General features: G+C 35.7%; 3 protein-coding genes across 4 annotated transcripts; all 3 read right to left on the bottom strand.

The window, feature by feature from the left end:
* Nucleotides 1-30,512: 30,512 nt before the first annotated feature.
* LOC113320162 (RING-H2 finger protein ATL20-like) lies at nucleotides 30,513-31,912 on the bottom strand. The gene is made up of 2 exons (XM_026568098.1): nucleotides 31,164-31,912; nucleotides 30,513-31,075 (listed from the first exon to the last, which is right to left on the bottom strand). Exons 1-2 carry the CDS (start codon nucleotides 31,825-31,827, stop codon nucleotides 30,627-30,629), a joined length of 1,113 nt encoding a protein of 370 aa, XP_026423883.1. The 5' UTR covers nucleotides 31,828-31,912; the 3' UTR covers nucleotides 30,513-30,626.
* A 21,179-nt stretch (nucleotides 31,913-53,091) lies between these two features.
* Nucleotides 53,092-54,294, bottom strand: LOC113321085 (RING-H2 finger protein ATL20-like). The gene is made up of 2 exons (XM_026568968.1): nucleotides 53,682-54,294; nucleotides 53,092-53,583 (listed from the first exon to the last, which is right to left on the bottom strand). The coding sequence occupies exons 1-2, from the start codon at nucleotides 54,178-54,180 to the stop codon at nucleotides 53,162-53,164; spliced, it is 921 nt and encodes a 306-aa protein (XP_026424753.1). The 5' UTR covers nucleotides 54,181-54,294; the 3' UTR covers nucleotides 53,092-53,161.
* A 222-nt stretch (nucleotides 54,295-54,516) lies between these two features.
* LOC113323718 lies at nucleotides 54,517-57,851 on the bottom strand. 2 transcript variants are annotated; one of them, XM_026572064.1, is made up of 7 exons: nucleotides 57,665-57,851; nucleotides 57,363-57,455; nucleotides 56,738-57,244; nucleotides 56,480-56,632; nucleotides 56,186-56,362; nucleotides 55,599-56,041; nucleotides 54,517-55,484 (listed from the first exon to the last, which is right to left on the bottom strand). In XM_026572064.1, exons 1-7 carry the CDS (start codon nucleotides 57,837-57,839, stop codon nucleotides 54,813-54,815), a joined length of 2,220 nt encoding a protein of 739 aa, XP_026427849.1. In that variant the 5' UTR covers nucleotides 57,840-57,851; the 3' UTR covers nucleotides 54,517-54,812. The 2 variants fall into 2 exon arrangements, with proteins under 2 accessions (XP_026427849.1, XP_026427850.1); XM_026572065.1 differs by having other exon boundaries at nucleotides 56,738-57,241.
* Nucleotides 57,852-72,089: the final 14,238 nt, after the last annotated feature.

The raw sequence follows: 72,089 nt of genomic DNA, 5'->3' as shown, positions 1-72,089 counted from the left end.
TTAATAGGCTAAGTAATAGTGTAGCTCATGAGTTAGTAAGAAAGGCTAGACTTGAAGCTAATAGTTTCTCTTATGCTTTGAATTATCCTCATGATATTGTTAAATGCATTGAGGATGACTTTGTATTAAATAGAATAAACTGATCAATAAAATTTTCTATTAGTATCAAAAATAAAAATGACTTCACCGAGAACGGATTTTAGATTCTACTCCACCAAAAAAACGGATACTTCTAGAAAACTCTACGATATATTCAACACTTTAATACCCACGATTTCGTGTAGAATTGAAAGAACGACTTAGTTAAATGGCTTTTTCTCAAGTGTTTATCATCTTAACAGACTCTATACATGCACGACAATAGAGAGTCATTCACACCAATCATTAGGAAACACCACAATGATAATTTACAAAGTAGTGACAATTCACACGAACATTATCTTATCTTATCTTATAATAATATAAAGAAAAGAGGGGTTTTTGGACCGTGCCCATCCTTTTTTACCAAATTAACCTTCCGTGTTTTTTCTTTTTTCCCCTGATGTCGCCATGTTTTCGTAGATTGGGAACAACTCGAGGGTAAATATATCTTAGTATTTTCATCCTCATCCCTTTTTTCTTTGTTCTTCGTTCCCAAAGTTCTCTCCCCAAGATCGACTACCACAGATACAGAGTCAGAGACGTAATCCACGTCAACCCAACCCAAATTCAACTCTTAATTCGAATTTCGGTTAATCACTCTCGCATTTTTTTCTTCTTTAATTCATCTCAATGATCTTGATTTTGAACCTCACTCAGATAAACAACTAAAAATAGGGTATGTTTTGGTCGGTTTGATTTTGTTAAAGTTAATTAGAGCAACTACATTGGTGCGAGTATAACCAAAGATTAAAGACCAAAAAAAATGACCAAATTTGAGTTTAGTCTGGTATGTGACGCTACGGATAGAAGACTAAATTTGGTCGAGCGTGCACTATACGTTCGCCTGGTGTGGGGCGTAAACTATACGTACGCCCGATGAGATTCCAAAAAAAAAAAAAAAAGTGGGGCGGAGGTATAAAGCCTGCCCCATATATAGGTGAATTAAAAAAAAAGAGTGGGACGGAGGTATAAACCCCGCCCCACCCAAAAGAAAAAAAAATGGGGCGGAGGTATAAAACACGCTTGGTGTGGGGAGGGGACTTTATGCACGCCTGGTATGGGGCGTTAACTATACACCCGCCTGGTGGTGGGGCGTTAACTATACGTTCGCTCGACTATATTTGGTTTTGGTCTTGGTCTTGGACCAAATATAATCTGGAATTTGGTCTTTGGTCCGGATTTTAATCGATAGTCTGTACGCCGTGTCTCGTTTTTTGACCAAATATTTGATTATACTCGCCCACTGTGATTGCTCTAAGGTTTTTCATGAAACGTGGTTGATTTTTTCAACTGGGTTCTCGACAGCCAAAATTGGAACGATGGGATTTTTCTCAATTCCTCAATTGTTATTACTATAAAGCTTACTTTCTCGAACATGGAATAATTCATCCTTATCTCCTTCATTTTTAGGTGTTAAATTCTGAAAAATTGAACCCATTAGATTACTTAAATAAATTTTGAGTCTGATCGTTTTTCTGATTCATTTTTTATGTTAGTTGTATAGACTATAGAGTGTCACACCAACTTGGTGGTAACTTCAATTTGTAAGTGACCCCCATTCAGCTCAAGTGATAATCAATCATTCAGTACAAATCGATTACCCGTAAGTTCTACCTGCTAGAATGTTTTTAGTTGGTTTTGTGATTGAATGTCTAATTTTTCAGAAGATTATAACGATTACATTCTCAAATTTACCTCCTTATCTGGACCTTTAGTCTGCCAATGTTAGTGACTGGTGTCCTTTAGTTTTTCCGCTTCACAGTTCACATATATCATCGGTTCCCAGTTTTTACAACAACATATTAAATTAAAAGAAATTGATAAACAAGGGTTAAGTTGTAATCTCTGGCTTTTAAATTGTCCATATATGTTTTTAGTTTTATTTTTCATCATTGGTTTTGAATGCTTGTTCCATGGTTCCTGTTATGTATACTTATATTTAACAATATCCTCGAAGTATTATATGTAACCTCCCAAAGTGTTTTCCCGTGCAAAACGAGTATCATAGACAAATTTGGCGACAATTTTCTCTTTAGCATTCTAAGCTCACTATGGTCTTCAATTCTCTGCTTCAGTGATAAGTAAGCTATTAACCTTGGATTGTTGGTACATGTTTTATTCTTCAACTCGGTTGTTGTTTTCTAGCACGTGACCTGACTTCCTTCTCAATGTTTTGACGAATAGATTAAATGGCTTACTATAAGGTGGCACCAAATTGCAGTTGATTTTCGGACATATTACTGTTTCAAGGAAAGTAATTATAACATTATCTTTTATGAAATTGTCAAAGTTCAGAATCATTCTTCTATTGACACAAAAAATTCTTCACTCTCTCGGCAGTTACGAAACAAAATGCTCTGTGTGGAAATATTTTATGCCTTGCCAGTTTATTATGGTTGGGTTCGTTAACTATCTGCGGGTAGGATCTGCAATTGAAAACAAAACAATATAGAGGCCGCAGGTCCAGCTATTTGAATCTAATAGAAACATGCTTTCTTCCGAAAAATATTAGATTTCATATTGCAACCATCTTAGAAATTTTTTATATCACACTAATTAGGTTTTTCCTTTTTTGTTTTCTCTCAAAAACGTTGGTGTCTAATTATTCAAGAATGGGTTACATCTACTATAGTTGAATGCTTTAGTTGGAAGTTCTATGAGTAGCGGCTATATTATATTTTAAAGCTTAATTAAGTTTTGTACATGATTGCAGATTAATCTTATTGCTTCATGGTTCATGTTGGAGACTTATTGTCGGTGCTGAATCAAATTAGTATATTGTATGGTGGCTAAATTAGCTTCGATTTCTTGGTTGTTCTTATGTCTTTAATGTAAAAAAAATTATTCACTAAATCTATTTGTTGTGATTCGTCATTATGTCTGCGGCCTCTTATTTTACTTCCACTCATCAGTTGTTAACTTCTTTATGAGAATTGTAGCAATTGAAGAAAATAAGGTTTCCATTTTTTGTTAACATTCGCCATCCAGTCTTTGTTGCCCATGTTAATGCATGAATTATCCCAGTAGTTTGTATTTATTCGGGCAGTATGTTAATAGAGCCATCTCCTCTCGGAGAGCTGATGGGTATGGGAAATATGAGGGTTTTGATGTCAAACAGTCCCATGTTAAAGACCACTTCAATAATAGGACATTTTGTGCATAAGGAAGGTTAGGTAGGTGCATCGTTGGTTCAAGAAAATCTAAGAAAAGGGAAAAACCAAAGAAAGCTGAATGAAGAAGTCTACCTGTCCTAGAAAAGTATTATATCATAATACATGTTTATCATGTAAAAAAAGCATACAAATTCGTTTTTGGTGTAAATGGATATTTTTAATAGAAAGGCTATTGAATATATGATTTTATTTAGTACGCAATGGCTGGCGCATCGTGCATGCGTGTTATACTAATAAACGAAACTCCCATCTGTAATGAAAATAAATATAGTATATCTCATGTAATTCATTCAACAGATAGTACATAAACATTAGCAAGACCACAATCTAACCGAATTGGACCAAATCTAGGTTGTGGTAGTACCTTTTCGCAAGCTTTCATAACCCATATGTGAAGAGTATTTTGAGCGAGAATTCTGAATTAAACCTTCAGACCATCTCTTATGTTCAAGGACAGTATCCTGTGGCAAGCTGTTTATAGCATATGGAAATGCAATTCACCGTAATGGACACCCGTATTTCAGAACCATCTCCAACTGTCAATAAACACCAATTAAAAAAAAATGTAGTGAGGGAAATACAAAGAATATGTGTAACCTATCCAAATACTTCAGTCTTCAAAGTTTCCTAAGACTAAGTCTTATGGGTGTTAGTCTAGCAGCTAGATTAGCAGTCAGGACTACCTCCTAAGTGTTATGGGAGTGCTAATCTAGCAGCTAGATTAGCAGTCCACGTCAACTCAGCTGAATGGTTCAGCGCTTTAAATTTCAGCCGTCAGATCAAAAACAAATCTCACAGCGCTAAATCATTCCACGAAAAGGGGGTTTGTCAAGCGCTAAATCATTTAGCGTAACTATCTAGCATGCTAGCTCACATGCTATCAACTAGTAGGAAAGAGAACTAGTGTTAACTTTTTTGCCACACTTTTTTTTTGAATTGCAACACTTAAGTGCTAATCTAGCACCTCCAATCTAGCCCATAAGACTAAGTCTAATTGAGCACCAAGCCATGTTTTCTCTTTATCCAAGTAATGGGTAGTATTGGAAACAAGCTATTGAGTGTACTATGATGAGGGTCACCTGCGAATGACATAAATCAAATCCGTACATAGTCCAAGCTAGTTAGCTACACATTTTGTCAATATCCTATATTTATGGTGGTCCGTAGAAATGCCTGTTTTGTAGAGCACATTTTGTAATTCTCCAATTACCTTAGCATTTGTCCACAAAGGTGGATGATATAGCAATCAGCAATCACCATTGGCGTCTTGGTGATTAATCACTCCCAAACTGATTAGAATCGACCTATTAGATACAATCTTCCAAAAAGATGATCTTGATTTTCATTCTGCCATATTTGATTTTTTGTTAGGCTTATAAGTCATATCACTTACAAATTTAAACATATTGAATATTACAATGCAGGTAGGCCAAGATGGGGGTGTACCTTAAAACAAATATAACAATGTTATGAGATAGCTTATCTAATTAAATTAAGAGAACCCATAACTGCATATTAGAATCATTGAAACAGAAAGCTAATTATACTAAAAATCATGAACATACAATTGAAGAATTCAATTGCATTGACATCGGTTAAGATTTTTGAGTTTAATGGTCTTAAAATCGTACCTGCAAAATAAAATAAAAGGTTTGGAATTTAGATAATAAATTTACAAAATATATGTTCATCAAACAAAAACTCTGGTTCAGGTCCTTTAACAAACGGATCTGAATTAACACCCACCAAAAGAGATCAAACTTTATGCAATTTTAACATAATCTAAACTAATTTAATCATCCCAGATTATTCATACCACAAAAAACACACAATTGAAGAAGGAAAAAAAATGTAAGAGACAAAAATCTATATAGACCAAAATCAAAATCATCTAAAAGAAAAGGTAATTAAAAAAAATACCTTGACTGATAATCAGAAGAAACCCAAGTCATAAGTTCCAGTCCTTTTCTTTGTATTTGTACTTTATTTGCCTAGTTTAATTGGGGGCCATAACTTCCAATTGGAGGCCATGGAATTTTGTTTGCCCCCAAATTTTTTAGGGGTGTAAAAATCGGAAAATGAATATACTATTTTATCCTTGATTAATATTTTTTTCAAGTAATGACCCTCATTAACGACCCTTCACCGACATTAACGACAGTTTAGGGTCGTCATATACATCATGATCAAAACAATAACGAATCTAAATTGTCATACACTAACGACTCTTTTTAGAGATTAACGACAGTCTATAACGACATTTCTAAAACATTAACGACTGTTTAAATCGTCAAATGCGTAACCAGAACAGTAACGACTCTTCCAAAAGGTCTTTAGGGAATTGATCATTTTTATGACGACCCAAAACTGTCGTACATTTTCGCCATTAATGAATCTTCGACAGTTTAGAGCCGTCACTTAAACAGTCTAAACATTAACGACAGTTGAGGGTCGTCAATGTAAATTTTTAATACCTTGACGATTTTTCATACTATCTGGGGAAAAAAAAAAGTTAGACTAAAAGTTGCAGAAAAAAAAATATGGAAAAAAAATTAAACTCTAATTAAGTAAGATTATCACTAATTAATTAAGATTATCAATAATTAATTAAATTTTAACTCTAATCATTTAGGTGCATTTTAACCATTTAAAAAATATTTTTATAAGGAGTGACCCACATTAGGTTCTGGTGACCTTTTTTATCCTCTAATGTAGGCCCCGATTAATTCTGATGGCCCTCAATTAAACTAGGTTTATTTGGTGTTTCTCCATCTTCCTTTATTTCTCTCCTAACACTAAAAGAAAAGACAAACAGCGGCCGTTTGTCTCATCATCTCCTCCAAGTGATAACATATCATGCGGTTTAATTGAAATACTTTTTATCATCATCTTCTATCTCTCTCAAGTAATGGGGAGGAACCATATGGGGAAGAACAGTGCTTTGTTGCCGAAGAAAAGTATGGGAGAATATAAATACGACGTTATTAGGTTTATTATTTAGCATTATAAAGGAGTGGAAATTTCCATAATTACACCATATCACAATTTTCTTAATTACACGATTTCCTTTATAACACGATTTCCTTTATTTAATGGGAAGTAAAGAGTTTTACGTTATTTATTTATTTATTTATTTTTGAGGATTTTGATATAAGTATCGTCCACCTTTGACGGTGTTAGTAATGTACAGTTAAGTTTTGGTGTAAACACGGTGTAACAAAATTATTTAAGTTCAAATTCAGTCATAAGTATTGTCCACCTACTTTTATGTCTACACCGTTACTAACGAACAATTAAGTATTTGATGTAAACAAAATAGAACCAAATCTTAATTATTACAACCAATAGAGTTATGCTAAGTGTCCTCACCATAGCTACTGCATCAGAAAAGGCCTATTTCGACCAATAAGAAGCGAGGTTTCATCATCGTTTAACGTGAGAGCTTTATTTGTTAAGGACTTTAAGAGTGAAGATTAAGTCAAAGAGATGATAAGGATACCGATGGGTAAATCCATATTTCAGCCCCGACTCTCACAGAGTCGTAGGACCCGTCACCTAAAGGAGTTAACAGAGGGCTATTTTTGTGTGGTGGATCCCACGATTCCCTGAGAGTCGGGACGAAAATTGGGATTTTCCCCTCGGTAGTTTTATGATTTCCGTTAATTCAAAGAGCATCCAAGTAGACGAAGTTGTTAGGGACGGAGTTTTTGACACTACTATGAGTCATCTATATCTATATCTATCCCAAAATAAAAAACGACTTAATAAATAGGAAGACATGCATTTTGGTAAATATAGAAATCCAAAGACATGACAAGGGAGAATCTTCTTCTAAATAAATTTCCAACGCCTCGATTAAGAAGCAGACTAGGAATTCCTAACCCTTCATATAATTCTAAATTTCACAACAAATATTTGTAACTTTCGTAAATAAATCAGAGATACACGTACCTCCTTGAGTTAATGTTCTAAGCTCATTTCCCAACAAATTGTAGCTTGCCGGTATCCTTCTTCATATCTAACCTTTCATGGTCATCCAAAATTTTTCGGCAAGTCTCATTACGAACATGATCAATATATAATCCTTATTGATCGATTTCTTCAAAGCATACAAAGATTTTCCGCCCTAGAAAATCTCGGATCAAGAAGCATGGTAGGATTAGGGAAAAAACTAAACTTATGTCGGTAGGAAATCCTATATGCCAAGATACGTAAGAGGCACTATATTTCGACATGGATGGCTACATGTAGCAGAGGTAAACTTTTTTAGGAGAGGGATATAAAACATTATTGCAAATATTAAGATTCTAATCCTGTTTTGATGATTTCTCCGTCGATCTCTGTTCAAAATGGAGAGATTCATCGTGTGTTATTATTTCAAAATGGCGGTAATTTTTGAAGAACCATGGTGGTTTTCAGAACTATCTGTAAATTTGGGGATTCAAAAGTCAAGGTGAAATCGGCATAAACAAAGTGATGTATGATAAAAAAAAATAAAATAAAAAATACACCCTTGTTTTAATATACTGACGAGATAAGATATACCGATATTAATTGGGGTATACCTAATAAAATAAAATAAGGTCACTAGGAAGTAAAACCCCCTTAGCCATATATTTTTGAAAACGATAAATCTGCACTCACTTAATTAACACTAATAAATGTATTTAGCTTAATTAATTTAACAATTATGAAATTATGATTTAGTTATATTGAACTTACGGATTATGCAGGAAGATTTTTTAGTGTTTTGAATTTTGTTTTTTTCAACGGGAATGTAACCACACTAGCCAAACACTTCTAAGGCTAACCCATATGGTCTTCTAATCTAGTAGCTATATTGGCCATCCACTTCAGTTAGGGAAACCTACAAAGTCCTATGGGATGGCGAATCTAGCAGAGGAACGCTGAACAGTACAGCGTCCATGTGAACGATGAACCGAACAACGTTTGACTTGGTCAGCTAAGTTGACAACGTTGAACTGTTCAGCGTCTAAGAATCGGGTTTTCTCCAGCGCAGAAGCCCCTTCTTCCTCAGTTCTTCCCATTTCATTTTCCTTCTCAAACACACCCGCAAATGGATTTCGTAGATCAGTGAATCTAAACGTTTATTTCTCAATTTCTTCCGTGGGTTCGTACTCCATCGATTTCTTGATCGTTTGAGAGTGTTTTCATTCAATTCCGTCCACGAAATTGATTGAGGTAAGGATTTAAAATTTTAGTTTTTTTTCTTGATTTTTGATTATGATGAAATTGATGATTGATAGTTGACAATGAATGATTTAGATGATATGTTTACGTGATTTAAATGATATGTGTTTGAAATTGATTTTTAGAATCATTAGGGTTTAATTTGATTATTTGTGGTGAACAACAAATGAAATTGTTGATAATTTGATTGTTTGTATGATGAATTGATAATGATAATTTAGTTTGTATGGATGAAAATGAATGATAATGATAATTTAGTTTGTATGGATGAATTGATAATGATCATTTTGTTTGTATGGATGAAAATGAATGACAATGATAATGATATTTTTTTTCATGTTTGTTATTGATTGTAGTATGAGTATGGATGAAATGCTAGATCGGTTGGATATAGTTTCATCAAAGAATTGTGATAGACATGTATGTCACGATGTGACGAAAGACCCTCGCAGAGTAAGCTTTAGAGGTAGTTTGAATGATATTGAAGAGTATTACAAAATTATAGTGAAAGATAATCCGGTAGCAAAACTATATTGTGACAATTGTGGCTTTCTTCTGTTTTTGAGTTTGATTTCGCCAATGGGGATAGTGACTTAGTTGAAGCCATAGTTGAGAGATGGTGGTCAAAAACTAAGAGCTTTCATTTTCGGGAGTTTGAAATTGGCCTCATTCCTTTAGATTGGTACATGTTAACGGTAATTCCCACTGGTGACCCTAGTAAACGACCAGTACTTATGCCGCGGTTGGGTAATGATCTAACATATCCTGCTCTAGATGATTTATATTTTTTGGATATCAAAAATTATGGTGTATGGGACTCTAAGAAAAATTCATTATCCTTAGAAGTCTTGAGAGATTACATTGATAGTAGAAAAGACCAGGACAATACTGGGTGTGCAGAGACATTGACACGAGCATTCTTTATGTGGTGTTTTGGTCAATTTCTTCTAGCGCATTCTAATGGAAAAGTAGATAAACGTTGGGTTCTGTTGTTGGCAGACTTAGATAGAGTTGGGGAGTATGATTGGGGTCTAGCTTCTTTAGGTAATACCTATAAATATCTCGACGATTGGTCAGCCAAGGGTACGAATTTAGCTGACATGGATATGGTACTTGAGTATTGGTACTATTACTACTTCCGTAACATGCAACCCTTGCTTTGTCAGACACCTGGAGGACATTTTGATATTTTCCCAAAGATTTGTCTCTTCAAGAAGATTAGGATTGCATCAAGGAAGAGGGGACATCAAGGAGGCCAAAAGGACACTATGAAACACTCAGTCAAAAGTGCAAGAATACAGATTGACACTAGAATAAGTGAATCATGTATTTAGCAACCATGGGCAGATAGTGAGTATTCTGTGGGAGACCAATATGAGTACGCACTAAATATCTCTAAAAAGAGAGTTTTGTTTTTTGACTTTGAAAAACGCACAAGAGTTAGTTGTTACTTGGCAGAGAGATTCCAGAGGAAGATTAAAGGTGAGATTGTAGTCCCAACAAATCCTACAAATTTGGAACAAATTGATGACAGAGATATTGTAGAGGTCACCGACTATTATGCAGTCACTGAGGATAAATATCAAACTTGGTGGAAGAAGAAGAGTGCTGGACCTTATGTCACTTAGTCATACCATGCGCAGAACGTCGATGAGATAGCATTGGGTAGCTCAGCTGTTCCTCGTCCTTTTTTTCCTAGTCATCCTCATCCCAACATGATGTCGCAGACATATACCTATGACACACAGAATGATCCCCCATCACAACTGCCGGAGATAGATTTCACTTTACCATTCTCCAGTGAAGCCGGCATAGAACGTCAATTACAAGTTCCAAGGGTTCCTTGTCCGTATAACTTTCAGGAGATGAATTTGACAGTAGTAAGTACATTTACATTTTGTACTCATTTTCATTTTAACTTTCGGGAGATGAATTCGAATAAATTCCCTAATTTATACACTTGTAGGATGATTGCATTAGGTTTATGGAACAACAATGTTCATTCAATCTTGGAGCTCGTCATCTCGTATGGGAAGAGACATACAAAATGGCTACAACTTCATGCTCCTCATCTGGAAGATCTACATCTTCTTCAGTACTATCTATCCGTTCCCGAATGCCAAAAAATCCAAGTGAAGATACTACAACACAAGACCTCACATTAGGTGGTACATATGTATGGGCTACAGGTCAACAATTTTACACTCCTACGGTAGAAGATGGAGCTACTACATCACAATATCAACAACAAGGAAATGCACAATATCAACAAGGAGGAAATGAATTTACCGATGCGTTGTTGGCGGAAAGCGAGCCTAACATTGTTTATGATACTCAGATCATCCAACAACAACCCCATAATTTCTTTGACCTGAATTAAATTACTTGTCGTGGTGTTTAAATTACTTGTCGTAATGTTTATGAAACCATATGGAGTGTTATTTGTTGTTTTTGGAGTGTTATACTTTTAAGTACTAATTATTATATGAATTTTTATTTGTTTTTTATGGAGTGTTTTAATTTATTTATTTTTATGGCGTGTTTTTATTATATTGTTGGATAACGATTATTACATGAAACTATTTGGAAGCCTAACAAGCTAAGCTCCAACGACATAGTACTACATTAATTGAACAAGTTGTTGTGCTAGCCTACCAGCGAGCCTCATGGGTAACCTAGCCAAAGGAGCCTAAGCGGATGGGGGGGCTGAGATTGTGTCACAAGGGGGCAAACTAACTCTACCTTCCATGTCAATTTCTGCAATATTACGCCATTGGGGGCTAGAACCTGGGACCTCCTGGAACGCATGAAATTTTGGGGAACGAGGATGACCAGCTGAGCTACGTGCCCGTTTTTATTCATTTATTTTTATGGCGTGTTTTAAGTTTTTTTTTATGGGGTGTTATAAAAGCTTTATGTTTTCGTTGTATTAGGTATATTATGCAAGGAGCTTTGAGAAGAATTTTGATCGGCCTTCCAGATGATGAAGATAATATTGACACGAATGTTGTAGCAATGGATACACTTTTGGAGACGCAGAGGAGGCAGGGAATACGTCAAAACCGTCCCGAATGAAGTCAAGACCCGTCGGACGGTGCACCGAAAACGTGTAGATGCGAATGCTCGTATGATGCATCAGTACTTCAACTTCAATTATATGTATGGGCCAAAGAAGTTCAAAGGTCGGTTTGCTTTGCCTCGTCCACTTTTTCTGAGAATTTTAGAGCAAGTTTGTGATTATGACCATGATTTTCGCCAAAAAACGGATGCTTGCGGTATTCCTGGTCATACTCCATATATGAAAATGGTTTCCGTCATGAAACATTTTGCCAAAGGCATTGCACCGGATTCCTTATATGATTACACACAAATGGGAGCAACCAGTATCTACTATTATTCTATGAAGTTCATTGATGCAATTATTTGGATTTATAATGGTTGATACATGCGTCAACCTACCACTCAAGATATAGAAAGGATTTTAGCAGAAAATGAGGCTCGGGGATTTCCTGGTATGCTTGGTAGTGTCTATTGTTTTCACTGGGCATGGAGATCATGTCCAATGGATCAAGCAGGATCCCACAACGGCTATAAGCCATATCCCTCAGTTGTTTTGCAGGCGGTAGCTATATATGATAGATGGATCTGGCATTCCTATTTTGGGTTGGGTGGGAAGAACAATGATCTTAATGTCTTGCATGCTTCGGGTTTGTTCGATAGACAACTTCTTGGTGTAGCACCTCCTTGTCATTATCAAACCAATGGAAGGAATTACGACCAAGGGTACTACCTAAGAGATGGTGCATATCCTATGTATTGTTGCATCGTGCAAGCATACAAACCCTCCTCAAACAATAGAGAAGCTCTTTCCAATCAATACCAAGAAGCTAAAAGGAAGGACATAGAACGTGCATTTGGTGGTCTACAAGATAAGTTTGGCATTATATTGAAACCTTGTCATTATTATAAAAAATCGGACATGAAGGAAACTATGAGGGGGTTCTTGATAATGCACAACATGTGTGTTGAGATGTAATATCGCAATGAAGAATGGGGGAGGATCACGGGAGATGAACCTCAACCGCCAATTCAAGGAAACATAAGGCTAGCTCCTCATATATTATACAACCCTGCGATTTTTCCACAACTTCACTTGGAACTCACTACGCCCATCTGGAACCGACACGGAGAAGGTTTGGGAGATGGTGATATTCCAAACATGGATATGGATGATGCCTTGCCGGAAGTTTATGAGGGTACAACCGACGTGGACACCGATAGATACCAATATGACCCTCAAGGAGATGGTGCATTTTATGAGAATGGAGAGTAAATTTCATATTGGTAGACATTTTAAGTAGACATTTTATGAGAATTTGGAGTAAATTTCATATTGGTAGACATTTTAAGTAGACATTTTATGAGAATGGAGAGTCACCATAATACTCCTTTATTTTAATCAAGCACGTTTTCATTAATAAGTAGACATTTTAATTAGTTCTTGTAAACTCCATAATACTATTTTTATCACTTAAGTACGTTTATAATTACATTACATATTTAACAAGAACTTCATATGCATACTTCTTCATAATACTTCTTTGGTGATATTCCATACTTCTTCATAATACTTCTTCATGGATATGTTTCATAACCAAATATCTTCAAAGCGATGTTATGAATGAACGGCATTCTATGATACGTTTTGTATAAAGTCGTAGCATCTTCACGATTACCATTTGATGCCCTTAATGAAATGACAAAAATCTTGCAATAACGCTTGATGTTTGCTAACCGAGATTGTAGTTGTTTTTTGCATATTCCATTAGCATTACCATTAATTCTCACAAATTCTTCAACAACTTGTTCCTAAAAGATGTTGGTTGTTTGAGACATGTTAATTTTGTGAAAACTTCTCACCAAGTCATTGTCTTCGGCAATTTAGAATGCAACCATGCTTGATTTTGAATTGAGAATTTAGGAGAAGAAGAAGAGAGTGAAACTTCACAAGTTTGGGGTGGGGATTTTGAGCTCATGTGTTGAGTTTATATAGAGATATGAAGTGATCTGAGTTTGGGCTGAAAATGTAGCCGTTTTCCTAAGCGCTGAACCAAACCGTGCTTTGCATAACAGCCGCAAGATCAAAAGTGATCGTTGAATCTCAACGACGGGAAATGAAGTGTTGTACCATTCCGCGCTGCAGCGCTGAACCAAACTGCGCTGAGCAATCTCTTACATTAGATTAAATATGACTGTTAATCTCAACGGTTCTGATTTAGTGGACGTTTGAAACCAACGACGGAAGAAGGATCCAGAGCCTAGGTGGGCTAACACAACACTATGGGCTAAACAAAAATTTTCTGGGGGGGGGGGGGGGGGGGAGGGGTATTTAATTTTCTTCCAAAAAACATACATCAAAATATGACTTTTTGGTGATCTTTAGAGTTGGGGGTGGCTGGAGCACCCCTCAGCCATCCCCCAGTACCGTCCCTGTTTGAAACCTCAACAACTATATTTTCAGGCTACCCTATTAATAAAGAACTACTTCTCCCTCACACCAAAATCAATTGATTATCTTCTTCATTGATTTGCTTCTTCTTCTTCACATAATTTTGTTCATACAAAATTATGACACACTTTACTACAAAAGAAGAAGAGGCACTAAATTATGGTTGGGTAATAGCAAGAAACGATCCGATTCATGGAAAATATAAAAAAAGATGCAGTACTTTGGAGGAAGATTATTGATGAGTACAATAAAAGAAAAGGTATTGATGGTGTCGAAAGAGATAAAAAGGCATTGCAAACAAAGTGCAACACATTGAGAGCCGAACTGAAAAGATATCTTTCACATGTTAGGCCCTATTTCCGAAACAGACCTACGAGGATGACAGAGGCAGATTATGTAAGTACCTCAAAAAAAATTTAATGTTTTCTTTCTTCCATTTTGATCTCCTTCTTTTTTTCTCTAAATTTTTCCTTTCATTTTTTTCCCAGTATCGTTGTGGAAAAGAGAATTATGAAGCTGAGTTTGGAAAACTTTGGAAGAACGAATCAGTTTTCCAGATCCTGAAGACATATCAACCTGATTAGAACACTACGGTGAATAATGATGATGAAGCCGGTACTTCCACTCAACCTACTCAACAGACTCAAGCTACTCAAGAAAATGAAGCTGATAATATGGATGAAGATTTGGAAAATATGGCAAGGTTTGGTAGCGTTTCATCTACACGTAATTCTGAAACCTCTGACATATCAAAGAGAAGAAGCTATTTCGGATAAACATATGATGTTAGAAGTGAAGGGAGAGATCAAGCAAAGAAAAGGGATCGTGAGGCTAAAGCATCGCAGAAATCAGATGAAAAAATGGATAAACTCATCGAACTTCTTGAAAATGCACAAGCACAAAGAGTGGACAAGTATGAAACAGAGGAAGAGTATTTGAAGAAGAACATGGAAAACTCTTCAATCTTGGCACAAACACAGCAAAGAGAATCGGACATGAAGATCTTACGACAACCCTTGGATGAATTACAGGAATGGGAGAAACCCGTCTACAAAATATGGAAGAACGATATTTTGACCCGTCGTGGATTGCCACTTATCCCCTAAATTAAAGTGATATATGTAGGATCAAAATCTCGCAGCAATAATGCCTCAACGAAATTATCAACAACACAACACAACACAACACAACAGCGTCGCAGAACAATTTTAGAAGTGACATAATAAACGACGTCAGCTAAAATCATGAGAAAAATGTAATGATTCTGCGAAAATAAGAGAGTTTGCGAGAATGTCACGAGACATATCCGAAAATAAAGGACATATTAGCTGTCATCCACTAGGTACTTCCCTATAAATAGTCGTTCAATTGTAAAGAAAGGGGAGAGAAAGTCTAGAGCAGTGGTTATTCTTGATTCCTTTATCTTCTCTTGTAAGATTTTCCAAGGATTCATCAATAAAATTAAGATTGTTAATCTAAAAATGAGTTGAGTATTAATGAAATCATATGAGGGGTGTAGTGTAGGATTTCCTGTAACTACATAATGGCGCTAGAAACAGGGAATGTTGAAGATTATTCTAGAAAAAATTGAAGATTAATATTGAGATTTGTGAAGATTTGGAGTAATTGATTAAGAATTTTACATAATTTCTTGCAATTCGTTAACATTGAAGAAATGGCTAAAAGAAGAAATACATCAGAACAACCAACTGTTGTTAGAAAAAGCAAGAGAATTGCTGGAAGGGAAAGAAGGGAAATGGGAGAATCTACTAGAATGAGAAGTGATAGAGAAAATCAAATTCAACCACCAGTTCAAAAAACACTAGTACAAGGGAGGAATACAGATTATGATAGGGTGAGTATACACACTTGGCAATCAAATTCAGCAGAAGAAGTAGAGGAAGACCAACAAACCAGAAACCATAGACAGGTAGAGAGAAATCAAGAATCCGATGAAGGAATAATTCATGGAGATGAGCAAATTGGAGCGTTAGAAACGTTGAGACGAAGAATATACGAAGAAAGAAGAGCTGAGGTAGAAGAACGTGCGAATTTAACAAGACAAAATCATGAATTGAGGATGGAAAATATGAGACTACATGGTAAAAGATCGAGAAGTATTACAAAATCATATTCAAGATCGACTAGAAGAGAAATGAGGCGAAACTCACCCACAATTAATGTTGGAAACAATATTCAAGAAGAAATATCAAATCTTAATGAAGAATATCGCGAAAATAGAGAAAGAATTGATGATCGTTACGTTCCACAAAATGAAACTTTTGATGATAGGCAAAATGGTAGAAATCAATAGAATGGACAACGTCAGGGACGAAATGACCAAGATGGCGAAGGAAGCCGAGAGGAAGGAAGGAGAATTTTACATGAAAGAGAAACTCAAAGAAATCAACAGACGATTGAAGAAGAAATTGAAAGAAATTATGCTGAACAAGCACGTTTAATTTGCGAACGTGAAATATTGAGAGCGGAAATGGAAGAACAAGAGCTTCAGGAGACAATTCGCCAGAACAATCACGACAATCGAGAAAGAAGGCGTACACAAAACCGGAATAACGGTAATATCAATGAAGAGTATGATAGAATACAGAGGATGGCTGAAAGACAGCGAATGGAATTAATAAGAAATGAACAAAATCATGAAGGGGAAAATGAGAGACATAATCATATGCGAATTCAAGATAGAGATGAAGAATAGACTCGCAGAAGAAGACGAGATGAGGATAATGAAGAAGAAATGCAAAATTTCGCGAGAGAAGAAAGACATGAACGCAGAAGAAGAGAGGCGAAATTAGAAAGACCAATGGATCAAAATTCAGGTGTAAATAAACAAATCTTTAAAGAGTTAGAAGAAATTAGAGGAATGCTAAATAATAGAGGAGAAGTAGACATAAGACAATTGGATAAAGCTATAAAAGAAGCTGTGAAAACTCCATTTACAAGGGAAGTACAATTATGAGGAATACCACCGAAATACAATTTGCCCGCATTAACCAGCATTTTTGATGGAACAACTTGTGCAATTCAACACATTAAAGCCTACGTAAGGTGCATGTTGCAATGGGAAAATCATGATGATGTATTATGCAAGTATTTCGCATCCAGCTTAACAGGGGAGGCGTTAAAATGGTTCGAAGGTCTACCAAAGAATACAATAACATCCTTCAATTATTTGTAGATTACATTCCTGGGGGCACATATAAGTAATAATTCTTCACGACCTGGTATTGAAGACGTGTTTGGATTAAAACAAAGGATTGGTGAAAGTTTGAAGCACCTAACTAAAATATGGAGAACTATATGTAGCGAAATAGCTGGCCGTGTAAATGAGAGATATCTTATATTATTATTTATCAATGCTATGTTTGCAACCAACCTATTGTATGTCCAAATTTTCAGAGTCAAGAATACGATCACAATGACTGAATTGCGAGAACTTCAAGAAAAATATATTGTTCTGGAGGAAAGGAAAAATGAAATGGAATCATACCCAGTTGCGAACACCAGTTTACAAACAGCGAATGCAAGCTTATTACCCAAGCTAATAAACACAGTAGCGAATACTTTGCAAGTACAACAAGAGAAGGTGACAGGTAACAATCAACAAAAACTGGTGGCTATGGGAAGCCGAGATCAAGAGGAGTATGAAGGAGAAATAAATTTCTACAATCGTGGTGGAAATAACAAGATTCAAAGACTCGATCAACCACAAGAAACTTATGGAGGTCAAAGACAAAACTATAATAGAGGACAAGGAGGTCACAAGGTAGTATGGGAAGAAATCAAGATGCCGCCTTTAAATGCAAGTGTGGAGAAAATATGGGAAGCTATAATATTGATGGAGCATATACCAACACCATGGAACTTGGGAACGGAACCACCTCCAAACCACAGAAGTCATGAATTTTGTTCTTATCATCATTTTCATGGACATACAACAAATGATTGCAGGAAATGTAAAAAGAATTATTCTGAGAATGATAGATCAAGGAAAACTAAATCACTTTTTTGTAGGGCACCCACAATCTCAACCATTGCCGCCACCACCAGAGCATCACAAAATAAACACGATGAAAAAGAAAGAAACATTCTTCATAGAAGTTGGTGCAAAAGCAAAGAATCTATTATGTCACTCTATCGTACATTCATACAAGACAATTGAAGATATTCATGACAATGTTTTAAGTAGAGTGTTCGCAAGAGATAATGATGGAAGAGAAGTTATGAATATTGCGAAAATCTCGCCACTAGAGGAATGGCACAAACAAATCATTTCTTTTACCGCAGAAGAAATCCCCGAAGGTGAAGAGGTACATGATAATCCATTGGTAGTAAAATTAGAAATTAATCCAAAACCGAAAGAAGACGAGGATGATGAAGCTGAAGATTCATGGGCAATTAATAGAATTCTAATCGATACTGGAAGCTCTGTGAACATCTTATTTTATCATACTTATAAAACTATGGGAGGAAGAGATGATGATCTTATACCATCAACATATAAGATATATGGTTTAATGGTACTGCTAACAAGCCTAAAGGGGAGGTTACTATGCGAATTCAATTGAAGGGAATATCTTCTGAAATCCTATTCTGTGTCGTTGATGTAGAATCACCCTACAATGCATTAATTGGTCGACCTTGGCTACATGGAATTCTAGGTGTAGCTTCAACTTTCCAGCAGTGCATCAAATTCGCTCACCCCAGCGGTGTATGAATCATAAAGGGAGATTGGGTTGAAGGAAAGAAGTGTTACGAAAATGAGATAGAATCTTGCGAAGGAAGAGCAAACAAGAAGGAAAATCGGCGACACAAAATCAAAGAGACACAAAGAAGTGAGAGGTTTATGGTGGATGCAATCTAAAGAAAAGAAGAAGAGATGTTGCGAAACTAATGCTAGCTCAGAATAAAAATGATGAACATACCACTACGAAGGAAGCAGTAGCAGAAAATAACAAAGAAGCAGAGGATGGCAAAGATAATAAAAACAAAAAATGTATGAATGATTAATTTGTTGCGACACTCTCGCAATAAGTAAAATTCTCAAAAATACATTTTATTGAATGACAAAATTGAGATTGCGAAATGCAAATACGATATGATGATGTGCGAGAATATTGCAGAGGTAATGAATTTTACAGAAGACAATCAGAGAACAATGACAAAAGAGAAAGAGGAGAACCTTTATGGCGTACACCCTAGTTCGCGAATACAATTTCGCAAGAGGTAAATGTAAGACCTAAAGTACGTCATATAAGGGGGTACCTGTTGCATGGCTCAGGGAAAGGCCACACCACCACCGGAACCTGAGTCATGGAGATTTGGGGTCAATAAAGCCCATCCGGGAGAAGCACCTTGGATTCTCAGCTTAAGCATATGACTTAGGTTGGGCGACTAAGGTAATAAGGACTCTCCAAAGGAGTGCAGAATCTGATCAACGCGTTGAGGTACACGGTTGAGTCAAGAGTGCCAGGGGCGTTTGAAGCGTACCTTGCCATTCTTGACAAGTCTTGGACTATACTGCACTCGGCCCGAAGAAAACCCCACTTAGGGTGCAGTCTCGTAACCATAAACCCTATAGGTAAAAGGGATAAGAGGATGCGAAAACAACTGGTTGTTGTTAAGACCGGTTGGGAGGAGACAAGATTGTATGGTAGAGGTACGCCTCCATGAAGGGGAAACCAGGGGGAAGATAAGGGCGGCACCCTCCATTAGGGAGCTGATAAGTGTCTAAGACACAAATGTCATGAGGATTTTACTCGCAAGGGTATAGTCTTGTCATATTTGTGCACAATCCTGAAGAGGCAATAATACAAAAGAAAAAGATAAGACGAGATCAATGGGTTTTCGCATGAAAGTGCGAAGACGTCCTGCGATTTCGTCGCAAGACGGCAATGTCATGGGGCTTTATTTTCGCAAGAATATTTAGGCCTGTCATATTGTCGCAACATTCCTGAAGAGGCCATAATACAAAAGAAAAAGTTAAGGCAAGATCAATGGGTTTTTGCATGAAAGTGCAAGAACGTCCTGCGATTTTGTCGCAATGACAAGAGGTGGCATAATAAGACCTTTAATTAGGAAGGAAAATAAGACCACACAGGAATGAGATTTTGAAAAGAATCAAAATTCACTTCGCATAAGATTGCGAAATTATACATAAAAACTGCGAAGTTGAGGCACAAAATAAGAAAAATCTGCAAAATCTCTCATTTGGATACAAATAACAGAGGCAAGTATGGGAATGAATGAAATTAGAAAATGTTATTTGTCTCCATATGATAGATTTACACAAAAATTTTAATGATTATATTGATTAACTGTATTGCAAGGAAGAATTGTTTTAATGAATGCAGGTCAAAATGAAAGAAACTCATATATTAAGGAATATGGAACCAAAAGAATTCGCAAATATACAGAAAGAAGGAATAAATGTACAAGTATTACAGAAGATCAAAGAAAGAAACAAAGACTACTTCTTAGTTGATCCTTCATCATCTTCATCAGACTTGTTCCCTTCTTCGTCTGCATCAGAACTTTCATCTCCATCAGAACCTTCATCACCATCAGATTCTTCATCATCAGCTTCGCTATCAGAAATAATCAGACTGGGAATATTCTTTGGGATCTCTCCAAGAGACAAGGATAATCAGAATGAGGAATACTATGGTCATCACAAACCATTTGGATAGTTTGATTGCGAAAATGCATAGCATCATTCTTAAAGTTCGCAACAGTGATCTTGATTTGATTCTTTAATCTAGAATACTTGTCGTTGCGAGAAGAAAGATTCTTTGCGAGTTCCTCTTTTTCAGCTTCAAGTTCCTCAATCTTTTCACGATATCTACTTTCAGAATCTGCGAGCAAAAGACAATCAATTAATAACTTGATGAAAATTCATAAGAAACAAAAGTATGAGAAGAACAGTTAATAACCTTCTCTGTCAGAAATCATATCTCTAATCAAGGCTGTATGCTCAACTTGGAGACTAACATTTACACCTAAATCTTTTCTGGCATCGTCTAAGATTTTCGCAGCCCAAGCGAATTCATCCTCATTACTTATAAGAAGACGAGAACGAATTTGGTTTTTCTTTCGCAGAGCTCGATGTTCTTGCGGTTAGCTTCATCTCGTTCAAGTTGAACTTCAAGAAGTCTCTTGGAATTTCGCCAAAGCCTTAGCACCTTGATCAGAGATGCGATCCTTATCATCTATGAGACCGCTAATTTTGGTTCTCAACTCATTGATTTTCTCTTTAGAATTAAGAAGGAGACGCTTAAATCGGTTGGCTAAGCCTAAACTAGATCTATGGTCAATTTCTAAGAGGCGAAATTTGGATCTAGTTCATTCAGAGAAAGAGATGAAATTTATCATTTGAGAAACTATTTAAAGATTTATTAAGACGCTCAAGAAGGGTATCATTATCCAAGGCATTAGGAAATGAACGAAGAATGGTAGCTTCATCAGAAAGACCATAAATGTCTGCAAAAAGGATCATTAAATAAGATAAAACAACAGGATGAATGAATGAAGGGAAAGGAGAAAAGTAACATACCATAGAGCTGATTATTAGCTTGCTGAAGGCTAGAGATTTTGTTCTTATACGAAGAAGAATCAATTTCTAGTTGTCTATTTTTCTCACGAAGACATTTGACTTCAGCTTCCAGTTCTCATTCTTTGTACGAAATTGAAGATTCTTCTTTTCAAGATTTCGCGTCTCCTCTCTAGATCTGAGGCAACAGCGAAAGAAGCTTTTCCAGCCTGCGAGAAAATATAAAAAGTATTAATAGAAAGAGATTTTGAGTTACAACAATGAAGAAGTAAAAGGATGAAAGCATACCAGACTATTAAGAGAATGCAGGAAATTGGGAGTCACTGATCTAGAAACTCCACGAAGAGAATTATCACCATCCATAAAGGAACATCGCAAATTGTAGCGAGAGCTTTCAGGTATTAGCGAATTGACTATCTCCCATTCCTTGCAAAGAATCAGAAAAGAGGCCAGAGAGCTTAGCCATAGAAGATTCAGATGGAGAATCTTCATTTGCAGCAAGGTCATCATTATCCTCATCATCCTTCACTCTCGGAGTTTTCATGAGAAGGAATATTTGAAGGAGAAAGAACGGATTTTTCTCTTCTTTGAAGGAGGAAGTTGGTTTTTCCCTGCGAAGAGCACCTTTGCCTTTATCACCAGTCTTCGCAACATTGGCAGGTTCTTCTATTTCAGCAATAATCTTCACACACAGATAGAAATAAGAAATGAGGCAACAATATACTGTTTAAAATCATAAGAGATATTTCTTACCTCATCTGTGTATGAGCGAAGAGCTAACAAGGTACTAGCTTCCCAGTCCTGTTATAGCTATCTTTCAGTTTTTGGATCTGTAGAATGTCGCAAGAGTCAGCGAACAAAAGAATAAAAAAAATAAAGAAATATAAAGTGAGCGAAACTGGAAGAAACATACCTCTTTCTCCTTCTCGGGCCAAGAGAATACCCAAGGTTGATAAGTAGCGAGATTCTCAGGAAGAACATTTGACCCAGCAATGTAAGGTTCTTTCAGCATCAAGGGAAAAACACACCATTTATCATCTTTGGATTGGCAAGGAGTTGTTTTCTTACCAGAATGCCAATCAATGTCTTGCATGAGTATTTTAGCTTCATCAATGTTATCTTTCCTTTTCAAACGAATACCCCAGCGAGTATTCTCTTTCTTCATGGAGATCAATTCATAATTTTCAAATAAACTCGCTACTGTGTATTTCTCAGCAATTATCTCCAAGTCTGCGAATTTAGGATCCCTAAGTTCTTTGGAGTACAGAGATACTTTACCAGCACCACGGTTAGCGAACTCTAACATCAGACGGATGCAATCCCCACTCAATTGAAAGATAGCTCGCGAAAATCCTGAGTGAGCAAGAATTTCATAAAACAGAGGAATATCTGGATCATAAAGAGGAATGGGGAGACCTGCGAGAATTTGACCTAGCGAAATTAAGATTGATTGATCATCACAATATTGATTAGAGAAAAGTTTAATAGAAAGAATTGATTTGGCACTTTCTCCAGGAATGGTAGAAAGTGTGAAACCTTTCTCTACAAGATCTTTTTGGACGTCTTTTAAGTTTTTCTCATGTTTATGGCCACTTGGAGGCATATTTGAATATAAAGTATGGGAATGAATAAAAACTAAGAAGATTGAAGAAGGAAGGATTACAGTAGCGGAACTTGCGGAAGAACAATAGAGTTGCAGAGATGAGAGAATAAAAAGAGAAGAGAAAGTAAAAAGAAAGTGGAAAGAAGAGTAAGAAGAATATATAAAGAAGATTTTTTACTAGAAGAAATAAACACCATTAAGACGAAATGACATGAGCGGTTGAAAAGCAGCGGTTACAGAAGACGTGTCAAGAAACAGATGGAAGAAAGAATACGTCTGATAAATGCAGAATATGAAGAGATGAACAACTGCGGCATTTCTCACATCATTCTCTACTTTTCAGAGAAGATATGAGAAGAGGCAAGATGTAGGATCAGAATCTCGCAGCAATAATGCCTCAGCGAAATTATCAACAACACAACACAACAGCGTCGCAGAACAATTTTAGAAGTGACATAATAAACGACGTCAGCTAAAATCATGAGAAAAATGTAATGATTCTGCGAAAATAAGAGAGTTTGCGAGAGTAACATTTGTAAGGCTGCGAGAATGTCGCGAGACATATCCGAAAATAAAGGACAGATTAGCTGTCATCCACTAGGTACTTCCCTATAAATAGTCGTTCAATTGTAAAGGAAGGGGAGAGGTCTTTTTTGAGTAAGAAACAAGTAAATAGGAGAGAGAAAATATAGAGCAGTGGTTATTCTTGATTCCTTTATCTTCTCTTGTAAGATTGTCCAAAGATTCATCAATAAAATTAAGATTGTTAATCTAAAAATGAGTTGAGTATTAATGAAATCATATGAGGGGTGTAGTGTAGGGTTTCCTGCAACTACAATATATTAGCAATAATGTTATTTAGAAGTAGGATTCCAATTTCAATGTACATTTCTATGTTTCAAGTTATTTAGAAGTAGGATTTCAATTTCAATGTACTTTTTTTATGTTTTAAGTTATTTAGAAGTAAGATTTCAATTTAAACGTATTTTTTTTATGTTTTAAGTTATTTAGAAGTAAAATTTTAATTTCAATGTATTTTTTTATGTTTTAAGTTATTTTAATTTTAATCTATTTTTTTAATTCTTCAAAAAACATTGTAACCTTCACTACAAGAAAGTGAGTCTATTGGTACACTACTTCGCCACACATCAACAAAGACTGAGGCAATAGGTAAGTTTATACCTCACCACACAAAAGGTGTGGCATTAACTAAGACTTTTTGCCACCTATAAGTAGTCGAGGCAAAAAAATACCCTTTTGTCTCATATAACTTTTAACTGATGCAACAAGTTTATTTTATGCCACATCGGTGCGGCAATATATATAAATAAAATAATTAATGAAATTTTGATTCCCTTTTTGCTGCACCTGTGCTGCTATAGCTACTTATAAAAAATTAATAAATCAATATAATGACTTTCTAAAATTAATAAAAAAACGAAAAAAAAAGAAAAGAAAAAATGACCGTGTTACTTCATGTGACTCACACACGAAAAAAAATCATATTACTTCGACGGAGAGAGAGACAGAAAAAAAAAGAAGTGAAGTTTGAGTTCTTAGGAGTCTCTCTGAAAAGCAGAACGGCGAACTGATTACAAGGGATTCTTTGTTTACGGAAAATTAAGGTATGGTTTTTTAACTTTGTTAAAGCTCGAACGTTTATAAATTCGTACCGAGTATAAATTCGTAAATTTAGATTTAGGTTTGTTTTTTGTTAGGCCAGAGAGCTATTTTCATCCCCAAAATCCTTTTTTGTTAGTGTTTGATTTTTGATGTTTTTAAAATAATTGAGACTTAGGGTGATCTTCCCAATCTTGTAGAGTTAAAAGAAATCTCAAAAATCCATCCTTCAACAGGAAATTCCTCCGGCAACGATCTCTGCACAAAGGTATCTTCTCTCCCAACCTCTTCCTCTCCATGTCAATTTCTTATCCACCTTTGCAATTTGATTTCCTTGATTAAGGGTTTTTGGTTCTATTTTTAATTGCTAAGAACGAATTTGGTATGCAAAGACTTGGATTAGAGAGGATTTAGGCTTTTGTTCTAAAGATGAAATCATGTATTAGCATCATAAAAAGGAACATGGTATGAAAATACTTGGTATACTTAGGGTTTTAGCAACCTCTTTTAAATTTTTCCATGCCTTATATCTCTGTGTTGTATTTGTGGATGTGTATACGCATTTTCTGGGAGATTTGAGCAACGGATTAGATAGATTAGATTATGGTTTTAGTTGAAGGTTGCTTTAGAAGGATTATTAAGGGGTGCCATGGTAGAAAGCATATGTTATATATAACTATGATGAGCAAAAGGGATTGGTAAGCACCCTGCCCACATGAACACCAATGCTAGGACTTGGTGTTGAGTACCCACAATTATGTAGATGGTTGGTTGATTATGGGATTTAGGGTGTCTGCAACACATATCTTTGACAATGAAAGTCCATAACCAGCTCATTAAGGAGTCTAGTGTGTTTAGGAGTTCACAGAGGGTCTACAGAAGGATCTGATCTTGCATGTATGCAAGAAAACCCTAGTGTCCATGAACTGACCAGATGGTCTTACTAAAAGAGCAACGCATGTTGACTAAACTCTTATCATTATAGTACGGTCTGAAACAACCAGCTAAGCTCTTTTGGAAACTTGTATGAAGACAAACAAAGCATTGAACTGGAACCCTATCATGAACTAGTCTTTTGGAACGAACTGTGCACAAAAAGGTCTGCAAAATGCTCTGTCTTCTCCTTTGCATCAGCTGGATTAGAGTCTATACTATGGAAAACCATTAACCGCTTGGGTTTAGCATTAAATTATGCATTATTATCAACTTAAACCAAGAGGATTTATGTGATTAACAACAAAGAGAAACAAAACAAAAACCACTAGAAAATTGAAGTTTTAATGGGCTTTTAACATTTTGTGGTAGCAAACTCAAGGGAAGGAAGATAATCATTTCCTACTCATTGGATTCATTTTCTATTTCATTTGGTGGTGGTTTCATGTCAATTAGACACACAACTATCCAAGTTGAATTCTGTGATGTGGACTTTCATTTTTTTTGTTTCCATGGTTCTACTCACCTTCAGTTGTCTGAGTGAATCTTCTTCATCCGCAAATCTCAACTATTAATTTTGTACATTGCTTCACCTGGACAATTTTTGCCTTTTCATTGTGTCGGCTGGTCTTGTTAGGTTTAACAATTCTCAAAGTTTGAATCTTTCTTTTATTTCAGGTTTGGAAATTTAGTGTGATTCAATTCTTAGTTGTTTGAGAAATCATATTCATGAATCGTATTGCCATACTTTATAGTTCAGGTAAAGGAAGATCTATCCTTGAGGTTTATCTAGTGAAACTCAGTTGTCGAATTTGCGAAATGAGGAATTTTTTGATGGGGTTTATCTTGAATTCACTTGTACTCTGCTCATAAACTGCAATTGCACTAGAATAAAAAGCAGCCAGTTCTGCAACTAGTTTGTTAATCTTGGCAATCCTTGGTAAAATTTGAATTATAAACATGAAATATGGTTTTGAAAACATTCAACTAGTGAAATTTAATTATGTGATTTTGACTTCATTTTTTGCCTTTTCTAATTCTGCGGTCCTGTGTGCCTGTAGGTAGAGTGACACTACGGTAGATTATATGAAGTCGTGGTGTTACATTATCGTGATGGAAACCAAGTTGTTTTATTCAAATGTCATTGGTGGGATATCACCGAGTCAAGAAAGAAGCATCGAGATGCATTTGGGTTTACATCATTGAATTTTTCAAGAACTATAGCCAAAACTCAACCTTTTATTCTAGCAGCGCAAGCACATCACGTTTTCTATCTCTAGGACAATAAGGAAAAGAACCGCCGAATTGTACTTAATTGTTGGTATGTTAGTATGATATTTACGCTTTGCATGTTGGTGTTATATTTAATATTTCTCTTATAGCCCAATCTTTTTAGACATGATGATTCTCTGCCATTCCTTGATGTTTTTTTTACTTGTTGGTGTTTGTTTTGATCTGTGATGTTCTTTTTTCTTGTTGTTGTTTGTTTGATCTTCTTAGCAAGAGCGCGAGGCCTAGGGGTGGACGGCTGGGATGGATTTAGCATTGAATAGGTCTAGTTTGAAGATTAAAGTTTCTTTGAAGTTTGTTTACTTGGGGATTGTGTAAATCTTTTCTTATGTCAAAGTTGGAATCACCATACTCTGGAACAGATATTTTTCGTCAATTTGAATTCTTTGTTCTGATTTAATTCATGCGAGTAAAATGATTTTTTTTAATATAATTTTACTGTATAACGCCTCTGTTAATGAACGCGTTGGCGAACATGTTGCAATAGATATTTTGTTGCTGCAATCAGGCTTTTGGTGTGGCAAAAATACATTTTAAATAAAAGAAAATTAAAATTATATATTAAACAAAATTGTTTTTAGCCGCACATTATTGCATCACTAGCTGTGTGGCAACAGATTTTTAGAATAAAATGAAACTGAAAATAAAATAATAATTAAATTATAATAATGCCTTTTGCCTCATGTTATTGCCTCACCTTTTGACGTGGCATAAAACCTATATATAAATAAAATAAAACTGAAAATAAAATAATAATTAAATTAAAAAAATGCTTTTTGCCTCATGTTATTGCCTCACCTTTTGGTATGGCATAAAACCTATCTATTTCCTCACTATATTAAAGGTGTGCCAACAACTTCTTGTCACACGGTTTGTTTCCACACAGTGTGGCAAAAGTTTTTATGTGGCAAAAGGATGTTGCAACACAAAAAGTGGGTTCTTGCCATACATTCGACGTGTTGCAGTACATGAAGTTTCTTGTAGTGCTTGTTTTGCAATGTAATTAAAAATTTCCCTTTACTTTGGTAAATACTCAAATTTGAAACAAATAACCATTGGAAAAAATTGCCAAACATCTAGAAAATGAAATTCTGGAAAAAATATAACCATTGGTGAAAAAAGAGTCAAGCGTTGAATGGTGCAGTGTCGACTGCTAACGCTGGATGGAACAACGTCCAAGGGAGCACTGAATTGTTCAGTGTTGATGCCTTGGAACATTCGCTAAACGCTGAATCATTCAGCGTTCGGAACACCTTTTGAGCGCTGAATAATTCAGCGTTTCAATCTCGCTGCAAGTTGGACTGCGAGCAAATGCTAGGAGAGAAGTATCCAGAAGTAGTGATAACTTTTTTCCCACACTTTTTTTCTTGATTTGCCACACTTTTTGGCCAATCTAGCAGTTCAATCTAGCCCATAAAGGTTAGTCTAAAAAGGGTATTACAAAGCAGTTTAATAGTTTCATTTTCCAAATTACAGAAGAAATCAACACTTTAAGAACAGAAAGTATGAAAGGTCGCCATGCTCGACTAAACAAGTTAATAACGACTAATATCTTATGGGCCTAGTCGTCAGGGTCGAAAATTGTATTAGGGAACGGCCAAAATTTAGTCGTCAATTTAGTGAAAACAAATCATACCAACTAAAAACCATTTTGAACACGGGGAAAACATGTTTTGGTGAGCTATTAGTCGGCATGGTCGATAATCTATAAATTGATGACCAACACTTAGTCATCAAGTTATCATCCCAATAAGGCGACGACTAATGACCTAATAATACACAAGAAAAATTATTTCTGAAAGTGATTAGTCGGCAGGTTGGGATTTTCAAACCCAGACAACTAATAATACAACATCAGTAGTCGTCAAGATATTAGGTTGTATATCATTATAACCATGTAAACTCTCACTTCCATAAATGAATAGTCATCACGATATTCAACCTAGGAAGGTAACAACTAAAACGAAAGATGAAACGTTATCAGAGTCGTCGAACGGATACCCTAACGACCACATAACTGCAACTTCAGGGTTTCTAATTTTTTTGATTTTATTTTATATGAAAACAACAAATTGAAATACAGAAATGAGTTTATATAATCAGTTACTTTCTCAATATCATCATTTAATTGACGAGTATTGTCCGTTGAATGTTGAAGACGAACAAAGAGGGGCCAACTTGTTGTTAGGTTGAGGAGAGGAGAGAAAAGGAGAAGATGAATTGGTGAAGGTTTAATTATAATTGTAAATGTTATTTTCGTAACTAAACTTCTTTTGGTCGCCTCTTAACCTTATTACAAGGTCACTTAAATTTGGGTATACCCCGATCTATCTAAAATGGGTTAGCTGAAGTTTTCGATAAAAGGTCAAATAAATGGGCTCTGGTTTCTTATTTATCGGAAATAGGATCCAAAAGTTTGGCTTATATTAGTAATCTCAAGTTCAACTCTTTTGATCTCTGTGAACAGTCAGGTAGTCAACTCGGGTGAATTTTTTGATCGACACCCAAACGCTTCTCGAATCATTTTTAGACCTCAAGTGCGTAGACAAAGGCGCCTTAAAGTCGGCAATTAGCAGAGGCAAGTCCAGGCAGGCGCTTTTGCTAGCCTTCCTTCATCTTCTTCCGGTGGTTTTTGGGGTGCAATGTTCCGATCGTTGTTGTGTAAATATGGAGTAACTCTGAAAAGGACAACGATCATTAATGGAGACTGGAGAGTCTTCTTCTTCTTCAAAATTAGTAGCACTAACAGCCAAGTATTTTTCCAGAGTACAAAATCAAAATTATAGGGTTGCTCTGATCGGCCTAGTTTCACTTTACTTAAACATGATCTTGATTTTGTGGGACTGCAAAATTCGTGTAGTGAAGATGAAGGATTTAGGTAAGGTGAGCTAATAATAATAGTTTAAGCTGGAGGACCTTTTAGAAATATTTCCTCTTTAATAACTAGCACTTATTGTTGCAAAGGAAAACTAAAAATATCATGTACGTCCATTTTCCATCCAACGACTCACTACCTGCTAGCTTATAAATTAATCGACCCACCAGTATTTTCCGTTGAATTATAAAGACGGATGGAGAGGGACCATCTTGTTGTTTGGTTGGGGAGAGGAAGATGAGAAGATGAACAGGTGAAGGTTTAATTATAATTGTAAATGTTATTTTCGTAACTATACTCCTTTTGGTCACCCTTAACCTTGTTATTAGGTCACTTAAATTTGGGTATACTCCAATCCATCTAAAATGGGTGAGCAGAAGTTTTCAATTTAAGGTCAAATAAATGGGCTCTTGTTTCTTATTGATCGGGAAAAGAATCCAAAAGTTTGGCTTATATTAGTAATCTCAAGTTCAACTCTTTTGATTTCTGTGAACAGTCGGGTAGTCAACTCGGGTGAATTTTTTGATCGACACCCAAACGCTTCTCTAATCATTCTTAGACCTCAAGTGCGTAGACAAAGGCGCCTTAAATGTTGCACTGAAACCAGAGCAAGTATGTACAAGTTATTGTATTAAAATCACACGCGTACGCTACATTACAAATTACAATTAATATTAATGTTTATGCTGCTGCAGCAGCACCAGTTAATGAAGTGGAGATTTTCGGCAAACAGGACATGTTGCATTCACTCGAAGCCACTGCTCTAAACAGCTAGCATGAAAACAATGGTTACATGTTGGCATACTCTTCAATGCGTCCTTAGCTTCAAAATCTGCTATACATATCGCACAAGTAGTATCATTTGGATTAGGAAGTCGTCCGCTCTCGCCAAGAATTACCTGCGGATAAGATTGTATCGTAGAGTCACTGAGGCCGGTTCTCACGATCGGAGGAGGTCGAGGAATAACTGCGGGTAGTGGGTGAACAGGGCCAGGGCTTGCATACGAAGTAGCTCTCCTGCGAGCACGTCTGGCGCGTAGACATTTATACCAATTGATTATGGGGGGCCAGCAGAAACATAGGCAAATTGTCAAAAGTGGTAATCCGATGAAAATGCTGAGAAGAGTACTTAGGAGAATTGTTCTTCGTTTACCTGCAAAACCAACTAAGATCAGCCGAGATCTATCGGGAGCTGAATTATTTATGTAAAGCTCATGTGAAAGTTTGTAAAAACGGAATACCTCTCTTTGGTGGCCTAGTGAGATAAGGTGGTAACTGAAGCCATGGCCAAGACAGAAAAAAACTCTCATTCAAATCGAGTGAACCGTCGTCCTCAGTCGGTGAAATTGGAACCGAAACATCGGCAATTAGCAAACAACTTGTATTGAACGGCGCAATATTGGCAATCGAAACGTTTGTAGCGATGACGGTATGTGTGGAGCTACTTAGGCAACTGATGTGTACCAATTTTGTAATATTAAGCAGACTATCAATCGATGAAGAGCAGTTAAGAAACGAATATTTTCGATACGAAGCACCAAGTTCGTAAGGTGTACCGGAAAGATTCAACTTCAAAATACGTTTTGGAAGGCAGTTATCTGGATCATAGATTTCAATCTTTTGCGTAAAACTATACACGTTCCGTACGAAAAACTTACCGGAAAATGGAAGCTCTAGTACTGTTTTATTCATCTCATTACAAGTGAGTTCGTAACCGGGGGAACCACATACCTCGCTACCACGACCTTTTAATGTAAAAGGAAATCGAACTGTTGGTTCATCTTTTGTACACCATTGATAAATCGGACATGTTTCTGCACCTCGAATCGGATACGGAATGAATATGAGGAAGACGACGAAGAAAAACGAAATTTTTATAACATCCATTTGCTGTGAATGATGCATATTTTTTCTTCTCTATATAAATTTTTCATTGCAAGTGAATAAGAACAAAGACTTTTTTGTTAGGTGCAACTTGATTATTGAATTGCTAGTAATATGTATAAAGTCTTTGGTTGCGTATTCGAGACATATCAATGCTAAAAAAACAAATGATACGAAATTGTTTAGTGATCTAACAACTCAGGCAATCGTTTGAAAGGATCAACAACTACTTAAAATAGTGCAACTGGCTGCGATGTGGAGCCGAAGAGTAGTGACTAATGGGGTCCCACTTACCAAATTGTCTTGGGTGTTTTCTAGGTTGATCTTGCTTGATGTTCCCATGTAACTGTGGTCGTCTGATACGGCCAATCATCTCACCAACGGTATTTTTCTTTTTTCTGCCGGGGTCTTTTGAAACCTAGTTTAATTCGGGTATATTCAAATTAATTGTATACCAAACAAGAAAAAATAAGGTCATTTTGAAATAAAATACAAAGCCCCTTAACCACATATATACAAAAATGATTAATCTATCCTTGATTAATTAACATTAATAAATATGATTAGGGTAATTAATTTCGTTAGTTAATTAGTTGATTGAAATTTTGGAATTAGGTTTTATTTTAGATTGAACTCATGGATAAGGGTATATTTTTGAGATTTATTTTTCTTTTTTTTTTTGAGAATGCTACTTGTAACGGAAATGAAATCATACTACCCAAACACTTATAAATATGGGATTGTAGAGCTGCTGGGCGATTTTATACCCAAAATTATAGAAGGAATCAACATTTTCAGTTCTAAAAATATGAAAAGTCGGCAAGGTCGACAAAAAAAATACCCTGCCGACTATAGGATTTTTGACATACAAAGAAAGGTGTTACAAATGCATGATTAGTCGGCAAGGTATATTAATTTCATAACCTGCCGACTAAACTATAGTCGGCAAGGTATAAGGATGAATATCGTGCCGACTAAAATATAGTCGGAAGGGTATAAGGTTGAATGTCGTGCTGACCCTATAACTGCTGATTTCATAGATGAAAAGTCGGCACGGTATTCAACCTTATACCTGTTGGAGAAAATGAGTTTATTGTTTTGTTTTAGTCTTGGTGGGAATGGAACTTAGGACCTTGGGTCTCTAAGGGAACTTACTCATTTTCATATGAGTGAATGAAAGTCCCACATTAGGTATAACTAGATAGTTAGTCCACTATATAGCTATTCCATTATGTCTAGTTAGTAAAAAAATGTGGGTGGGACGGGTGGGGAGAAATATTTTTGTCGCCACTAAGGCCTGGGCGTATGGGTCGGGCTCGGGCCTCCGTCACTGACTGGTCAACCAAGACTTATCATTTTTGGACATAATTAATTTGAATTATTTCCTAAAACGTTTTGAAAATAAAAATAAATTATTTCTTAAATGTGGGGGGGCGTGTGACCTGGGCGAATTTATTCTCTTAATGAAAACAAATTTTCTAACGAATTTATTTGCATGCATGTCGACATTTCTTACCGTTTTTTGACTGTTTGATGACAGAATTATGTCGACATCTTGACAGCATTACTTCGCATGCAGAATCATTTCGTACATTAATGTGCATTGATTTCACCTCTTCTGTTCGCCTATAAAAAGAACTTTTCTTCTTCATTTCTCTTTGTGTCCAGAAGAGCTACTATCTTCTTCTTTTCATCTCTCTCCCTCTGTGTGGTCTTTTCTTTTCTTCCGTGCTTTGCGGTTAAGTTCGTATGAGTGGGAAAGTATTGTAGTGCTAACAATACTTGTATCAGGAAGTTTTATCCTAGATACAACTTGACCATAGGGTATAAGCATCACTCATTCTTGAGGCGTACCGGTCAATTATTGTGTTAAGGACAGCGTGTTGAACACGTGACTCTGTCTTCTGTTTGCTGCCCATTTGAGTGTTTATTTACCTTCCAGAAATTTTAATTCTAACATCTTCACATCTTCTTTGAGTGTTTTTTTATTGTTACAGCCGCAACAATCTTAACACAATAGTTTATTTCTGTCTGTAACAATGGGTAAGAACGATGTTGAAAGGCCAGCAAAATTTTCTGGGAAAGATTTCAAAAGATGGCAATCGAAGATGTTATTTTTTCTGAGTTATCATGATCTAGATCATTATGTTTTGGTTCCTTATGATGAGGGTTTGAAGGATATGGGACGTGAACTTGAGTTGGAGGATTGGGTTAGGCAGAACTATATGGATAAAAATCATATGCTGAACTGTTTGGAAGATGCTCTGTATGACTTCTACATTGCAAAAGAGAACTTTAATGCTTTTGATTTATGGGATGCTTTGGAGGCAAAATACCAAGCTGAAACTGCTGGAAGTAAGAAATTCTTGGTAGCTAGGCTTTATGAGTATAAAATGGTGAATGACAAATCTGTGGTTGATCAATTCCTTGAACTCCAGCAAATTATGAATGAAATTATTGCGGAAGGTATGGTGATTGATGAAACTTTTCAAGTGTCTACTGTCATCGAGAAATTGCCTTCTTCCTGGTCCGACTACAAGAAGAAACTGAGACATGAAACTGCTGAGTTTACTATGGTTGATTTGGGTATGAAGATTCAAGTAGAAGAATTGTTGTGCGCCAAGGACAAAAATGTTTCTTCTGCAAGGGACATGTCTAACAAAGCTCATGTGACTGAACACAAAGGTTTCAATGCTGATAAGAACCGAAACAACTCCAAGAAACCTCCCAGCAAGAAAGGTATGTTTCAGAAACCCAAATCTAGCATTAATAAAATTAAGGGTAATTGTTATGCTTCTGGTAATCCTGGCCATATGGCGGTTCACTGTAAAAACCGTAAGGACCTTAAAAAGAAAAATAATGCTAATTTGGTTGAAAACAACAAAGATGAATTTTCTGGCACGGTGTCTGAAGTCAATTTGATAACAAATGTGAGAGACTGGTGGGTAGACTCTGGTGCTACCAAACATGTCTGTGGAAACAGAGATATGTTCACCTCCTATAATAAGGTACGGGAAGGAGAAAAACTTTATATGGGTAACTCATCTGCAGCTGCGGTTGTAGGAAAAGGCAAAGTTGGGCTCAAACTCACTTCTGGCAAGACTCTCACATTGAATGAAGTTCTTCATGTTCCGGACATCTGCAAAAATCTTGTTTCTTGTGTTGTTTTAGATGATAAGGGTTTTAAAATTGTAATAGAATCTGGGAAATGTGTTGTAACTAAGGGTAAGGATTATGTGGGGCAGGGTTATAAGACTGAGGGTCTGTATAAGCTTAATGTAAACTCTGCTGTTATGAATAAGAATGATTCTTATGCTTATGTTTGTGAGTCTTTGAATGTTTTGCATGGTAGACTTGGACATGTTAATTATACGTCAATGCTTAAAATAGTTGATGCAGGCTGCATACCCAAATTTAGTTTCGAAAAGGAACACAAATGTGAAATATGCGTAGAATCAAAGTATGCTAGAAAACCTTTTAGCAAAAATGTTCACAGAAATTCTAAACCCTTAGAATTAGTTCATTTAGACCTAGTTGACATGAAATCGAGAGGTGGTAAGAAATGGTTTGTTACCTTTATAGACGACTGGACTAGGTACTGTCATATTTATTTGCTTAGAGGTAAGGATGACGCCTTAGAAGCCTTTAAAAGGTATAAATTAGAAGTTGAAAACCAATTGAATACTACCATTAAAACCATTAGGTCTGACCGTGGTGGTGAGTACATAACTCTTATAGGAGATTTCTGTGTAGAACATGGCATAATACACGAGGTTACCCCTCCTTATTCACCTCAGTCAAATGGTGTAGCTGAACGTAAGAACCGTACCCTTAAGGAGATGATGAATGCCATGTTAATTAGTTCAGGATTGCCTTCGAACTCGTGGGGGGAAGCTGTCCTCTCAGCCTGCTACATCCTGAACAGAGTACCTTTTAAAGGATCAGATAAAACTCCATATGAATTGTGGAAAGGTAGACAACCTTCTTTAGCATACTTCAAAGCGTGGGGGTGTTTGGCTAAGGTCCAGATCCCTAAACCTAAAGCAACCAAGATAGGACCCAAACCTGTTGACTGTGTCTTCATAGGGTATCCTGAGCATACACCTTCATATAGGTTCATGGTTGTGAGTTCTGATATTTCTGAAATTGGTGTGAATATTATTATGGAGTCTAGGGATGGTATGTTTTTTGAAAATGTTTTTCCTTTAAAAACTGACTCTCGCAAGTGAGGTGTTGATCCCATAGATGTCCCTTCAACCAGTCAAGCTTTACCTTTAGAGGAAGATGAAGTAGAAACTGATCCTAGGAGAAGTAAAAGGGCTAGAACCAAAACCTCATTTGGACCTGACTTCGGAATAGTAGCAGAGTCTGATCCTCAGACTTATAGAGAAGCCATGACTTCACCGGAAGCTCCATGGTGGAAAGAGTCCAGTATTAGTGAAATGGAATCCATCAAAGAGAATGATACATGGGAGATAGTAGATTTACCTCTAGGGTGTAAGTCCATAGGATGTAAATGGATCTTCAGGAGGAAGCGTAACATAGATGGAACTATTCAAAAATACAAGGCTAGGTTAGTAGTTAAAGGATACAAACAAAAGGAAGGTGTAGATTTCTTTGATACTTACTCACCCGTTACGAGAATTATTTCCATTAGGATGTTAATTGCTATAGCTGCGGTTCATAACCTAGAGATACATCAAATGGATGTAAAAACAACTTTTCTACATGGTGAATTAGATGAAGAAATTTACATGGAACAACCTGAGGGCTTTGTAGTGAAAGGTTGTGAAAACAAAGTTTGTAAACTGAAAAAATCTTTGTATGTATTGAAACAAGCACCTAAACAATGGCATGAAAAATTTGATCATGTAATGTTTTCTAGTGGTTTTAAAATCAATGAATCTGACAAGTGTGTCTATACTAAACTTGTGAATGATGCTTGTGTGATTGTATGCTTGTATGTTGACGATATGCTTAGACTTGGTACAAACATGGATCTAATTAATTCCACTAAGAGCATGCTGAATGAGAACTTTGACATGAAAGACTTAGGCTCCGAAGATGTAATCTTAGGGATGAAAATTAGAAGAAATTCTAACGGTAGTCTTAGTCAATCTCATTATGTTGAATCTGTGCTTAGAAAATTCAATCATTTTGATTGTAAACCTGCTTATACTCCGTATGATCCTTGTTGTAAACTCAAAAAGAATAGGGGTAATGGAGTATCACAACTTTAATACTCTCGAGTTATAGGAAGTATGATGTATTTGATGAACTGTACTAGGCCGGACATTGCTTATGCTGTGAGTAGGTTAAGTAGGTATACTTGTAATCCAGGGCAGGAACATTGGGATGCACCTTTTAGAGTGTTGAGGTATTTGAAATACACTTTGACCTCTTGTTTGAATTATGAAAGGTATCCTGCCGTCCTTGAGGGAGTTTTTGATGCAAACTGGATATCAGACTCAGAGGAGTCCAAGTCTACGAGTGGATATGTTTTCACTCTAGCAGGTGGGGCTGTTTCTTGGAAGAGTTCCAAACAGACCTGCATAGCTCGATCCACTATGGAATCTGAGTTTGTTGCGTTAGATAAAGCAGGAGAGGAAGCCGCATGGCTAAGATGCTTTTTAGAAGACATTCCTCTCTATCATAGGCCTGTGCCAGCTATATCTATACACTGTGATAATCAATCTACCATAACCAAAGCTAAAAACATCTAATATAATGGGAAGTCTATACATATAAAGAGAAGACATGATACCCTAAAACAACTAATCTCAAAAGGCGTTATTTCCATTGATTGGGTCAAGTCCAAGGAGAATATCGCGGACCCTTTGACGAAAGGTTTGTCCAAGGAGATAGTTAATAATGCATCTTAGGGGATGGGGCTTAGGCTCATTAAATAAACTTGCCATGAAGGATATTCAACCTTGCTGACTGGAGATCCCAAGATCAAGATTTTGAATAAGAAACTAATTTGTGGTGGGTCAAGGTAAACACTATCAGAGAATTTCATTCTCTCCCCCTTCCCTATGGTGTAGACGTGATTTTGTGACTGCATGAGAAGGCTGACTTTAAACTAAGTCTTAATGAGTTATATAGTTTCAATTTAAGATTGAAGTGGGGTGTAGCAGTAAACACTCTTGATGGAACTCACCTATCTGAATGTGGAAGTGGGTCGCTTCCTATGAGAATAGAGCTGATTCTCTAGAGCATTCTGAGAAACGGGATTTGTGCAGGGCCAAAAAGGACACAACGACACGAACTTGACAACACCTAGAGAGATATCACGCGTGGTTATTATCGCGGACTACACCAAACGATGGCATTTCAAGACATCGCGTTCACTGTCCATCAAGTAGTTCCAGCAATTTCTCACTAAGCAAAGGTTCAAGACCTCATGGACACCTCTTGCCTAAGTAGTATTTCTCACTTTCCGTTTTCTGATTTTGTCGGTATTTCATTCATGTGGGGGATTGTTGGAGAAAATGAGTTTATTGTTTTGTTTTATAGTCTTGGTGGGAATGGAACTTAGGACCTTGGGTCTCTAAGGGAACTTAGTCATTTTCATATGAGTGAATGAAAGTCCCACATTGGGTATAACTAGATAGTTAGTCCACTATATAGCTATTCCATTATGGATAGTTAGTAAAACAATGTGGGTGGAACGGGTGGGGAGAAATATTTTTGTCGCTACTAAGGCCTGGGCGTATGGCTCGGGCTCGGGCCTCCGTCACTGACTGGTCAACCAAGACTAATCATTTTTGGAAATAATTAATTTGAATTATTTCCTAAAACATTTTGAAAATCAAAATAAATTATTTCTTAAATGTGGGGTGTGTGTGACCTGGGCGAATTTATTCTCTTAATGAAAACAAATTTTCTAACGAATTTATTTGCATGCGTGTCGACATTTCTTACCGTTTTTTGACTGTTTGATGACAAAATTATGTCGACATCTTGACAGCATTATTTCGCATGCAAAATTATTTCGCATGCAAAATTATTTCGCACACTAATGTGCATTGATTTCACCTCCTCTGTTCGCCTATAAAAAGAACTCTTCTTCTTCATTTCTCTTTGTGTCCAGAAGAGCTACTACCCTCTTCTTTTCGTCTCTCTCCCTCTGTGTGGTCTTTTCTTTTCTTCCGTGCTTTGATGTTAAGTTCGTATGAGTGGGCAAGTATTGTAGTGATAACAATACTTGTAACAGACAGTTTTATCCTGGATACAACTTGACCAAAGGGTATAAGCATCACTCATTCTTCAGGCGTACCGGTCAACTATTGTGTTAAGGACAGCGTGTTGAACACGTGACTCTGTCTTCTATTTGCTGTCCATTTTAGTGTTTATTTACCGTCCAGAAATTTTAATTCTGACTTCTTCACATCTTCTTTGAGTGTTTTTTTATTGTTACAGCTGCAACAATACCATGCCGACAAAAGAAACCTTGCCGACTTTCGATCCGTTTTGATTCTTCGTTTTTTTTTTTTTTTTTGATCTCATCATGTATAGTTAGAGTTTTGAAGAAAGATTTTGAAATTTTTTGAATATGTTTTTGTCGGAATGATTTTCTAGTATGGACAATTTGGTCTTTTAACACCTTTTAGACATCCCTTAACACACTAGTTTGGATGGAAATAAAATGGGTATACCCAATTAATCTAGATATATCCCAACCAAGTCATTTTTTGAAAGCTAAAGGTTGTTTGAATATCAAAAGTGAAGTTCTGAAACAGAAATGAGTCTTCGGAGTTCATAGAAAAAGAATATTATGTCACGAAAAATTAACCTTCTATTTTTATATTTGGAACTTAATTTGAAAAGAAGTTTTATACTTCTTAGGTGGTGACTAAATACAACTCTAGATTTAAATAAATGCAACCCCATGTATAAACTACATATGACTATAACCAACACTAATGTGAGTGATCGATACCCGTTTTGTCATTTGAAGTATTCTTTATACTGCCGGGTTAAATGGTCAACAAATCAATGTTTCAACCAAGGCACAGTTTGATAATAGTCTGACACAGGGGCGGAGCCAGTCCATTGCAAGGGTGTGCAGTTGCACCCCTGCCTAGCTGGCTCCAAAGCTCATTTTAAGCCCTTTAAAATAAAAAAGTTACAGTTAAGCCTATTTTAACATTTTTGCATCCCCTAAATTTTTTTGTTCTTTGTGATTTTGCATGATCATTACTTTTAGTTCTTCAAAAAAGGAAAAAAAATGGAATGATTTTGGAATACGATAATATATGGGGATAATCATATATGCTGATATGGGTTCGCAATCATTCTCGTTTATTAGATTTTGTTCTAAATTTTCGTTTAAATATTTTATGCGTCTTTCTGCCCAAATATTTAAAAGTGAAGTAAATCTAAACCTGAAACCCTGGTTAAGAGAAAAAAAAACGAAAATCTAGCATCCATCTGGTTTGTCATATTTATAAAGTTGTTGATCCGGAAAGCAATTAAAAAAAAGGTGAAATTCTTGCACTTACCGTTCATGATTGGAAATTTCAAGAGTAACGTGTTCGACTTTTTAGTAACCGTTTAATATCCTTGTTTCCCTCCAAAATAGATTTTTAACAACCATTTTAGTCAAATGAGGTATCGTTGAGTCCAGTTTCCCACCCAAATGTAACGTTGATCGTTGAATGCTTAACGTTGAGTCTAGTTGTCTGACCCATATATGCGGATGCGCTCTTATTGGAGTGTACTAAAATGTATTGTTGACCGTTAACTGCATAACAACGTGTCCATTTGACTGACCCAACACACTATCAGTGCACTCTAAAAAACGTGCATGAATGTACGTCATCATTTCAGGGACATGTATGCCATTTTTCCGGCTATATTTTACCTTTTCGTCTTAGTTTCCTGTTTTGAGATGATGAGGACTCTATTTTTTTTTTTTTTTTATTATTTATTTTTGGAATTTTAACCTTTTTCCCAATCCCTTTATGGTAAAAGTCTCATACTATATTCGTGTATGAAGCAGTAGATTCGGGGTAGATAAATGTCAATGATTAATTTAATTTTACTCATTAGTATAATCATACGCTATCATATAATCTTCGACCATAGTGGTATACCCAAATTAATTGGGGTAAACCTAATATAATGTTGAACGGAAGAGTAAATAAAGAATTTTATAATAAAGTACGAGAATAATTGAGAAATCTCAATTTTGATAGATAATAATAATGCATGTGTACTAAATTAAACTTGTCTCCTATTTATAGAGAAGCAATAAAACTCCGGTTAAGGATATTCTAATTAACTTAGCTTGAAGCCAAAGTCATTCTAAGTAAATTCCTTCTTAAAATAAATAAATTCTATAAATAAGAAATACATAAAATTATAATAATTAATATTAGAAATATAAATCCCAAATCTAAAGGATGTCCCATATCAGACTCGCCATCTTGAAAAGAATTTGTCCCGAATCGACAAAATACCGAAAAATATGTGTTACATCAGGCCCGCCATCTTGAAAAGAAGTCATCTTCGAGTTCACTAAAAGAAGTCATATTATAAACGATCAGTCCAACAAATAATATACTTTGAGTAAGTCAATGATTGTAAACTAAAACACCATATAATAAATTATTTAACACTAAAAATGTTGTCGACGTTGTACGATACATCTTTCATGATAATTTTCTTGGAGTACGTTTAATTCTTTGTAGCTGGTTTTTGATCTTCAACAACAGGAACAACTGGTACCTCATCTTAACTAACTTTCGAAAACTGAATAAAAGGCATTAATGATATGATTCTATTACTAATGAACAAAGTATTGGTGTCGGAACCCGTATCGTTCGAGAATAACCTCATGAAGGGTATCGATATGTGATTGTGACCAATCCAATTGATCTAACATAATTATTAATTTTGCGAGTCGGCGATAATTTTCCTTCCGTAGTTCCGCAATTTCACGAAATACATGGTCAAAGTAAACATGATAAATATCTTGGCAAATTTAATATTGACCGTCGTGGAGTGGAATAGCTTGGTTTAAAATAGTGAAAACTACTGTGAGACCCATTTTATCAAATTTCTTCATTATGAAACCCTCGGCGAAAAAACTTTACTCGCACACCCATTTTCTATAAGAAAATTTCTCGGACACCCGAAATTTTTAAAATTAGTTTTTTCCTCTCGCTTCTCTTTGTTTGACTTTTATTTTTTGTGATTTCTTTCTTCCTTAATCTTCTCTCTTTTTAATCAAGGAATAAGGTGTTTGTTCGATCAACGTTCAGTCACTGAGAAGAAGATTGATACCGTTACTCTGAAGCGAAGATTGATTGAGGTGGATTCGAAATCTGAGTAGAAGGAATCGAAGATGAATTTGTTTCTTTTGGTGACGATGCATACGGAGTTTTGTTGTGGATGGAGGAGATGTGAACGGGTTTTGCTCAGATGAAGAGTCAACAACTGTAGATGATGGAATTGGTCGTGACAGAGATTTCAATAAATTAGAGTTTTTGTGATGGTTCGTTTGAATTGATGAATGAAGAGATTAAGAGGGATTTTGATGGTTTTGAGCAAATGGGTTTGAAGCATTTAAAGAAGAAATCGGGTATTGGTTGTTGGTTCAATGGATTCAAAGAAATACTTGCCAGGTGGAGGTTTGCATCTCTCGGTAGAAACTGCAGCAACCAGTATTGGAATTTAAAACTCAGACTCTCGGTTCCTTCTTCTACTAGTCATTCAGATGTGATTACTGACGTTGATATGCATATACATTTAAATAGTGACAGTGGTATACAAAACTACATGATAAATAGTATGTCAAAGTGAAAGATAGGTCTTAGATTGCATGGATTCATCCTGCACTTCAGTTATTGAGTTGTTGGAGAACATGATGATAAAATAGTCTATCATTTAGAGTAGCTGCTGGTGGCAAGTGAATGCATCATCGTCTTCATCTTTTTCTGGTGTTTATAGAATCTCGAGGTGAATTTAGTGATAACTCAGAGGTGGCATTAGAAACCAATAAAGCTTGGTCTTCAATGCATGCATTTTTCTGTAAAATACTTGTCAATATATCAGTATGTCTATATTTTTCCCTAACATGTTGGAATCCACTAAGGCTTGGATTAAACTAATATACTTTCTTCAGATAGGAAAAATGATATAAATTTAAGGTCATGATATGCTAAACTATTTATGAGTTTGAGGAGTTGATGTTGTTGGTTGGAAAGTTACAGATATATTAGTGTTGGTATTGGTCATAATCGTTGAATAATCTTTTATGCAGCTATGAAAATGGTTGCATAACCTGTTATGCATCTACGAAATTTGTTGCATAACTTGTTATGCAAAACCGTAAATGGTTGCATAATACGTTATGCATCAAAAATTGTAGGTGCATGACAAGTTATGCATCCTTTTTTTTGCATATTTTTACGTGCTATCTTTTTGTTAATATGGAAACCAACAAAAAAAAGGCTGCATAACACGTTATGCACCTACAATAATATCTGCATAACATGTTATGCATTCGAGAAAATGGATGCATAAAGCATTATGCAACCATATTTTTGTAAGCACTGAATTAAGAAAATTGATGCATAATCTTTTATGCATCAAAGGAAATGGATGCAAAACATGTTATGCATGAATTAATAGATGCATCAACCAAAACATGGTTGCATAACGTTTTATGCATCTTTTGTCGTGTCTGCATAATGTGTTATGCATCGTTTTTGGTGGCTGCATAATGGTTAGGTACCAAATTTTCGAAAATTTTACTTATAAGAACAGTCGCCTCCGATTTTTTCGCAAAAGCTTAAATTTGTTATTGTAGTTTGTACTCATTGTGTAGCTCTCTTAAAAAGCTTTCCAACGATATAAAATTTGTAAAATTCTAAGGCACGGTTTTTTAGATATATTATATCCAAGTTGCATTGCCAATTATACCCCTGAAAAATTAGAATGCGTAACCCATTATATATTTTTCAAAATTTCATAGTTAAACTATGGGTGTCAGGGAACCTAAAAATAATTTTAAATCTGACAATAAGAATATTATTTTTTTTTTGGACCTGTGCTTAATTTTTTCTTTAGAATAATACGGGATTAATTGTTCGGTTTTAGAATATAGCAAAGGGAATGAACGTGATAGCAAGGCTTGGTGGGGTAGTGGACCTAGAATAATGTTTATGGAGAGAGGTAAGTGGGCTTAGGTATTTTTGGGTAGTCACTAGTCTAGTTATATGAATACTTGCTGTTGAGGTTGTTCAATTGATAATGAACCATCATCCGGGGCATATAGAATACGACAAAACCCGGATGCTAAATAATGGTTATGTAGTGCCCCTTATCTAGCCATTTTCCATAATGGCAAAAATGTTCTCATTATTTATATTTTTTTAATTATTTTTAATTACAATTCAAAAGGGTGTTGGAGCCCAGCTTGTAGTTAGGATTCCAACTAGTTTCTTGTCGTCTGTTGATGTTTGATTTTTAAAATTAAAATAAGAAAATTATTTTCTTAAAAAATATTTTTTTATTTTTTTTAATTTAATTTTTTACTTTTTCTTTTTGATATTTTTTTATGTTATATATTTTTTATTTACAAACTTAAGTTCGGCTAACAAGTGATACGCCGAACCTAAGTTTTTTCAAAATATACATATTTTCGGCTGCTACTATGTCAGCCGAGCTTGTGTTTTGTGAAACTATATCTAGGTTCGGCAGATTCGATAACAAAATAGGACATTCGAACTTAGTATTATTCTTCATGTAATGAAATTCGGCTAGCATCTTTGTGTTTAATTATCAGCCGAACTGTTCATCGACACTTTCAGAAAGAAAAAAAATGAGAAGTTCGGCTGATAATTTGATTTTATTATTAGCCGAACTTTGCTCTGTAATTATCGTAAAAAAAAAAAAATCATGCAATAAAAAAAAGGAAGAAAATTTTTTTCAAAATAAAAAAAAAAAGAAAAAGAAAAAAAGTTATAATTTTTTTTTTAAAAACTAACTAATTAATATTAAAAATAAATTAATTAATCAAGGATATCTAAATAACTTAATCACTCATTAGACACCCCTTATCACCACATACTAGTTAAGATCATCCATATGTATGGCCCAAAATTTTTGTGTATGCCTCAAATGATGGTTCTTGATAATATGTATGAATACTTGCTTTGTCTGTTACTGTGTTGTACCTAATTAATAGTTACTATTTGGCATTTATATCTTCACTTGCTTTGTTTACGGTGATTTATTTTGAGATACTGGTTTCTTTGTGATAATTTAACTTTGATATATTTCGATCTGTTTGTCCTGGCAATATGATTAAGGGTCAATTACCAGGCCACGAAATAAAGTAAACATGAGTAGGGCGGAGAATGGTGGAAAGGTCACGCACGTCAAGTGATCAAAGGAAATGGATCATGTTCTAATTGTATGTTATTAATATGCATCTCTTTTGGCTATGGGATAATCCGCAGTACATTATATAATGCGATAATTCCTTGGGTGATTTTGACGAGATTGAAATATGGTACATGCCTTAGTATTGTTGATCCAGGTAAGACAGAAATACCCTGTTTACCGGATCTTATTCTTTTGCGTGACATTTCTTTTCTCATTTGTTTTCAAAGTGATTATGAGCTGAGTAGATGGAATTTCGAATGCAAAATTTATTTTAAACATGTCTTTTGATAAATAAAGTTTTCTCACTATTTTACCTAATTTGCAGGCAGATAACTTCAACACTTGCAGTACTCATCATAGCACAGAAGCATAATTCCCAAGTTTATAACTGTAGTTCGAGGGTACAAGTGTCTGATTCTAATTTGTATGTTTGCGCTAGTTGGGTGTATTTTTAATGTAAACTTGGAGAACCAGTGGTGAGTCCAACCAAAATGTCTGCAAACTTGTGTATAATTGAACAAATTCGCAATCATCATAATACCAACGACAGTATTTATCATGTACATGAATGTGTGTGTAATTGTATGTTACAAACTTCAATGGTTAATTAGATAATTATCAATCTCTAAAAACTAGTTACTTCCATAATTACTCAACAAAGAAATTCAATATAATGAATTCCATCCATGCCAAACACTCAAAGTTTGATTTCCTGCAAAAATTTTCACCCATTTAAGTTTAATGCCAAACGTCAATTATTGGACTGGAGGTAGTTGGGTTTCTAGATAGTTGGATTTCCAGGTAGTTAGAACTGCCTAGAAATTCAACTCCGCTGGTGCCAAACGGATCCTTAATGCAGAATGGAAGCGTGAATTAAAAAAAATTGATAATAAAGTATGAGAATTGTTGAGAAATCTCAAATTTTATTGATAATAATAATGTATGTGTACTACATTAAACTTGTCTCCTATTTATAGAGAAACAATAAAACTCTAGTTAAGAAAATTCTAACTAACTCAGTTTGAAGCCAAAGTCACTCTAAAATTAAATTACTTCTTAAAATAAATAGGTTCTAAAAATAAGAATACCTAAAATAATAATAATTAATCATTGTTGCAGTAGAATAATAGGGAAAGAGAAAGAGGCAAAGAAAGAGAGGGATTCTATTGATATGAGAGTTGTATGGCTACATACACTTTGTATACATGGAAAAGGGAAACCGAAATAGGCAAAGATCGAAAGAGACGGATTCTATCTCAAACTCGGATTTCAAATAGCTTTTAAGGTCTCTTATTGCTTCAAGAGTACCCATCATGTCTGTACCATCGACATAGATAGCTACAATTCCAAATCAGGAACTTTCTTGTGAATACGCATGCAAGGAAAAATAACTTACTTGTCTATCTCCTCCGAATCAAATAGTCACTTAATTAAACGGGTAAACCACATCCGCCCGATTGCTTCAATCTAAAAGTGAGCGTTCTGTCTAACTGTTAACGCACTATGTGGTCTAGAATCACTTGATTTGGAAAACAAAAGACTATCAAGTACTTTGGTAAATATCTTCTCTCTCTTGATGCTTTCAGAGATACATAACAACCACATACATATGCTGCCTTTCAAGTCCTTTTGAAACTATAACAAGCTAACTAAGTAGCAAAATGATGTAATGCTCATTACAATAAAGTAAACAATTCTAGGGCTTTATGAGATACCTCGCGCCACAACGAGAGTATTTATACCGTTACGACTTCATTATTCTCACTGCGCTTTGTGACAAATAATCATGTATGTCCGGAGGATTTACACTTGGTTGGTTAGCACTACCACACCAAATACATATATATTTGTCAGAGAATTAAATTCTACCTGGATTGTGTAGGCCAAATATTCTATTTTGTTGATACTCAAACAACATGGTTCGATCTCATCGTGCTCAATTCTTTGAGAAACTGAATATGAAAATAATAATCATTAATATGCTCGCACAATATTTCCATTTACTCGTGTGTGTTCTCATAATCCACTTGGGATGTCATTGTTCTCTGGAATCATTAAATTTCGGAGCGTCCTCCAGTATTGATTCATGGACATAGTCATAGACAATCAAATGAGATGATTTCATTAATGATACAAATTAGGTTGTGCCTTACTCATCTACTTCTTTTCTAGGTGAGCATTGATCGAACTTGGTGGTGTCTCCATCTTCCTTTATGGATCCGCGGCCTCAACCACCACACTTCTACTAAGTGTAGTTGCGACACCTTAGTCTATGGTGTATATCCCTTATTGAGGATTTGTAACCTTACAGGTATGTTTGCAGCTGGTATGTGTGATCTCATCACTTTAGCGACATCAGTGTACATTCTGAAAATCGATTATTCTTTGTCACTTCACATTTACATTTGTGGAGTACAAGAATCAATATGAGACACAGTGGGAACACATCACGACAATTCCTGTCGTTCCCTTAGAAAATCCTTTTTCGTATCTCCCGCTAGCAACGGGAACACTGTCTCATCAAAGTGACGATCCGCAAATATAACAGTTAATTAAGATACCATCTGTCGAAGGTTTCAAAATGCGGATAATTGTTGGGAATTCATATCCAACATAATTACTTAATCGTTTTGATGACCAACTATAGTACGGTGTGGAGTCGTAGTGGCACATAAATTAGGGGTGTCAACGGATCCGGGTCTTCCCGGGTATCACTAGACCCGGACCCTACTTATAAAGGTCGGATCCGGGTCCTAACGGTTCCGGGTCCGGTTCCTACACTTGTGGACCCAGAACCGGACCCGTTTAAATACCCGGGTACCCGCCGGTCCCTGGTACCCATTAGGTCTTAAGAAAACTATTAAAAAAACCTCAAAAACTTAATATTTGTCTCTTTTTGGCTTGGATTTAAATAACTTTTATAAAATTTATTATTATTTCTTATTAATGTACTAAATAAAGATTAAATGTAAGAGAAAAATTTAAAACGAGTAAAATATCAAAGCTAAAACTAGCAAAAACATGAATAAAAGTATGAATAAACGGGTACCCAACGGGTATTACCCGTTTGGACCCGTTTAGATTCGGGTCCAATCGGGTAATTACCCGTCGGGTCCTAAGTTGCTAATGGGTCCAACTTTAGGACTCGGAACCGGACCCAAGTCTACCGGATCCGGTTCCGGGTAATGGGTACCCATTGACAGCCCTAACATAAATACCACAACAAAAAATGCGTAAGAATACAAATATCAGGCTTATATCCATCAACTGGTACGCAAAAACGATTGACTAATTGTGGGTTCTAAAACGAATAAGTGAATATGCGTGCAATATTGCGTATCCCCAAAGAATTTGTAAGAAGGTTGTTACACATAACCTATCCTTAGACATCATCTATAACCTTTGATGGAAGTCTATGTGATACCATGGGGTGAGGATGTTCTACACTAATCATATTAAACATGCAATATTCATCAAATCCTTTTGATGTAAATATCTAGCATTGACAAGGTTGGTGATCCCTTAAATTGTATAAAATGTGCTAGGATTTTTTCAAAAACGCATAATTTCTCGTGAACAATAATTAATTCAACTCTTTGAATCATCCACCAGAGCCATAAATCACTTGAATGGTCCGCATTTTGCATGGATATATATGTCCACAAATATCACCTTGTTTCTTTTGTAAAAATGGGTTGTTTACCATTTTCATCTTAGGATGGTCTCAATCCTTTTTACTAAAGAATGACTTTCGAAAATGAGTTACATGCTTTATTACTTTAAAAGCATAATGGGAGGGGGGTGGTATTTCTGGTACTTTAAAAAGAGTTGATTATGAGAGATGGTGTCACTTCGCGCTCTTTTAATATTTGTAATTCTCATTTTCTTGTCCACTCAAATAAAATGATGTCCATTTGAGTTCTTTCAAAACAGAACATCATATCACAACGAAAGTGTCTTTATGGTTATGTCAAAACCTAAATGAGTCAATTTTCAACATTACATTGTCGGTGACGATATGGATTCAATTATCCAAGTATTAGTGATTTACAGTTCATTAAACTAATTGGTTCATTATTTTATTTAAAATGTGACTCCTGTCACATTTATTTTAGGTAATATATAAATGCATTCTCATTCTCACAGTTAGTTTTGTACAATAATCGTTTGCACAGACTTCGTAGAAGCTTAACAAAGTGTGATTAGATCTTAGTTCTTATAGAGCTCATGTAACTTTTAATCTTTATACCAATTAGACAACAATGATTGAGCATTTCTTCGCTCGGTAATATCGCATGGTATTATATATATAAGGAAAGAATTCAACATTCAGTTTAATATATTTTCTTAAGATTTCTTGTAATAAGTAGTGTCGCCTTATCGTTCATGAAGATGATATACTTTTCATCATAATGTACGGATGATCCCTGTAACTCAAGTGCTTTTGAGTATATCTCAATTTCTTTAGAGTATCTCAATTTCATGCAAATGATATACTATTCATTCCATAAGAGCATACAATGGATATAATTCTTCCCCAAAAAAATTTCTTTATTTTAGCTAATATAATATCGGTTAAACATCATGTAGACAATAGTTTAGGATCAAATCATGCAAAATATATAATCTAACCATACAAATTCGATTGAATAAAGATAAAAAATAAGAAAAATTGGAAAAGTTCTTGTTGCCATTAATGTTGACGTCTAGACATGATATGACCTTCTCCAAGAATATATTGAGTTCGTTTTCCTTTAAACTCCCTATATCTCTTATAGTTGACTACTAATATGTGATACTTGCATTACAATGCTTGTACCATTCTCAGAGAAATTCTTATACCAAGATTTTCAACTCTCATTGATATGAGTCAGAATTACATCTTTATCCCGTTACAGGTAGATCCATTTAATATGTATCATTACTACTGGAGCCAGAATTACTTCTCCGACTCATGGAAACTTTTGTGAGTTTCTTTCCACAAAAAGTGAGGTGTGCTTTTAATTACAACATATCATTGTCGAAGTTATTGACTCATTATAGTCTGACAAGTGGATTACATCCCACTGAACATCCAAGTTTGGCAGAAAAATGATTGTTTCGACAAACTTCCTTCACATCGTTACATCGTCTGAAGTCAATATGTCGCGTTAGAAATGTTGAAGGTATGGCTTCCTCTTTGAATAGTGTATCTTCATAAGTTGAAGATTTTTATGAAGAAAATATTTTACTTGTGCACACATACTTCCACATCATAGACTCTTTAGTGGTGTTCAAGTACTTATGAGTCCAAAAAGTCAAATTAGAGTCGAATTAATATAGTCAAAGTCTGGTCAACTATTTGGTCAAGACCCGGTCCATCGGGTTGACAAGGTCATGCTTAATGAATATAAACACATATGGTCTATTATATATGAAGTATTCAAACCCATTGATAATAAGTTTGAAACTATTAGCATATGAGCCCAAAACATATCGTTAATCCTAAAAATTGAAAAATTCTTTCTTTCAACTGTTCTGATCGACATACAAATGCATCATAGTCCGATCATAATAAAATTTTTATAGATTATTCATCAGAATGTTGCGCCAAACATTTAAAATTTAAAGAAAATCCAACGACACGATAAAAATATATTCAAGATGACGTTTGACTGCTCCAATTAACATTTTTGTGGACACAACTGGAGATATCATGTACTTTGGAGTATTTCCCATGGTTGGATCTTTATGAAATTTTTACAGTAGTTCAAGGAGAATAATATGTAATACGTAACAAGGATACATTATAATTTAACGGTTGGAATTCCTAAAAATTAGGTTTTTCGACGCTGTTGTAAATTAGGATTTTCTGAACGAAGACCGTTCCACTAAAATATGAATTTGGAGATTGCATCATAGACCGATTTGATTGAAATTTTAACAGAGTGAACAATACCTAATCAGGTTGAACATACTAAACTTTCATAAAAATCTATCGGTGAAATATCTTTGTTTGACAATCATATATTCGTGGAACCCTAGAAAATACTATGAAAACGAAATTCTTTTCTGGAACGAAAATACCTGGTAACACATCCATAATAAAAATTAATCTTGATCAGAACCACGTTAATATCTTCGTGAAGGAAAGAAAAATTTTGCACAAAGTGATAGCTAGAATCGTGCTTAATAACGTGTTGCAGTAAAATAATAGGGAAAGAAAAAGAGGCAAAGAAAGAAAAGGATTCCATTGATAAGAGAGTTGTATGGTTACATATACTTTATATACATGGATAAGGGGAAACCGAAAAGACTTTCGGTTTGGACCGCACATCCATGGGCATGGGCCCTTTAACAATAATAAAGATGTAAATCCCAAATCTAACGGATGTCCTACATCATAATGAGACAAAATCTGGGTCATTTGAAGTAAAATAAAATACCCCTTAACCAGTTATTTTCAAAATGCCAACTTTACCCTTGCTTAATAAACACTAATAATCGTTTAAGCTAATTAATTTAGTTAGTTAATTAGTTGAACTAAAATTCTGAAATTAGGTTTATTTGGATTGAACTCATTTGGAAAATAACAACCATTAGTAACTGGCATGCTGATAATAAATTATAATGCCGTCTATAGGATTTTTTTGACATAAATAGAAAGGTGTTACAAATGCACGATTAGTCGAAAGGGTATTAATTTCATAACCTTCCGACTAAACTATAGTCGTCAAGGTCGATAATTCCAAACACTAATGACTAAAAATCTCGTAAACAGGGTCGCCACGATTACAGATAAAACAACCATGCAGACTAAAAGCAAAAATATACATAGAGTAACCGTTTTATGGAAGTTATTGGTCGGCATGCTTCACGTTTTCAACACATGTCGACCTTAATTACTGCATCACCGGTCAGCATGGTATTAGGATGAATATGATGGCGACCCTGTAAATATTACTTTTAAAGATGAATAATCGTCACGATAGTCAACCTATGAAGATCATGACCAGTACTAGTCGTCAAGGTAGTAGAATTAAAATGGTGAATTATGATGATTTGAAATTGAGTACAAAATCATACCCATTCTCAAATCCCGTAGCTACAAAAAAAATGTGTTTTGAAGATGGATTTAAAAGATTGATGGATGGGTTTAAATTTGACAATTTGTATTAAAGTGAATTCCTGTTTTAAGTTGTAATAGTAAGAGTAATTTGGTCTTTTGACATCAATTAAACATCCCTTAGCATGGTATCCTAGATGGGTTTAAATTTCATATACCCTAGCTAGCATAAAAATAGAGGTTATAATACGAGAAACAAAGATAGAGAAGATGGGTTTCCCTTGCTCATGTCCAGTTTGGTTTTGCAAAACTTTTGATATTTAAGCAGGGTTGCCAATAGTCTAAGATATAATGAAGATTTGAGTTTTAAAGCGCAACGTTGGTACTAGAAGTGGGTAATTCTTTACGTAACAACCTCTCTGTTTGTGTTTTAGAGTGCCCCTTACTAAAATACAAACTTTAAGGATAAAGACTTGGTCTTCATTTTTATTTGTTAGTTGGAGTTTTTTTTTGTGCTAGGAAGTTGACAAATAAAGAAGGAGAAGTGCTAGACTTACCGAGCTTCTCTCCCGCAAAATGTCCGGAAAGAGGAATGGACGGAAGAGATCCAAACTCTCTAACATCTGGATGGGTAAAGGAAAGTTATGGGTCCCGTTTGTATTAGACGCGGGATAAAAAATCGGGAGAACTATTCGGTCAACCTATCATTTCGGAAAAAGAAGTGGGTAATTCTTTACGTAACAACCACTCTCTTAGTGTTTTATTGACTTAGGAAGTTTCATTCCATTTTAATTCCATTGAATTCCAATATCAACTTGACCAAGACATTTACATCACACGGAGCTTAACAAAGAAAGAGATAGTCAAGGTTGTCCCAGAACTACCTTGACCAAGAATGCATGAGAAGTCAATTTACAAGCCTTGAGAGGTAGCCATAGCAATTTTTTCTGAAACCGGAGATATCCGGCAGATAGGACATGTTGAATTCAAAAGAAGCCAAACATCAATACAATCAACGTGGAAACAGTGATTACACGCCGGCATTGTCTTCAGTGTCTCTTTTGGTTGATACTCTGACAAACATATCGAACAAATATTATTGTCTGGATCGGGCAATCGTCCACTCTCACCAACAACTATCGTGGGTAAGGATTTTACTGCTGAACCATCTAAACTGGTGGCAATGGCGACTAATTCTGTTGAGCTGGACCAGCTGCTTGCTTCAGTACCACGACCAGAGAAAAAGCCTTTACTTCTTAAAATAATATAGCACAAATAACTGGCTATTCCGGTCGGTATTAGGATTCCCATGACGATAAGAAATATGTTACCACCTGCGATACAAAGTTAGTTATCAGAAAATTTTGTCTAGTCTTTTATATTCATAAACTGAAAATAATTAAAAATAGTACAAGGAATGATGGATGCTAACCACGCCTCGGAACATCAGGGTCTCTGAAGGATGGAAAGTTTGACCTTTCATTACAGCCATTTCGTTTGCAGTATGGTGCTTGCTTCCAAGGCCATGTGAGATGAAGAACATTTGTATATGCAAACCAGGGATGTCCATACACATCCTTACCGGATTCAACTGGAACTGGTACAGTAGTAATTAACGTGCAATTTGCGTGAGGCCATGAACTACTGGAACTTGTTGTATTAGCTATAGCAAATACTTGGTGTGTGGAGTTACTAAGGCAACTTATATCCTTCGCGAGATCGTAAGTTTCTGATTGGCAGCTAAAGAACGAATAATTCTTATACTCAATACCGATGAAAGGGGTACCAGAAAGATTCACCTGTTTCAGAAAACGCTTAGCAAGACAGTTATCCGGATCTATAAGTTGTATCTCATTATGAGTATCGCTATAGTTGATACCTTGGACGAAGAAAGGTTCAGAAAATGGTAGTTCTAAAACTGTCCTACTCATATTATTACAGGTAAGATTAAAACCTTGATAACCACATCGTTCGCCTTGACGCCCTTTAATTCTGAAAGGATATAAGATACTAGGCTCAAATTTGCTACACCGATTATTTGAACAATTTTCGACACTCGCAATTATGAAATATGGAAAACAAAAGAAACAGAATAAAAAGAAAGGAAATATGATTATTGAAGCACCCATTTAGTAAGTTTGGTAGTAAATACAGGTACAATATTTTCTTGCTTTCCCACCTCAGCTGTACAGAAACTTCAAGAATATAATCCTCTTATATATGATATATCTAATTCAAAAAAGTTTTAAGAAATTTAGAGTCCAATGTTCAATCATTTATTTCTTCACGGTTGAATCGTAAATTATTAGCATTTGATTGTGACCTAACAGTTACCATTATATCAAGCAAGTACATATCCAGACTTTGAAGTCTTCAAAATGAATTTTTCTTCTACCATGTCTGACTATGTCAACCTGATCAGAGGTAGCAGTGTACTAAAGGGAAGGGAGAATTACTGCAGACACGACCCGTATGCCACACTTTAAAGGGACAGGAGATTATGAGTTACTGTGATACATCACCATCGGATTACTTCCTCTCTAGCTTGGCCTCCTTTTTATTGTTAATTTTTCTTTTTGTTTTTCCTCGATTTGTTTTCATTTTTCTTAGAGGAAAGATCAATAAATTTATGTTTCTTAAAGAGACCCCAATACGTAGAACAAACCATTTCAACAAACAACGGCAATTGCAACCATGCAAAGAGGGCCAATGGACAACAACCAAACACGGTTATTGGAATTAAGGCCTGCGCAAATCTGCTTCCAACTACTATAAGCAGTGATGCACCAAAAGCTGCCAATATAGCCACCATAGATATAAAGAGAGTTGCAAGACCGAATATTAACTTCTGTGGTAGAGACTTTAGGAAATCAATCTCTGCATATCTCGAAGTATATATTGCTAAGAACATGAGCACCGATGTGATCGAAGAGAACAGAGCTATGGCGTCTGACACCGCAAACACAGTAAATGAAGACTTTCCTAAAAATATTGGGGTGCCGTTCAAAGCGTTGTTACTATCACTGATGTTACCTCCTGGAACGGTAAAAGCAGCAGCAAATGCTACAGTTGCAATTAAGGCGCCAACTATCATGCACGAACCAGACGTATCTTTTAACCAATCTTGGCCTTCCTTCACCAACTCCTTGTGTGCCTCGGTAAATATGAATTGAGCTGTATCTCCTTTTTTATTTCTCGTGTACCGATCACTTTCCCGTGCTATACTTTCTATCCCCTGCATGATATGGAATTACACTTACCTTATAAAAAAAAAAGCATATTTGCGGAGAGTTAATTAATTAGAAAAAACTGTTTCTTGTTATAGATCGAATGAAATCATCGCTCTTACCTTATACCATTGCATTTCTCGTTGCATTTGGAGCGCTGCACCTGAGACTAGACTGAGTTGAGCTAAAGGCGCTAGCTTGGAAGCGTAATGCAAAATAGTATTGTTGTCTCCATCTCTTCTGGAAACTAGATCAATCTTGTCTCCATGTCTGTCAGCGGTTTTACATATGAAATTCACTATCATTTCTTTCCGTTCTGTAATAGCCATTTCTATCATGGTTTCTACCGGTATCCTATGAAAATATAGAGTCTTCTTCTTCTTGAGACATTCCGCTACAAACTCTACGATCCCATGCTTTATAGCTATCTTCATGATGTTTGGATTATCCCTCAAAAACCTCAATATTGTAGTTGACTTACAGATCTCTGCTATCATTTGTTTAATCAGTGCCTTTGCTTGTTGGTGCACCATCTTTTGTTTATATAGATGTTCGATGCCAATCGCTAAAATAATGGTCAAACGAAGCTGCCATCAATATAAAACCCTTGACATTTAAGGTCTAAGTAAAATCAAAACGTCCCATGGTCTTCGATCTTTGATTAATCATGCACTTAAAAAAATTAGAGGTAATATCACAAGGAATATACCGCGCGTTAGATAAGGCATCACGAGTCCTTTATAAGTAGTTGATGAGGGGACTTTTGAGCTTTCTTGTATTTTGTTGGAATCTAAGTTTTTTGGGGCAGGGTTCTCTTCGTCTCTAATGGTGCATTCGGCTGGTTCCATTGATTGGATACATGTAGTTTTCATATCCACTTGAATTACTGCACATTTACAGTTAGATTAATTTTATATACGAGCAAATGTATTTGGATGAATAATCGATGAAGGTAAACACAAATGTATTTACAGTTAGATCTGTTACTAAAAATTAACATTACACGGATAGATGAGGTTCTGCCACCACGTAAGGTTAGTGCCACTTTGAAATGCAAAGGGTCTTCGAACCATCACTTCCAATCCGCACATATCAAATCTATTTGATTTTGTCATTGCCAGTTCTGGAAACTTCAGGACAAGGCACAGTGCTATATCTAAATTCAAAAACGATTCAGAAGCATTAACTCGGTATATGAGCTACATGTATGTGTGGAATATGTACACGATAGATGGGAAGATATAATAGTTTGAAAACTCACCGTAGAAATTGGCCTCAATTAATTCGCATAAAGTAGATGCACCATCCTCTCCCGAGAATGGACTTGGGTTTACCACGTCTTTAGTTACAGAGTAAAGATATTCAACTACCTCCTTCTGGTAAATTGAAACATTTTGAAGAGCTATATCCAGTGGTGTAAATCCTCTGTTATCACGTAGCAGAGGCAACGTTGGATTCTTATTTACCAATAATACAATAGCTTCGAAATTTCCATACTGAGCAGCGTAATGAAGTGCTGTGAAATCATATACCCCAGCTTCATATTCGAGCAATTCTGGTGACATGAGATTTACAATCTCCTCAATAAGCTTCATCCCTCTCTTATCAAATATAGCTACATGTAATACTGTATGTGACCAACGTGTTACTCCTTGTTTAACAGCTTCAGGATTGTTTTTAAGAAACTGGATCGTCTTTTTGCTGTCACCATCATGCAATAAGTCATTTCTATCCGGGTCATATTTCGCTTTGCGAACTACTCCATCTTCTTAACACCACTCACAAACCAAAAACCGATTAATTAATAACTTAATTAAAAAGACATATCAAAATTCTTTATATGATCATTTGATGAAAAGACTCTGGTAATTATGCGCATAGCTTACCGATGTTTGATGGCTGATTTTCTTCTCCATCACCATCAGATTCCTTTGTGATGTCTTTGGAATCATCACTAACATTTTTGACTGTAGGTGCTTCTACATGAGACATATTTAGAAACTTAAACTAGACCATAATTTGAAAACATTAGCATTCCAAACAAATGATGCATTTGACATTAATATGATCTTTGCATTTTCCGATCAGTAATTTGACAAATTTTGAGATATATAACTCTTTAATATATTTAGGTTTATTTTTTCCAAACTAAGGATTACGAAATCACGGAACGAATGATAAATTATACCTTTTTGTTTATTGCTCGCAATGTCAATGCTTCGTAATACCTCTAGAATTTGATTTTGAATATTCGCTCGAGTTTCTGCTTGTTTAGCCTGACATTGAATGAGTACTTTAAGTAATTCTTTAATCTCTTTCATTTCTTCGTTTGTTTGATTATCACCTATTTCTTTAGTAGGCATTGTGATGGAAGAGGTTTTTGAGATGGGGACACAGAAAAGAAGTTTTGGAGACAAAAGAGAGGATATGGAGAGACTATATATCAGGCGTGCAAAGAGTAACACTGAATTTATATCCTTTTTTTGATCGATGAATAATTTGGTAATGACGAGTTTCGTAGGCTAGTCATTGATATCATCATCCAAAAACTTTACCATTGACATGTGTTGAATTTATTTTTATTTTGAGCAGATACTTTAGTAACTATTACGTCAGGTATGTTTATTGATATTTTACGTGCATGAAACACCACATGGAGTATCTTCTAAAAGTTGAAGCTGTCTTAATCCATCAATATTACCATTAATGTCAAGCTTAATATAAATGAAAAGAAGAAACATCCGGGAGAGAATGGAGTGAGAATCAAGTCAAGTGTGCAGAGGATATTTGATCTTGTCACTCCTTTTCTTTATTAATTCTTTTCTTCCGAGGAGAGGATGCTTGAAAAAAAAGTACTTTCATAAATTGATACAAATATATTGGATATATTTTGAATTGCACTATGAGCAAAATACAACGTAAAACTGTGAATGTCCATGAATTTGAAACTTAACAAAGAAAGACACAGTCAAGGTGGTCCCAGAACTACCTTGACCAAGAATACATGAAAAGTCAATTTACAAAGCCTTGAGAGGTAGCTATAGCAATTTTTATGAAACGGGAGATATTCGGCAGATAGGACATGTTGAACAATTGTATAAGCTCTCTTAACCCTATTAGGATGTCAGAGACTAGTTTATATATTCAGCTTATTGGACTTCATATTACAGTGGACTCTTTACAAGTAAACCGACTATATGCTTGGATCTGGAATGCTGAATAGGATTGATAGCAAGATAAGTGCCACTGATATTATCACAATACAAAACTGGTGGTTGTTGTAAACATGAACCCAAATCATGCACCAAATATAGAATCCACGTGAGTTCAGCAGATGTAGAAGATAAAACACGGTACTCAGCCTCACTACTGCTAGTAGAAACAGTTGATTGCTTTTTAGATCCCCATGAAATAAGATTTCTGCCTAAGAAAATGCAATAACATGTAGTAGAGCGAGAAGTATCCAGTTTACCTCCCTAATCGGCATCAGAAAAAGCTGTGAGCTGCGTAGGATTGTCGCGCCAAAAAGATATTCCATGGCCAAGTGTGATTTTCAGATACCTAAGTATACGCTTCACAACCATGAAGTGAGACTGAGTTGGTCGATGCATAAACTGACTAACCTGATTAACTGCATAAGTAATGTCAGGCCGTGTCATGTTAAGGTACTGCAATCCTCCAACCAATCTGCGATATAATGTAACGTCAATAAATAAAGCAGCATCAATGGATGAAAATATAAAACGAGGAGAAAGAGGAGTAGAGACTGGTTTTGATTCTGAAAGATCAACCCGTTTCAGAAGATCCAATGTGTATCTATTTTGTGTTAGAACCAAACCATCCTTAGTTCGTGTAGCCTCCAGACCAAGAAATAATGTAAGTCCCCCAAATCTGTCATAGAGAATATTTTTTGAAGAGTAGGCAAAAGATTGCTAAGACCAACAGTATCACTTACAGTGATAATGATATCATCAACGTATGGCAACAAGATGAGAATACCACTATTAGACTGTTTAATAAACATTGAATGATCAAAATGTGAAGACTTGAATCCAATATCCAAGAGGAATGCAGCAAATCGATGAAACCATGCACGAGGAGCTTGTTTCAAACCATAAAGGGCCATGTGCAATAAGCAAACATGATCAAGATAAGGAGGGTCCAGAAATCCTTGAGGTTGTTCCATATACACTTCTTGATCAAGTGAACCATGTAGAAATGCATTCTTATCATCAAGTTTTTTGATTGGCAAAGAACAAGAGACTGCAATGTTGAGAACTAGACGAACTGTGACTGGTTTTACAACAGGGCTAAATGTCTCATCATAATCAATCCTATATTGTTGTAAGTAACCCTTAGCAACGAGTCGTGCTTTTCTTTCGTCAAGAGAGCCATCATATTTTTGCTTCACACGATATACCCATTCAGAACCAATAATATTTATACCAATACGACGAGGAACAAGGAACCAAGTACTGCGTAAAAGAGTATTAAACTCTTCAAGCATGGCTTCCCACCATTCTTTGAATTTACATGCAGCAGTAAAACAAGTAGGCTCAGAGGGAAGTGAAGAAAATTGAGCTGCAACATACTGTAATACCAGATATGTAGTAGAAAAAAACCTTTAAAGATTCTAGGTTGAATAGTATGGTCCTTGAGTCTAGTAACCATATGATGAGTATTAGCAGTCGACTGAGGGGGCTCCTGTACAGTATGAAAATGCGCTATTGATGTAGGCAGAAAAGTAGAAGCAGAAGTATGAGATGCTGAAGATAATTGACCAGAAGATAGTGGAGCAGTGAAAGATGCTATAGGGGATGACATTTGAGAGGAAGAAGAGTTTTATGGTAATGATAAAGAAGGTGTAGAACTAGGAGATATAGAACTTGGAGGAAAAACATGAGTAGAAGTGATCGAGTGCACATGATATGATGGAACTTGAGTAACACAAATTTCAGAAGAAGGAAAAGATTGAGACGACGGGGAAGAAGAAATATGTGTTGCAGTAATTGAATTTGTCCAGGTGAGAAGAGTACCAGTAGCTGCATTAGACTTGAGAATAGGAATTATGGTGCCAGCATCATTATGGTAGGGAAAAATGGACTCATCAAAAATGACATGACGAGATATATAGACTTTTTTGCTCTTGACTTCTAGGCATTTATAACCTTTATGTCTATCACTATAACTAATGAAAATACACGGCAGAGTTTTGGGCTGTAACTTGTTTTGTCTAAAATGATTTAGAAGAGGATAACAACGACATTCAAAAGCCTTTAAAAAGGTATAGTCAGGAGAACGATGATGAATAACAGAATATGGAGAACTATTGGACAAAACATGAGTAGGAAGGCGATTTATCAAATAGACAGAAGTTGCATAAAATTCAGCCCAAAAACTCTCAGGAAAACCACTTTGAAGCATTAACGCACGACCAGTTTCAGTGATATGACGAATCTTTCGTGCAGCAAGGCCATTCTGTTGAGGCATGCTAGGACAAGAAGATTTACTAATTATTCCATGCTCAGTTAAAAAGGATTTTAATGGTTCAGCATATTCAGTACCACCATCAGTTTGCAAGACTCGTATGGTTGTAGAGAGTTGATTTTCAACCATACCTTTGAAGTTAAGAAAGAAAAACACTTGTGTTTTGTCAGATAGAAAATATACCCAAGAGAAATGAGAACATTCATCAACGAACAAGAGAAAATAGCGAAAACCATAATTATATAAGAATGGTTCAGGACCCCAAAGATCTGAATGTATAACAGTGCCAATTTTATTAGAATAAGTAGTTCGTGACGAAAAATGAAGACAATGATGCTTAGCACCAGCACAACTAGAGAAAATAGAGCTAGAAAAATAAGAACTAAAATCTAGTGATAAATTCGACCTAAGAGACTGAAAAATTGCATTGTTGGGATGACCTATGCACATGTGACACACTGTTGGACTAGCTCGAATGCCAATAGTAGTAGCGGAGAAAGCTGGGACAGATAATGACTGAGATTGGAAGGAAGCACTAGAGATGATATGGTACATTTCAGCTTCATTGTTTCCCTTTTACCAAAGAGTACCCGTTAGCCGATCCTGTATACAAAATCCATGACGATCAAATTGAAAAACATAGTCAGAATCACGTGTAAGTTGCCCAATAGATACTAAATTTTTATCTAGAGAAGGAACATGAAGCGTGTTTTTCAGAATCAATCGAGAGGAAGGTGAGGTAAGATTCACATCACCAATTCCTATGATAGGAAATATCTTACCATCACTAACAAGCACAATATCATTACCATTGTAATCAAGACGATTTGTCATTTGAGAGGAATCAGACGTCATATTGGAAGAGGCAGCTGTGTCAGCAAACCATTGATTCTCATACGGCATAGGTTAAATCTGCATTGATGAAAAGGCCAGTGGAATATCAAAATTTTGGGCTTGAGTTAGGCGATGACAATTATGTGCCGTATGTACTCTTGTATTACACTATTGACAAGTAATAACTGAAGATTGAGGTGGCGGACCAAGAACAGATCCAGTATTATTTCTACGACCATAGGATGATCGTCCATAAGTTTGATTTTGGTATCCACCAGGGGATTGAAAATTGTTACTTCCACGACCATTACCATTGTGCCATCCATTATTCTAATTTTGACGATTACCATTGTAATTCCAGTTATTATTCCAGTTAGTTCGACCACCAAAACCAGGACTTCCACCACGAGAATTATTTGGTTAAGATCCACAATCATAGCTTCCTCCACGACCACGAGAAGAATTGTTATACGGACCACGTCCACGACCAGAGCTAGTGTTTTGATTTGGATTTTGACGTTGACCACGACCAGTATAAGCACCAGCGAAGAAAGAAACTGGAATTTGAAAAATACCAGTAGCATGAGTTTGCATATTTTGTAGATATTGAAGATGAGATTCATGGTGTAACAACAGCGCATGAAGCTCAGTAAAATTAGGGAGAGTCCTGCGAGCTATGACTGCCGTGTAGATGTTGGACCAATCAATACCCAAGCCATGCAGAGTCGTAGAGACAAGCTCAAGATCAGTCACCAGTTGAAGAACAACTGCTAAAAAAATCAGATATTTCCTTTATCTTCAAAATATACTCAGAGATTGTAGAGTTACCCTTTTGAATAGTTGACAAGTTGGCTTTCAATTGAAGAATACATGTTGGATTAATTGTTGCATATGTAAAACGAAGATAGTTCCATACTTCACGAGAGTTTCCACATCGTGCACATTCAGACTTCATAGTTTCAGTGAAAGATCAGTTGACCCATGACATGATAGTTTGATCAATAACTTCCCATTCCTCATAGGCTGGGCTGAGAGTTATATCTTCTGTTTTTTCATCAACAAGTTCTTTTGCTGGTATCTCATAAGATTTATCAAGATATTTATAAAGCCTTTGTGATTTGAGAATTGCAAGAAAAGATTCCCAAAGAACGTAGTTAGTTCTATCCAAGAGAACTATTTTGGTTGAAGAAGGCATAAATGGTGATTTTTCAAACAGTGAAGAAGAAGAGGTAGACAGAAGAAAGCCTACGCTTTGCGAGATAGATGCAGAAATGGTTGGAGTTCCTGTACTTTGATCAGAGGACATCACTATGGGAAAAATATACATCTACAACTGGAGATTTACAACACTTCGCTATACATCGTAGAAATTCCTATGTTTTACAACTGGTTTCAAAGAAAGAGTTGTCGTATATCATCACTACCAACCCTTAGAAACAAGGGGTTGCGCTAAGAAAAAAAAACGACAACTCTTTTAGCAAAACTGTTGTGACGACATTTAGGTATAACAAATTTGTTTCATAAGTGTAGTGACTTAGCCTATCACAATTCTCACAAGTGTTGTTGAAGAACACAAAAATATGATAATGAAAAATACGTTAGAGGGGAGATTCGAACATGAACCTAATGCATGGATGTATAGCTCATCAACTATCCTTACAGTTCACAAGTTTAGGTTTTTTCTTTTTTTTTAATAGAAACGTATAACAATTAGGTTTAGGGGATTCGACCCTAAGCCTCCTATATGGAAGTCTATACCACTAACCATACCTACACTATCACAAGTTCTGTAAAGTTGGTGGTTCTTTAATATACTATAATGACAACCCTTCATAAGCGTTGTAAAACAAAATATAATGCTCAAAGCCGACTGAGCTGCAAAGAGCGCGAAGCATTCTCTGTAACCATATACATTCTTCTCTGTAAATAATCACATACGTTCTATAAGACCACCCACTTTAAGCAAAGCATGCAACTGGGGAATTATGGCAAAAGTATACCATCAAATTATAAGTTAGAAGGGATGGAGCATATATATACGAATATAAGCAGATGTAGAGAAAATATGCACAAGTTGAGACCAAGGTAGAATTTAAGTGGGAAAATATAGCAACCATAACAACTGAAATGTCTCATTTTCTCCTCCTTCATCCGTCCTTGAGACCGGCAATGAAATGATATATCATTTACATTGGTGGAGTTAAAAATGGTGTTATAAAAGTAACAGAGCTAGCATTTTATAAATAAGCACACAAATGGAGATGTTAACTGTCTTTTTGCAAGAAAAATTCTAGTATTAGTAAAGAAAATACAACCAGAGTATGCAAGCTGCATTCTTACAACCTGCAAACCTGTACATATGAGAACAGTGGTCTGCACTCTGCACGTTTCTGAAAAACATTACCATCTCCAAACCGATATTCACACACAAATGATGATAACAAAAGCAGCCCTGAATTACCAACAATAGAACATAGAGTTTGATAAGTGATAAATACACAAGCCAATACGCGCAGTCACATAGCACACACTGCAATACTGATATCAGCGAAAAAACACCCCATGTGCGGCAGTAGCATGGATACATCAAATATCCATAGAAGTGGCGAGTGATAGCAGCTACTGCTCCATACTCATTCTCAATAGAAGCATACTTCACAAAGAAAGATCTTGCATTATTAATTAACAACTCATACAGAACTACACACTCAGCTGTAGCAAGAAACTTGAGAATAGCAGTTGAAGTAGATTACTGAGAAGGAAAATAACACCAAATATTGGTAAAGTAAGAATACAACATCGTAAAAACAATAAACTACTGATCTAACTTGTGAACTTCTTTTTCTTTTTCTTTTTGTTCTTCTTCTTTGTCGGAACCACTATGGTATATTCCCCATCTTCTCTTAAGTAACTCTCGCTCTCGTCATCCATTTGGAAACCAAGAGTTGAAGTATCCACTGGTTGGAAATTTGTGTCATTCTTTTCATTGTATTCCTCTAATTCATGGAAACCCCTAGGCGGTGGTTTCACCATCACATACCAGTCAGATGTATTTGACTCTCGAGAATAGAAAACTTGTCGCGCTTGCTTTGCTAAAATGAATGGATCGTTACAGTATTGGTTCTTATGCTGCTTTAAATTGACTAATGTAAAGCCATCTTCTACCTTCACGCCAAAATTGGTGTGAGCCCAATCACATTTGAATATTGGAATTTGAAACATATGATTGTAGTCCAACAATAGAATTTCTTCTAAAACATCGTAGAACCCACTAGTTTTTTGACAATCCTGCAACTAAGGTTGTTGATTCAATTGAAACTCCATTGTTTTGTGTGACTATCTTAACATCCTTCGTAATAAACCTAGTGTCATTGATAAGCAAGCCTTTATATGATATGTAGTTTTCTAACGGCCCATATGACAACCATTCTAACGTGTGTGATATTGGCATGCCTTGTTCAATTTGCATCTTAACCTACAAATGTATAATCTCAGGACATAAGAATATAACTAGATTTGTTATCTAAGCATAAGAAGTTATATTTATATGATGGTGTGCCTAACATGGATTGTTCTATGTGATAGAATGAAACAAAATCACACGCATTTGTGTTTTTTGTAGTAGTTTTCCGCAGCAGCAAAATGTCCAAGTGTTTAAACTATACTAAGATGCATAATCTGACTAAGAGTGGACTAAACATACCTTTTTGTTGAAACCAATCTGCAAATGTGTCAGACTGTATGGAATTGAGTTGGTCTTCACTAGTAATTGCCCTCCCAGCAGGAGATTTTAACTCGTCCATATGCATTCTAAGACAAAATTAAAATTAGAAAATGAAGTATTAATTGACAGACCATTTTTAATAAACGTAAACATCATACTTACATCATATATGGGTCAATTTCGGGTGTGTTAAAAAGCACATATCTGTGAGCTATCTTTAACTTCTCACTATCCATACGCACTTGGACACCTTTAGAAAGAGGACGTGCTGCCGGTGTGGAACCATTTTGAATGTTTTTGTTACGCCTTTGCTTTACTCCTGTTTCAGCTGCTTGGTCCTTACGAATATCAAAATACCTAACACACTCCATTCCAAGATAACACTCGGCTATACAAGCTTCAGGTTGTGCATAATTATTTACATATTCTTTGAATGTCTTCATATACCTATGAAAGTCGAGTATGCAACAGTTACTAGTTAATTAAATATTAGTATCTCTAAGATACAAAGGGCATAACTTTCTACACGAAACCAAAAAACAGAAGTAATATAAATTAAATTGGCATACCTTTCAAATGGATACATCCAACGATATTGTACAGGTCCACATAATCGCACTTCTCGAGCTAGGTGAATTTTCAAGTGCATCATGACATCAAAAAGTGACGGAGGGAAGTACCTCTCCAACATACACAAAGTCTCAGCAACTTCTACTTCAAGTTCTATTAATCTATGGAGATCAACTTCCCTTTGGCATATTTCGTGAAAATAAGAACATAACCTAAAAATTGCCTCCCTTGGCCCTACAGGTAAAAGTCCTTGCAAAGCAACGGGTAATATTTGTTGCATAAGAACATGGTAATCATGAGCCTTAAGAACACCTAAGCAACCATCTTTTGAGAAATGCTTTCTAAGATCAGAACTAAAACCATATGGAACCTTTAAATTTCTCATCCTATTATACAATATAGCCTTTTCCTTGTCATTTAAACAGTATGGTACTGGTGGAAGGATCGTTTTTCCATTTATCTCTACTGGATGTAATTCTGGTCTTATTTCCATTTATCTCTACTGGATGTAATTCTGGTCTTATTACCATACTCTTCAACCGGTCAGGTTTAAGGGTTGGAGGAATATTATGAAAGCATCTTACCTATGAATTGGCAAATTCATCGTTCTTATGAAGTCTCTGACTTAGAGTAGTCCACTCACCGCCAGGTTTCGATCTCGGAGCCATGTTATGTTTTGAAGTTGCCAAAACCGGTCAGGTTTAAGGGTTGGAGGAATATTATGAAAGCATCTTACCTATGAATCGACAGATTCATCGTTCTTATGAAGTCTCCGACTTAGAGTAGTCCACTCACCGCCAGGTTTCGATCTCAGAGCCATGTTATATCTCAAAGTTGCCAAAACCGGACAAGTTTAAGGGTTGGAGGAATATTCTAATGGCACCGACATTATTTATAGATAGAAGGATTCATCGTTTTTACGAAGTCTCTGACTTAGAATAGTCCACTTACCAGTTACCGCCAGGTTTCGATCTCGGAGCCAGGTTATATCTACTTAGAGTGTTACCACCAATTTTTTTTTTTTTGTAATTTTGTCTAATCCAACGTACCAAAGTTAGGGGAAGCAACTGCTACTAAATCTAACGGTGGGAATCTTGTGTTTGTTTGTCAAAAATTGTGTTTCTTTGCCAATCCGTATTCTTTTGCTTAGACCAATCAGAATATTCCACTTTCCCGCCCCAGATCCCACCCAAATTTGGTCACGTGTCTGCCCAAGAAATTTTCAGACAATATTTAATGTTTGACCACTGCAACGTGTCCTATCCCATGTTAATTCCCCCCAGTATTTTCACAACACGCCCAAAATCATTATTCTCTTCACTCTTCACAAAAATAAGAAAACTCTATCACCAAAAAAAAAGAAAAAAATCTCTCACCTATCGCCATGTCTGCAACTGTGAAGCTCTAACCCTAACAATCTCTTATCGGAAAACCCTAACAATCTCTCATCAGAAAACCTTAACAATCTCTCATCAGGAAACCCTAACAATCTCTCAATCACTCAAGCTCTTCAGAAAACCATAACTATCTATTAATCTCAGAGCTCTTCAACTTTGAAGAAAACCCTAACAAATTTTCAAGAAAAGGATTTCACGAAGGGGTAATCTCTCATACTCTCAAATCTTAAGAAAATAAATCTCTTTGTTCCAGTTTTCTATTTTAGTAATTTTGAGTTTTTTTTTTATTCACATAAATGTTCAGATCTTCACATGCAATTTAGGATTTGTTGTTTCCATGATGAAATTGGTATTGGGTCCTATTTAATTTTGGGAATTTTCGATTTTAGGTCTTTTTATGATGATTTTCATTTCGATGATTGTCTCTGCAGCTCATGTTCTAGTTTTTTAGGTCTTTGTTTTGTGTTATAACAAAAAATCCCCCCTTTGTTCGATGCATGAAGTATAATTTAGAATTCGTAAGAATTTGTGATTTGATAGGTGTAGCCTTATTCTCTTTAGGTGTATGATTTGATTATATTTGTGCCAAAGCATGAAGTTTAGCCACTGCGATTATATTTTTGCAAGGCATAACTGCAATAATGAAGACTAACAAGGAAACAATAAAGAAAAAGCTGGTCAGGGAGTTGGCCATAAAGGTAAAGGCTTCTCATCTCAATTTCAGTGTAAATAAATTTATTCACCATATCATTTTAACTAACCTATATGCATTGTTGTTGCAGATGAAAAACAAACAGTCCAAAACTGATAAAGGTTCTCCAACTGCAGAACCATCCCTTCCACCTGAATGTAGGCGATCATCACCAAGGAACAAGAAGTTTGCGATAAAGGTAAAGACTTTTCATCTCAATTTCACAACAAACTACTTACCTTCTCATTTTAACTAAGCTACACTTTCTGCAGATGAAAAACAAGAAGAACACTCAACAGTCCCCAACTGAAAGTGCTTCACTCACTTCAAAGCTGCAAACCCCGACTCAAACCAAGTCCGCAGAAACATCTCTTTCACCTGGAAGTAGGCGATCATCACAAAGGAACAAGAAGTTAGAACCAAATGTTGTTGTTTTTTCTCTAACTAAATGCGCAACAACTCCAAAGCATCTTCGACAACCTGAAAGTGCTAAAATGTCATCACCAACTAAAAAGAGACAGGCTACTAGGAAGAAGAATGTGCAATCTGAAAGTGCTAAACATTCACAGACCACCTACAAAGTCCCAATCAAAAAGCTCTGAAGGAGATACTGAAAAATCTGGAGTGGGGCGAAAGAATGTAAAGCGAAAACTTGACACAAGCAGCACAGGCCCATGTATGAATGTTCAACTTAGGGATCCACACGACACTCTCGCAGATTTTCAAGATGAAGAAGAAGAGGAAGAGGAGGAGGAAGCTGTGGAAGAGGATAACTCTGATCATGTGGAGCCTGATGTGGAAGAAGAGAATGATAATGGTAATGGTGATGAGCCTGAATTGGAAGAAGAAAATGATAATGGTAATGATGATAATGAGGAAGGTGAAGAAGGAAAAGAAGCGAAGAAAAGAAAATATGTTCCACGTGGTCCAACCCAGATGTATGCACTGAAGTTAGATTCTGCTGATCCGAAAAGAAAAATTTCCTTCAACGCTAATGAACAACCGATTGGTGATCCATCTTTGCAACTTTCCAGTGTGCTAGGGGTGCTTGTTCGGAAACTTCCATTAACGTACAAGGATTGGAGACTTGTCCCTTATGAAGCCAAAGAAAACATATGGAAGATAGTCTCGGTTCGCAATTGTAACTCTTTAACTCTTTTCATTCGTCAATAATTATTTAAGTCATAGTCAGTAATTATTTAATTCATAGCGTATTCTAATTCAATTATTTAAATTTATTTGTAGAACCGATTCATTGTGCCTGAGTATTACAAAGACTGTTATTTCATCAAGATGGGAACTTATCTTAGAGAAGCAAGGTCAAGGAAAGCTGGTTTGGTACTCGACGCTTTGGATCGGCTACAAGGGGAAGAACAAAAGAAACGGCTGGAGAAGTTCATGCCCAGGACCATGACAGTTAGGGAGTGGGAAGAGATTGTGAAACATGTAGACTCTATTGAATTCAGAGTAAGTAATTTCTATTATATAGAATGCCTATATATTTGTATTAAAAACTTTAAAGTCTGTCAAATAATTTTTTACTTTTTTATTCAGGTTAGAAGAATAAAAATGCAAGAAAATCGTTCAAAACACACCACCCCACATACCATAAGTCGAGAAGGTTACGCCCGATTGGAGGTGAAATTGGTATGTTCTACAGTCTTGATATTCACCATGTGAAAGCTATTGCATCGTTAAAAATATAATTGTTTGAAGTTCTCTACAAAGTTTTATCTTAGAAATATTCTGAGATAATACCATGTTGTTATGCTATTCTTCATGACTCATGTATTGATACATTTATTTGGCAGTAAAAAGAGCAAAACACAACCAAAGAGATTGATAGAGCTATAATCTGGAAAGTTGGTCATAAACAGCGCAAAGGAAAGAAACCACATCCTGGTGTTGTAGAAGCTTTGGTAAGAAATCTTCTCATGTTACTTTGTTTTATTTGTGTGTGCTTGAAAAAGTCAAAAATATCTGATGCTTTACACGCTTACACAGGAAAAACTTGAAAAAGCTCGAGAAAAGTATCATGATGATTGTGGATCATTCGTGACAGATGATATTCTTGCAAAGGCCTTTGGTGAGGACAAGAAAACTAAAGGGAGACTTAAAGGAATTGGTTTTGGAGCGACACGTAAAAAGGTTGTTGCGTAGTCCCACTATAAGATGATGATTAAAGAGTGTCAAGAATCCTATAAAGCATTGAGTGATCGAGTGGTGCAGCTAGAGGTGAGAATTTAACTTGTCTTTTATTAGGTCTCCTTTTCTTGATAAACTCAAACTCGATAATGCCCCTCATACTGCTCATTGGTCTTAATATAGGGAGCGAAATCAAAATGTGTCTGCAATGGAGTCTTACCCTCTCACATGTTAAGTCCCAGCAACAATCATGAGGCTAGCACTAGCAGAAATGGTATCTGTAATGAAAGAGTCTCAACTGATACCACTCCAAGTCATGTCAGGAAACAAAATGAGGTTCAAGTGCCAAAGAGATTCCAAGTTTGCAAGTTGTTAAGCTGGTACAAGGAGGACGAGGTGGTTGCATAGGATGAAATTGCTGAAACAGATCCAAGTAAGAAGATACATGGAAAACCAATCGGTCTTGGATCCTACACTGTATGTGTGAAGGTTTCTTATGTGGATGATGCTCTTGTCTACCAAGCTACTTCAGAAGTCAGAACTGTTCATGATGATGTTTCAAATTTTATCACATGGCCCAAAGATAGAATAATCTACCAATAGACTTCTTAATCTTCTGTGATCTTTTTGGAGACTTAACTTTTGGTAACAAACATATCACTGCTACTTTTTTGTATGTTTTGTGTATATCACATTGGTATGTGAATGCTTTAACTTTGGGTTTGGTTTAATTTGAATGAATCTTTCAGTTTAATCCAATTGTTTATTTACATTTCAGTTTAATCTAGTTGTTTCTTTACATTTTACAAATAGTAGTGACAAAAGTGAAATATACATTCTGAAATATGGGTTTGATCTTATTCACAAGTATTGTAAAATAGTTTATTTACAATCATAACTGTGTGTTGTCCAAGATAGTCCTACTACACATAGTATAGTTGTATCAAGGTACTTCTACAATGCCAACAAGTGTACTAACTGTAATATTCACAATACTGATAAGTGTTGTGTTAACAATTTCTGCTACCCATGACAATAATTGTAAAAACAAATGTTCTACAATGCTAACAAGTGTACTGACTATAATATTCACAATACTAGTAAGTGTTGTGTTAACAATTTCTACTTCATACCGCAATCATTGTAAAATGCAATCTTGCAACATCAGCAGGTGTTGTTCAGAATAGTTATACAACTCAAGGAAGTGTAGTGAGAGGAGTATTCACAATACTAATAGACATCGTGAAAAGGTTTTCAACTACATAAGATAGATATTGTGAAACAGTTACTTTACAACATTAGTTTGTGTTGTCCAAGATAGTTCGACAATTCATACAAGTGTTGTTCAAATATTATTCATAATACTGGTAATTGTTGTTGCATATGTTTCTACGATATGCTACTTATGTTGTCCACGATGGTTCTACAATACAAGCAAGAGTTGTGTTAGGTTATCAAAAAAAAATCGAAAGAGAATCACAACATTGACAAACTATTGTCGAACCATGAATCACATCACCCTTTACAACACTTGTCAACCATTGTAGAAAAACTTGGACTTTCTACAATACCCCCGTTCCACAATGCATGAAATGGAGTTGTCGTAGAGGTACTGCAACTCTTATCTTGTGTCGTCAATGATGATTTTTCCCGTAGTGCATGGTGCTAGAAGAAGAAATAAAAGAAGATGAAGATGATTGAGATGATGAAGACATGATGAAACAGCGCAGTCTAGGGTTTTGAAAAGGATTGTTTTTGAGGTTAG

Source organism: Papaver somniferum, chromosome 11 (genome assembly GCF_003573695.1).
Source record: "Papaver somniferum cultivar HN1 chromosome 11, ASM357369v1, whole genome shotgun sequence".
Taxonomy (NCBI): Eukaryota; Viridiplantae; Streptophyta; class Magnoliopsida; order Ranunculales; family Papaveraceae; genus Papaver; species Papaver somniferum.
This window is presented reverse-complemented; position numbering and strand designations above follow the sequence as displayed.

Coding starts and splice junctions, on each gene's coding strand:
- LOC113320162 (XM_026568098.1), bottom strand. CDS start 31,827: ATGCATCATTCACAGCAAATGGATGTTATAAAAATTTCGTTTTTCTTC. Junction 31,076..31,163: donor CACTAGGCCACCAAAGAGAG/GTATTCCGTTTT, acceptor TTGGTTTTGCAG/GTAAACGAAGAACAATTCTC.
- LOC113321085 (XM_026568968.1), bottom strand. CDS start 54,180: ATGAGTAGGACAGTTTTAGAACTACCATTTTCTGAACCTTTCTTCGTC. Junction 53,584..53,681: donor CCCTGATGTTCCGAGGCGTG/GTTAGCATCCAT, acceptor TTTGTATCGCAG/GTGGTAACATATTTCTTATC.
- LOC113323718 (XM_026572064.1), bottom strand. CDS start 57,839: ATGCCTACTAAAGAAATAGGTGATAATCAAACAAACGAAGAAATGAAA. Junction 56,042..56,185: donor GATGCCTTATCTAACGCGCG/GTATATTCCTTG, acceptor CCATTATTTTAG/CGATTGGCATCGAACATCTA. Junction 55,485..55,598: donor GAGAAATGCAATGGTATAAG/GTAAGAGCGATG, acceptor CATATCATGCAG/GGGATAGAAAGTATAGCACG.